The 68,527-nt window shown below is 36.4% G+C and overlaps 3 protein-coding genes and 3 pseudogenes across 3 annotated transcripts; all 6 read right to left on the minus strand.

Moving 5' to 3' along the window:
- Positions 1-13,037: 13,037 nt before the first annotated feature.
- LOC116132195 lies at positions 13,038-15,247 on the minus strand (annotated as a pseudogene).
- Positions 15,248-16,688: 1,441 nt separating this feature from the next.
- On the minus strand, positions 16,689-18,530 carry LOC116132230 (annotated as a pseudogene).
- An 11,874-nt stretch (positions 18,531-30,404) lies between these two features.
- Positions 30,405-42,624, minus strand: LOC116132192 (annotated as a pseudogene).
- Positions 42,625-55,123: 12,499 nt separating this feature from the next.
- On the minus strand, positions 55,124-58,007 carry LOC116132189 (putative wall-associated receptor kinase-like 16). Its single transcript, XM_031417849.1, has 3 exons — positions 57,119-58,007; positions 56,854-57,018; positions 55,124-56,583 (listed from the first exon to the last, which is right to left on the minus strand). Exons 1-3 carry the CDS (start codon positions 57,987-57,989, stop codon positions 55,385-55,387), a joined length of 2,235 nt encoding a protein of 744 aa, XP_031273709.1. The 5' UTR covers positions 57,990-58,007; the 3' UTR covers positions 55,124-55,384.
- A 5,316-nt stretch (positions 58,008-63,323) lies between these two features.
- Positions 63,324-66,116, minus strand: LOC116132231 (putative wall-associated receptor kinase-like 16). Its single transcript, XM_031417881.1, has 3 exons — positions 65,261-66,116; positions 64,940-65,116; positions 63,324-64,533 (listed from the first exon to the last, which is right to left on the minus strand). The coding sequence occupies exons 1-3, from the start codon at positions 66,114-66,116 to the stop codon at positions 63,332-63,334; spliced, it is 2,235 nt and encodes a 744-aa protein (XP_031273741.1). The 3' UTR covers positions 63,324-63,331.
- Positions 66,117-67,602: 1,486 nt separating this feature from the next.
- LOC116132232 (wall-associated receptor kinase 5-like) lies at positions 67,603-68,523 on the minus strand. Its single transcript, XM_031417882.1, is given in 1 exon segment — positions 67,603-68,523. A coding segment is annotated over 1 exon segment (921 nt).
- Positions 68,524-68,527: the final 4 nt, after the last annotated feature.

Here is a 68,527-nt window from a genome sequence, read left to right on the forward strand (position 1 = left end):
CAAATAACCAAATGGGTTTATCAATAATCCCTGATGGAACTACAGCCAACTCTTGGCACGTTTGTATCAGTTTCACGTAGCATTTAGAGATCGATGAAGCGTTCTCCTTCAAAGTTTGTAATGTGTGCCATAAGACTCACTTCCCATGGCATAAGTTGATTCCCAAACTCTTTGCTCTCCTTAGAAAAAGCTGTGTCGTCTCATTCCTTATCCTCCCTGACATAAAAAAACGTTTCAGTTATCAATGAAATAGCAAAATTACACAGTTATGTACTATATAATCTAAAACATATCTCTATCGAGAGGGGCACAAGGGGAAGGTAATTGTGCAACATTTTTCAGGATCTCATCACGGTGATGTACGCTTCCAAAACTTCCAGGTAAGCCGTGGGAACTCAACGAGCTTGAAAAGTGCATATGCAACATCTCTAACATCAACAAGTTTATAAGGACTAGGGAGTGCTTCACTCCTGCATTGAAATAACCAACCTTAGATTTTGTACTGACGAGGAGCACGCAGAACATTTAGGGAAAATAGCATACATAATGAGTTGCTGATTCTTTTGCATGAATCGAATTGGGGCCTTAGGTCAGACTCCCTCTGGATCTAATACGTGTTTTGAAATTTAACGCTCTCCTAAGCTGAATCACAGCTTGAAATAGAATTAGTGGTCTTATGAAAAACAATTCCGATTAGAATAATTGGACACATAGATTCAAGAACATGTACATATATCGATATACTGACGATGTGCTGTGACAGAATAAGCTAGCAAAGGAGATATATCTCTGCTGATCTTTAGAACTTCAGGTGGCCAAGATTCTTCTACCAATAGAGTTCATAAAAAGGTGTATACTAACACAAGGAGAATTAATGTGTAAAATAAGTATCAGGAAATTAATTTACACACCTTTGAATCTTGCACAGACTGGATTCGAAAACCAAGTCTCCACCACTACCAATCAGGGTTCAGAGGAGTTCCATTGGTATAATTGAAGCTAGAAAGATACGACAATAACCTCTCCTCTTGACAGATGAACTTTTGCACATGACTTTAGAACATGTAGGTTTCCCTTCACTAGCGGTCAATCATTCTGCCTGAAATATGAGAGGAAAGATTTGAGAAAGCTATAAGCATACATTGTATCGAATCAGAGAACTAAGAATAGGTATGGATAAACCTGTGGTCATTGGGCGAATGAACTACAGGGGATGCTGTATGGAAAACAACTTCACACCTCGTTGCAGAATCAAATATCCTTCTTCTAACGTCTGCTTGAACAAAGAAGTTTTTCTTTAGCTCCTTCAAATCATGCAAGGGTTTCACCAATTGTCATCTGTGGCATATGAAAAGATCAGAATCTAGTTAACTATCAACCAATTGACATTTTACGTAGTCAAAAACTGATTCCATGACTCAGATTAATTAAAAGGAAGAAACCCTCTTCGAACACACCTTATTTCTTTAACAGATAGTTTGTTTCTGTTAAATGGTGATACCATGCTTGAACTGATGAAGTCAGCACATTGTGGTAGTTGTCAAGATTTTTGGCGCCACGGTTTGAAAATGCTGCTGTGCATGCAGAAGTTGTTTTTTGGTCACTGTTTAGAAATATTTCAGTGCTGTGTTTAGGTGAATAGGTTTAGAAAATGATGTTTTTGATATGTTTGTACGTGCATTAGTTGGTGTGTTTAGTTTAAATTTTAATTTGCGCTTTTAGGTGGAACAGTGGCTGTGCTTTGTATAAATCTATCCCCTTTTTTTGACTGAAAACAGAGCAAATTTCAGTCACGATTTTTCCTCTCTCTACAGCTTCTCCACGTCTTTTTTGGTCTCTTTTCTTAGTATAACTCCATCTCTAAAAACCACATTGGCATCAGAGCTGTTGTGATCTTCAGGACCTGGAAAAACAAAAAACCTCTTCACAAACTCAACACCATACTATCATCTGCATGGCAGCAAACTCCAGCTTCACTTTCTCCACCAGCTTCAATGGAGATCAGTTCACATTATGGGCTATCAAGATGAAGACTTATTTAACGATGCCCGGGTTGTGGCAATCCGTGGAGGAGGAGAAGCAAGTTCCTCAGTTGGGAGCAAACTCCCGACACTGAACCAAATCAGGATCATAAGAGGATATGCTAAAGCACTAGGGCCCTATCTCCATACAACTCACAGGCCAGACCAAGTCTTCACCAGGCTTATGGCGTGTGAAACTCCTAAGAGCTTGGGATAAGCTTTAATGAGAGTTTGGGGGCCATCAATACCCACACGCAACATGCAGAGTCTAACTGAGAAAGAATTTGAGATGCTTAGCTGCAGGGCTGAGTCTGTGAGGAGTTGTGGATAGCTGTTCATGTGTGAACAGATGTACGCTACTTGGTGCAGAGTTGACTGACAAGAGGATAGTAGAGAAGGTTTTGGTCATTTTACCACGCTCCCGAGCTATTTGAGGCAAATCTCTTCACTGAAGACTCCAAAGACCTTCCCCCAGATCAGTTTAGCAGAACTTGTGCATGCTCTTCAAGCACAATACAAGACAGAGTAGGTTGCTGATTCAGGAAGACTCCAAGGGAAGGAGCCCATGATAGCAAGCCAAAAACAGAAGGTTATGCTGGATAGAATGGAAAGAGGAAGTTAACAATCGAAGGAGAAAAATGCGGGACTGAGAACCTTTCTACTTGGCCTCACTGCAAGCAAAAGACCACTCTGAAATGATGTTGGTTCAGCCTGGCATACAATGTATGTCTTGTAGCCGTTTGGACAGTAGAAAAGGGTGGTGCAAGAACAAGGAGGGAGCATGATCATCAATCCCAGGCATACAAATCAACAACAGACTCAAGAATTTGAGCAGTTTGTTTATTGGCTTCAGGATGTGTGGTCTGATTTTGATCCAAGAGGTAGGTTAATGACATGTTTGCACCAACCAATGTCCCCAAACATGTCCCATTTCGTGAGCTTAGATCAAAGCTACAAGTCTAGTTAAAGTGGGAAAATGGAGAGCTAACTAGAGGCAAAGGCAAGGAAATGTTTCTGTCCAAAATCAAGTCAGGTACCAAGATTAGTCTGATGTTTTATTTGTTCCTCATCAGTCAAAGCCTACTTAGTGTAGGACAAAATGCTGAGAGGAATTACGCGCTTCATTTAAAAACTCAGTCTTTTCCATTATGGAATGTGATGGGAATGAGTTAAATGAGAGTTAAGATGCAAAAGAAAAAACTTCCCGGTAAGGGGGACATGTTGTTTTTCAAAACCATTTCAGCTAACTTAGTATAAGATGTTAAGGGTGGACGAATGTGCTGTTGGAACTGAAAAAAAAATCAGTTTCAAGTCAATGCCAAGCTTTCCAGCAAGATCGACTGCCCAAAGTCAGATTGAACAAGTGATTCAGATGAATGATGACGTTCCAGTCAGTGTACATAAGCCCAATATCTGTAAAATTTATGGAGGTGCAATGTGGTTGAGTTAGAACCAACAGCTACAATGAGACAGTCAATCCTGTGCGTGGAGAAGCTGCAATGAAGGAGGATTGCTCTTTAATAGAGAAGAACAAATTGCTGATCTAATAACCCAGCTTTGTCCCCAAGCCAAGTTTGAAGATTTAAAGCTCAAACTTGGGTGTTTCCATCATGATATCAAGGAGGAAGTGTTAAATGGTGATACCAGCTGTAAATGATGAAGTCAGCACCTGGTGGGATTGCAGATTTTGGCGCCACGGTTATGAATGCTGCTGTGCAATGCAGAAGTTGTTTTTTGGTCACTTGTTTAAGAAATATTTCAGTGATGTGTTTAGGGTGACTAGGTTGATCAAATGCTGTATTTTTTGGATATGTTTGTACGGGCATTAGTTGGTGTGTTTAGTTTAAATTTAAATTTTTGCAGCTTTTAGGTGGAACAAATGGCTGTGCTTTGTCTAAATCTATCCCTGTTTTTTGACTGTAAAACAGAGCAAAGTTTCTGTTCAGATTTTTCCTCTCTCTATAGCTCTCTCTCGACGTCAGTTTTGGTCTCTTTTTCTTAGTATACTCCCAGCCTAAACCAACAATTTTCCAAGTAAAAGGAAGCAATCACATAACTGGCATCGACCATTAAATTTGAAAAAGTAGTCCCTGAATGTATAATCTTGGCCTATAGAAAGGGCTGGGTAATGTTACCTGTAATAAACAGATATAACCTGATTCCCAAATACAACAATTTGAAGTAAAAAAAAAAAAAAAAAAACAAAAAAAAATCCAATATTATGGAAAAGTTTGCAGGGAATGTGGGGGAGAGGAAAAGACTGACCTGGTCACGAACGTAGCTTTGACAGCGTAACCACGTTCAAGTAACAGCTTAACTCACCATGAGCTATGTAACCTGACTCCTGTACCCCCCTACTGGTGTCTTCACTCTCCTCTCGTGAAGTAGTATTTTTCAGTTCCATGACTTGGTTCTGAGAGATTTGCAGCTAAAATTTATAAGAAGATTCCATTTTATTTATTGTATTCATGTTTATCCACTACAATCCTCTAAAATAACATCAGAGTTTGAGTTTTTGTGCTATTACGATTTGCAGCTAAATGATCAAGTGGCTTGGTATAACTCATCCTTCATGATTATTTATTCTTTAGTCATGTTATCCATGACAATCCTGATCACAATTTTGCGACTAAATGATAAAGTGTCTCAGGATAAAACCACTTGGCTTAGGGCTTAGGGGGGAGGGAGGCCCACCACTTTGATACCATGATAAGTGTTTAGGTAGAACTTGAAGAATACAAAGAGAAAATACACCCCGATTTACCATGGTTCCCCACTACAGGTTACGTCTATCTGAGGCTAATATTATTGCAATACTTCATCACTTGTCTTTTTACAATGAATGAATTGTTTTACAATAATAAATTGTAAGAAATTTGTATCTGCATTAAAGAAAAGATCAAGTAGAGATCAAGCAAGCCAATTAACAAGGAAGGAAAGCCAACCAAAAGGGAGAGTCGGCATATACTCGGTGCTTGGGATAATCCCTTAAAACTCCATTATCTTTTTTATTTTAATTCCTGTGCGTGAGAACACAACTCTCGGTTCTGCTCTGTATCACTTTAAGTAGCTTCGGAGACATCCGAAGCCTTCTCTTAAGGTTCTTGATAGTGTCTCTAGGCACTACAATCTGCATGGCATAAAGTTGATGCCAACTCTTGCTCTTTCCTTCGAAACCTGGTATGTGTCTCTAATCAAATGAACTGACATAGTCCTCAATGGTGTTAAAATAAGCAGTATAGGTTTAGTTTATAAGGTTTTTCGGTAACACCCGTGTCGGTTTTAAACGCGGTTTTTTTTTTTTTTTTTTTTTTTTTTTTTTTTTTTCTGGTGAAATAATCTTTTATGAAGTCTAAAAAAATATGTATGAAATCGAACCAAAGCGTTGTTTATATTCAACATCACTATCTATGTTTGAGTCTGAACGGACGCTATTCTTGTATTATACATTCCCCCATTATTTTAAACATTGCGAAGTGCTGAAAATTTATCCCATCCAACATCGCATTCATATATCACGTCCTCAACATGACATCTCATTCATCTATCACTTCCTCGAGAGGGGTTTTCTTTGAAGCTGCTGCTTAGACTTTGCGTTAAACTTTAGGTAATCCTCAGTATCAGGCGTTTTTACTTTCCTCTCCCGCGTGAGCTCAGAGTACAGCCGACATCTGGAACGTTTGATAGAGACTGTGGTCATTACGGGCCTTCCGATTGAAAAGTAGCCCAAACGCACAGTATATTCATTTTTGCTACCTGCCACTTCTTCTCCAACGTCATTAATGATCAAAGTTTTTGAAAATAATTCATTTGTTTGAAAGACTTCTATCAATTTGCCGGAACAATCATATTCTTTTTAAACACATTTTCTGCTGTAATAGAAGTCATTCTGTAACATTGTCAAGTTACACATGAGGATAGTAGTATCCAAGGTTTCTTTTTACTCGGTTTATGTAAAGAAACTTAGCAGAACAAGAATTTCATATGTAATCCGGGGATTATAAATCAATAATCACAATATAACATGACTGCGATGACAGTTGCTTAAACCATTGACAAACGATTGGAGTTTTAACAGAAGGAAAATTCAGTTCCTGGCTAATGTATGTTGAAGTCCGCAGCAAGACACCGAATCACTACAACATGCAGTAAAAACAAAGAAAAAAAAACAATAATCTCTCCCATCGTCGAACACCACCATAAAGGTCCCTTTGATACTTTCAACCCGGCACTTGTGCGGCTACCCTCGGCACCTTTTAACCATCTGAGGTATTCACGGAGCAAGTGCTCTGCGCCTCTGGATTCAATTCGGTATACCCACGAATGTTTTAGGCAATCATTCTTAATCCAGCTAATTCCCTTGCTACTTCCCTCATTGTGGCCTCCTCCTCTCCCTTCACTTTAAGCATATTTTTGCTACGCAGCCACTCTCCTTGCGCTGCTCTTCATTTCCATCGTTCAAGATATATTCTCCATAATTTCAAATAAACAACCCTTTGCAATGAAGTTAGCAAATCATAACCCGTCCTCTCTGCTCCTCTGGCCTGTCAAACAAAGTTCCTTCTTTCCTGTCATAAGCTCTGCAAGGACAACACCAAACGGTACACATCACTTTTCTCAGTCATTGGCTAGTATGCAAATATTCATGTTCTAAGTACCCAAGAGTTTTCCCTGACCATTGTGATAATTGGTTCCTCAATTTGAACTCAACTGAATCTCCTAACAGACACTTTGGCTGTGAGTTATGGTCTAAAAGTATATTGGTGGACTTGACTCTCTCTGTCTAATTTGGAGTAGCAGCAGCTGAGTGGAATAGGATAGCACTCCTGCTGTTTCTGCTGCATTCTTGACGTATTTCATGACATTGGTGGTGCATTGTCTTTATCGTGAATGGCTCAAGAGGGTGCCATTGCTCACGAATTCTTAACTAGTAAAGGGACTTCAGTCCCCAAACAACAACCCAAAAGCCTGACCACAATTTTCCTATGGTTATTTGTGAGAGCACCACCCCCTCATTACCAAATTGCTCCCTTTGCTTTCGCTATTGTTTGGGACATTGTTATGGCAACATGGGGTATTAATCTGTTAAAAACCTTTATATACTGTGCCAAAACCTCCCCGGGCCCATGATTCAACTCTCATCATAGTTGTTGGTACTTTTGAGTTCTTACCTTCTGTAAAAAGATTTTGCTGTTTCAGCCACCACTTCGTTTGGAGAGTTGCTGCTGAAAAGAAAGCCACCATTTTGCTGAAAAACTTTTCTTTAGTTTGATGAGCTTCTCTCCTTCAAACCAAGTTTATGTCCAAGTGCTACTCACAAGCAGAACCACAAAAAAACTGCAACACCTACATTTGAAGCATTTGAAACTGTCATGCCATACTATTGAGATGTATAAACGAGAAATAAAATTGAAATATTGAAGACCTTAGCACCTTCTGATACGCTAATTATTTCATTCTGATTGTCCACATACCAGTGGCCATTTGGAAATTCGAGCCAACGCGTTCCTCTGTTCAGTACTAATCAAGTATAACATTTTAAACGATTGAAGCTATACCCTCATTTCCGAAAGAGTGGCTTTGAATCTTTTGTTTTTAGATGCTCTAAGATTTTGAAGAATAAAAACTTCCCTACCTGATTATGTATCGTCCACAAATTTAATCAAATAGAGTTCGCACAGAGTTTCTCTGTTCATTTCAAAGTTACGAAGGAGCAGCCAAGCCAGTTCAATAATACAGTGAATAGAGATTAATGACCTTGGCCACCTACTAATGCTTAATAACACTTCTCTTCACTAGACTTTTAAAACCTATTTTATTATCCAATTTATATTCTGACTGCGAACCGAGACCGAAACTCGATTCAGACTATTAAAGTTTTTGAAAAGGAGACCGATGAGTTTTTTGTGGTAGAATGTTGATTTTGATGATTGAGATGATCGGATTTGACTTGGCCGGATAGCTTACGCGAACCCAAACTACTCATTGTCGGTTATGGCGGAGTAGGGTTTGAGGAATGGTGGTAGTGTGAGGGTCACAACGAATCGAAAGCAGAAAACAAATATTAATTTGGGTAATAAGATTGGTATTTTAGAAGCTCTGGAAAAATTCATTACGCCATTAGTTGGGTACGAACAAGTCGTTTAACTTCAATAAACTTACCCATAAGCGACCTTGCGCCTGGAATTGATTGGGCGGGATGGGATTACAACCTTCCCAACCGTTTATTTCATCTCGCTCGTACCCCTCCCGGCAACTGCATGTATAACTCCCATTGTTATTTATACATGATTGACTTTCTGTACACTTATGGAGGTCTGGATAGTCGCATTCATTAATGTCTGCAAATCAATGGAAGAAAAGTATGGTGTAAAAGTAAACTAAACAGAGGAATTTTATGTTTTATTTAAAAAAGAAAAAAAATACGAACATCAAAGAAGTGAATAATGTTAATTAATGTACCTTGGCAACTATTGGAAAGGTATGGATTCCCTTCGTAACCCGTTTTGCACTTGCAGCGATACCCGGAACCGTCCTCTGTAGTTTCACACTCTGTGTTTTCTTTGCATTCTTCACATTTGGCATTCCCAGTTATAGCCCAATCAAGCACCATAGGAAAGTTTTCTGTTAAATTATCAAAAATATAACTGGGTTTGAATTTGAACTTGCTTTGTTCAGCAACAAACGCATAGGTGCATCGTCTGATTTCCGGAATATTTGTCTGACTCACATTGTTAAAGCTATATGCAGTATAATTGATTCTTTTTAGCCCTTTAGGAATATCTATCTGGCAACACCCTGTGCCTGTGCAAGATCCCTCGTCCACATAGCTAATATTCTCACATAACGAAATGCACCCGGTTTTATAATTGCGATCATCGATTTGACCGCGAATGTAAGCATAACTGTTACAGCCGATAACTGTGAACTTGTTTTCTGTGTTAGAGACGGTGAGGAACTCAGGCAAGTTGTACCAGGGCGAATTGGCCTTCGTACTAGGATGGCACCTTCGTGATATGAAGCTGCTGATGTGTAGTTGACCGGTGGTTATGTCAACTTTGGTAACAGGAATATCTGATTCATTCCTATAAAGTGCTTTGGGAGGAGTGGAAGAATGGTTGCAAGCGATCAGAAAATCTTTATTTAGGGAACAATTAAGGCTTGTGCCGAATGGATATGGGATTTCAAGGTCTCCACAGAGAGCATCACAGCCAGGCTTGGATAGAGAGGATACTAGTGTTGCTGTCAGTAGCATTTCCGCCAACATGAGTTGGAAAGCCACTCCACGAAAACCCATATTTTGCAGCTGCAATTGTAAATATATTTCTCTTGATACTCATCCTTTTATTATTACACAATGAGGACCAATTCAGCTCCTCCAAGTCCACGCGATATGGTCTCATTCCTCTTCTATGTGGCCGGGACACAACGAATGCCATCGAGTCAACGCTTCCTATGTATGTATAAGGGAGAACGACCTTTTCCCACCCAAGGTTAGGCGAAACAGACACTTTCACTCCCTCCAAGTTTCAAAAAGATAGTTTTCCACCCGCCGTCCGTTAACTTGAACCGAAGAAAGATAAAACGGTTTCTCACAGACCCTCGCATGCATTATACATTTAATCACAGTTTGGTCATCATGCATGCCAGTAAATAAATAATAATAATAATAATACCCGAATTGTTACACAAAATGGAAATTAAACAAAATCCCCCTCTTCCTTTTGCAAAAATCCCACATGAAATAACCTAACCCGAAAATCTGAAATCTTCTTCTTCTGCTCCTTGTCGCTCCAGCTATCAACCGACCATTGCCCTTTCATCATTCGTCCGTTGCTGTTGCACTGCAGCCAACGGTAGCAGCTTGTTCATCAGTCGTCTACCTCAGCCCTCTTTCATCAAATCGTTGCTCTTCGTCTTCGATAAGATATCTCCCTTTCTGTCCTACAAAATTTTTGTTCCTTTGATTCCCAGATGTCTCTTCTCAACTTCGTCATTAATTTACAGTTTATGTTTCTGCTGAAAATGAAAAAGAGGGTAATAATAATACCCAGTTAATCTAATAGCAAGTTGATTGACCTTCATTTTCAAGAATATGACCTTTCGTTGGTGAAAATGAAGGCTAATGTGGTGTGGGTAGGAATACACAATTATTCCTTATAATTCGGGTACCTACAAAATCGGATATTCCAAAAATCGGTTCGGCTTTTATAAGATTATCCGAATATTCGGGGTCGGAGTCAAAAAAGGTCCAAACTGATTCGGCTATTCGGTTTTTAACACTCCTACTTAAAACCCAAAACTAAATGCGTTTATATCATAATTATAAGTACAAGATTGAATAATTAAAAAATAATTAATTGTATGGGTCAAAATTTATCATTTTGATTTTAATTATGAGAATATAACATGTTGTAATTATTATAGAATATAAAGGTTGAACAAGACAAATTTGAGGATAAATTAAAATATAGGAGCATGTCCTTATGGACCAACCNAGAATAATTTTCAAAGTAATTATTATTTAATAAAAATATTATTCTCAATATTTAATTAATATATAAAAAATAATGAGTAAAATAAATTAATTGTTAGTTATTACAATAAAAGAAAAAAAAAAGAATATTCTAAAGAATGTTCCTTTTGGTGTAATATTTGGTGTAATGAGTTTGAGATGTAATAGTGTTTTACACCAAAAATCACACCAATTTGACGCAATGGGTTGGAAATAGTCTTAGTACCATTTGTATCCTCACATTCTCTCTTTCTTTGCTTCCCTCTCTCATAACTTTGAATTGATTCTAACTCTCCTATTTATAGTTAAAATATGACATTCTTATTCTACTATGATTTATATTCCTATTCCTAATATAACTCCTCTCATTTAACTTCATTCTCTTAAACAATTCTACTTCCCTTATTTATCTTACAATAAATAGAAAAACAATTATTCTTAATTACAAATTCCTAAACTAGAAATTTGCCCAAAACTTGAATGCTATTTTCTTCTTGTTTGCCTTTTTTTCATCAATTACCAAAAAGTGTTCACATTCCAACAAATTTGCTTCGAAGTTTGAATCCTTGTTTTTAATTCTGTAAGTTTCATGTAGAATAAAATCCTTCAAATTTGACTAGAAACAAGTCATAATTTAGTATCCTCTAAGATTTCAAAATGTCTTATTGTCTTGCTGCTGGGAGAGTGGGGATTATCGGTTATGTGAATGTTGCAGCTGTTACTGGTTGTTCACTGTTGCTGTTAGTCATTTACTATGAAACAAGTCGCAAGCAAATTAAAATTTCGATTTGTCCAATTTGTAACCTTTGGGCAGTTTGCTTTGAATCTCGATAAAAAATTATGCCAGTTGCTCCCAGGATATATAGTTCGGATATAACTTACTTTCAAAAATTAGCTCAAAGAAGAATAGAACTCAATCACATATATATACCATAATAGCCTAACGATTTGCGACACTAGTAAGTTTATTGATTGAACTCATATGAAAGAAAGAAATTAATGGATGGAGTTAAATATGCAGTATTTACAGGCAAAAGCATTTGGTTATTGGAGAAATATTGATATACTTCTAGCATCGAATCAAAATAAATTAAGATGGGCTTCTTGGGTGTAAAAGTAGAACTATGAACAGTCATAAAACTCCTCAATAAGGGTTGAAGAATGGGGCATATTAGATAAAAATGGATACATAAAAACTTTAATTTGAGAGGTTCTCCACGTAATCAAATGGGTTTGTAATAGTTTATCCCTTATGAATATTCAACTGGCCCTCATTTCTATAATTGAATAAAAATGGATACAATTCCTTTGAAATGCTTTTCATTAGTTCCTTTTGGAGCATTTCAAAAATTAAGGAAGCCTTTTTCCTTTAAGCTTTCNTTTAGCTCCATCAAGTTCATGTAAGTGCTTTATCTTAGGATCATCTGTTGCAAATGTAAATTAGAACAAGTTGATGGGTAGTTTTAGTAATTAATCAAACTAGAAGCTTTCTTCTTGATGGTGTTCAATATCATAGCGTGTGTCATGTCAAAGCCACTAGAGTGAAACAAAAGCAAAAAAAGGATAACACATATGTATGGTTGACTACTTTATGATCTAACAGCAACCTTACCAGTAAAACTACTAAACCCAGAAGTAAAACTTGGAGACATAGAACTTAAAAAGTCAAAATCATCCAAATATAGAAAAGCTGAAGTGAGAAACAGAGAGACTGACCCGGGTCACGAACAGTGGCTTTGACGGTGCAACCACGTTCACGCAACAGCTTCACTAACCATGAGGCTATGTAACCTGAAGCTCCTGTAACACACACCAATTTCCCTTCTCCACTCATTATCTCTAAGTCTTATGTGAATTTTTTGTCAAGGTAGAGATCGAGTTCTCTGGTGTGAATTGAGTCAAGCACAATGAATCCATTTATATATTTATTAAAGTGAAATTAGAACAATGAGTGGTCACTTAATTACATCAGGTTGCCCCGTTAGTGCCTCAAATGGAAGACTTTAAGCACAGAAATATTAAATATATGCCCTGAAGTTTCACAAAGTGAAAAGTGACACGTATACTCCTTACCAAATACCTGATTATGTCTCGCATTTTCTCAGTTAGGTAGACAGATCTTTGGTACTTCTTAATTACTTGTTTACATGTGAATTTCGCAACATTTTTTATTTATCAGGGGTGTCTGGCCAGGTAGTACGCATCTCAACTAATCTTTTGGGGCTTTGAAGTTAACGATAGGATAAATCTGTTCAATGGTCATCCCTATTAGGGCCTGAGAGGACTTGAATTCAGGAACTTATGTTGAACCATTTTACTCTTTTATCATCAAACCACCCAATAGTGGCTTTCAACTGTTACTAGCTAGTTGTTATATAAATTATATTGCAGAGTACAGTGAACGGCAAAATAGATACATAATAATATTTATTTGAGAGATTGTGCCGATAAATAAATGATACATAATAATAGCTCAGTTTTAGAATTTAACTAGCCTTTGTTTCTTTAATCGATTAGGAATGGACACAATTTATTTGCAGTTCTTTTCATCACTTTTTTCAGTAGCTTCTTAGACATTGAGGAAGCCTTTCTTCTTGAAGCATTCCACAGTGTCTCTAAGACTAGTTTCCCAAGGCATAAAATTGATGCCCAAACTCTTTGCTTTCTCTTGAGAAATCTGATATGTTGGCTCATGCTTTGCAGCTTCAAATCTGCATAAGTATATTAAAACTTGTGACTCAGTTCAGGGAATCAAGCATGAAGAGCTTGCTGTATTGTACTCTGTTCTTTTATTGCCCAACTCAGACCAAAGGACGAACATAATTTTTATCCAAGTAACTGAATAAAAAGGAATACTACACCAACAACCATTTCTTACAAACTTTCTCTCAAAACTTTAACATGACAGTTCGCAATTAGTCAGCTCGTAATTAATTAGTGGGATCCATGAGAGACCCATGTAGGACCCGTTGTGAACTGATCAATTGCGAGCTGCCACGTCAGGATTGTGAGAGAAAGTTTATGAGAAAGGGTTGTTGATGTAGTATTATTCCTGAATAAAAAGACAATAACAGTCAACATACTTTTCTGGAAGGTGCAAAGTAGGGTAATGCTCATGCAGAATCTTTAGAATCTCGCAAAGTTGTGTAACTCTTCCAATTAACAAATATCTACCGCTAGCTGCGGGTACATCAAGCGCTTGAATATGTGCAAATGCAACATCTCTAACGTCAACAAGTCTGTAAGGGCCAGGATATGTTTGAGCTCCTGCATTCAATAAACAAGCTCAACCACTTAGATACAGTGAAAACAACTTTGGAAGGCCTCAGAAATAGACATATAGGGTCCTTTAGTTAATGAAAAGCTTCAACTAGATGGAACAATAGTTGATGTAGCATAAAGGTCACCTGGTCTTGTCATATTTTTGGCAGGTTGGTGTTGATTTGAGAAGAAATACTTACCATTCAGGATGTCCAGAATCACCTCCACAGAGAAATTAAGCACTGACTGTAAGAAGGGACCAATCACCAATCCTGGATGTAATGTAACCAAGTCTATCCCATTCTCTTTTGCGAATTTCGATGCAGCCTCTTCTGCTAAGGTCTTTGAAACAGAATACCATTCCTGGAAGAAAATCAAAATTAGAGGGTATAGAGATCTTTTCTACAGGTTAGGACTTTTTCAGAGATTAATTCATAATATGTTTATCACTAGGAAATGTTGATGTCTACTACATGTAGGAGTTATGGAGAGACTATTCATATCACTAGAGATGAGAATTTTAAGATATTGTTTGGAATACGTAATATTAATTCTCATATCAATAAATTATTGTTTGAAATACATAAGTATCAAGAAATTTGGAATATTTATGTACCTTTGATTCCTGCACAATGCTGGATTTGAAAACCAAGTTTCATCCACTACCACATCAGGGGTCAAAGGGTTTCCATGAATAAAACTGACGCTATAGAAGATGTTATAACTACCCTCTTGACAGACTGAACTTTTGCACATGTCCTTAGAACATTAAGTGTTCCCTTCACGCAGGATCAATCAATTTTCCTGAAAAAAAAGTTGAAAGTAGATACCATACTCTATGCAGAAATGAAAATTACTATCAGAATCTAATCATATCTGTATATAAAAAGATACATGTTGAATTTTTTGTTGGATTTATATCAAGGGAAAAAAAAAGGGGATCAAGTAGTATACGTTATAAACCTGAGGGTCACTGGTGAGAAAATTACAGGGGATGTGTATGGAAAACACCTACACAGCCATCAACTGCAGAATCAAAAGATCCTTCTTCTGACAATTTGCCTTGAACAAATGAAGCTCTCTATAGCTCCATCAAGTCATGTAAGTGCTTTATCTAGGGTCATCTGTGGCACAGCACATGTGAATAGAATCAGTACTTAACTGCTGACCTTATAATACATTGATAAAAGCTAATCACACCTCAAAGTTAGTCTAAAGAGAGAAACAGTACACTGACCAAGCACATAAAGAAGAAACAAACCAAAATGGAAACTTTTATTTTTTTCTTCATTAAGTAAGTGTAACTAACAAAGAGACAAGAGAGCAACTGACTTGGGTTGCGAACGGTGGCTTTGACAGTGTAGCCATGTTCAAAGTAACAGCTTCACTAACCATGATGCTATGAAACCTGAAGCCCCGTTACACAAACCACCTTCCCTTCTCCACTCATTCTCTCTCTGTGAATTTGTGTCAAGGTGGAGATTGATTTCTCTGGTGTAAAAAATGGAAAGCAATTTACTTTATTATTTATTAAAATAAATAATCACCATTATACACGAGTTTCAACAAGGGACAGTTTTAGAGTTCATTTTTAACCGCATTGGATCATGGAACACGTAGTGGCCAACTTGCGTATATATCAGTTAAAGAAGATGGAATAGATTTTACATTCAAACTGGTATTCAATGCTTCATCTATTTTTTACTAAAAAAACCATAAAATTTTATTGGAAACAAGTCTTTCTATAAAATCATTATGTAACCCTCTTTGACCAAGCCAAATCAGATTTTATTATGACATCTTGTCACATTCATCTTATTTCAGTATTTCATGTCTAAACAGTCCTCAGTCTTGATCATAATTCCTGCAAGTACTTGCGACAATTAGTGATTTGATCTTTAGGAATTGATAAATGGCCTTGAGGAAAGAAAACCATAGAATGGATACATCAGAATCTTTATTTAAGAGGTTGTGCTCGAACTAAATGATCTTTATATAATTCCGGTTTCATTTATTGGCTTCCGTTGTCTGGTTGATCAGAAATGTGACAATTTCTTTGCAATGCGTTTCGCTGCTTCTTTCAGTAACTTTTTAGACATTGAAAAAGCCTTTCTCCCTGAAGCATTCACAAGTGTCCCTAAGACTCACCTCCCAAGGCATAAAATTGATGCCAAACTCTTTGCTCTCTCCTGGGAAATTCTGGTGTTGGCTCATACTTCGCAGTTCCAATCTGCCAAGAGATAACTTAAAACTTGTGAGGTGTAAGTTTAATGGAACCAACATGATTGAAATGCGTGGTATCAAAGTAACTGAATAGAAGGGAACAAAAATACTAAACCATACTTTTTGCTGGAAGTTGCAGAGTAGGGTAATGCTCATGCAAAATCTTCAGAACAATCTCACAAAAATTGTGTAAACCTTCCAACTAACAAATATCTACGCTAGCCTCGGGAACCTCAAGAGCTTGAATATGTGCAAATGCAACATCCTTACATCAAACAATTCTATAAGGGCCAGGATATGTTGAGTCCTGCATTCAAATTGTTAGAAGTTGTATTGCTTACATCATCAAGGTGGTCGGGTGTTATATGTGTTTAGGACTCCCTCCCTTGAGTTAGCTTTTGGGAGTGAGTTCTACCCTAACTCCTTTATTATGGTATTATAGCCCCATTGTTTGGGGGTGATGATGGGTTTGGACCTTGGGCGTGAGTAGAATGTAAGAGAGGGTGTTAGAAGTTGAATTTGTCTAGCATCGCCAAGTTGGTAGGTTCTTATTGGTGTTATATATGGTTGGACTCGCTCCTCCCTTGAGTAGTTTTTGGGGATGAGTTCTAATTAAGCCCATTTGTTACAAACAAAATATTGATTTTACTATTTTTGCAGTATACGGCCTAATTACTTAATCGAATATCAGTTGAAAGTAGCATAAACTGAGAAGGAGTATGCAGTATACAGCCTAATCACTTAGTCGAATAGCAGTTTAAGTAGCATAAAATGGAAAGGAGTATGGTACTACTTTTGTATGAGCTAGCACTTGATGAAATTATAAATTGCTTAAAAAAATGATTACCATTTGTGATGTCCAGAATCACCTCCAGAGACAGATTAACAGTTGGGTAAGAGGGACCGATCACCAATCCTGGATGTAATGTAACCAAGTCTATCCCATTCTCTTTTGCAAATTTCCAAGAAGCCTCTTCAGCTAGGGTCTTTGAAACCCGATACCAGTTCGGAAGAAATTCAAAATTAGACTAACCATAATGAAAGAGAAAAAAGAAGTTCAGTGAATCAAGAAATTAGAACATTAATGTACTTTTAACTCCCTGCACAAAGCTGTACTTGAAAAACCAAGTCTCATCCCACCACCACATCAGGGGTCAGAGGATTTCCATTGAACAAAATTGAAGCTATAGAAGACGTTACTACTACTCTCTTGACAGACTGAACTTTGCACATGACCTAAGAACATGAGTGTTCCCTCACTGCAGGATCAATCAATTCTGCCTGAAATATGAGAGAAAAGAAGTTGGAAGTAGCTAGTAGTAGACATTTATATTGAACTATACTAGTAGCATACTTGAGTTCTTTGTGTGATTTAAATTGACAAGATAAAAAAAAAAAAACAAAAAAAAATGAAGTGTCTGTGATAAAACCTTGGGGTCATTGGATGAGAAGTTACAGGGGATGCTGTATGGAAAACACCTTCACATCCATCAACTGCAGAATCAAAAGACCCTCTTCCAATAAGTTTGCCTTGAAGATATGAAGTTTCTTTGTCCATCAAGTTCATGCAAATGCTTTACCTAGGATCATCTGTGGCACATGTAAGTACAAGCAGTTAACTGCTGATTCTATGTTACATTTCTAGAACTCATGATGACCCAGATTAGGTCATGGTCTCATGATTTTATGGATTTGTTTTCAGTTCATGTAACTATCATTCGTTCAAATATACTTAGTTGAATAAATCCAAGATGTTTAAGTTTAGTCTAGGCTGGTACATCACTAACCTTATAGTGGCACAAACGATCTGTGTGCAAGTTTGTTTAGATACCTAATTTTAATGTTGGGTTCAAGTTAATAGATATGTTGTTTTGCATTTATTTGAAAGTCTTCAACTAGAATATGTCTACTAGTTGAGAAATATATAACAATTTTGTAATGCGAAAATTGACACTTTGACAATCTTTCTAATCGCAGTATAAGCAGCAACATTAACCACCAAATAATGAACCCGGAGCTAGAACTTGGGACGTACAAATTAAAGTAAGAAGCATCCATATAAAGCTAAAGTGAGAAGAAAGAGAAAGACTGATTGGGTCACGAACAGTAGCTTTGACAGTGTAATTACGTTCAAGTAAAAGCTTAACCAACCATGAAGCTATGAAACCTGAAGCTCCAGTCACACACACCACCTTCCCTTTCCACTCATTCCTCCATCTCTCTGTGAAATGTGTCAAGCGCAAGAAACTCGGCTTTCCTAGTGTAGGCTTACAGCTAAATACGATGAATCAATTTGATATTTAATCAAATACCAAGTATGGACTGAGTGACAGAGAATTGTAACACGTGGTGCATGTCTACATTATACACTTTCAGACTACAAATCGTAATGGCATAGATCATTATGGCATGAAGTAAATGACCAACTTCAGGTTTCAGTTACTATACATGGGAAGACAATATTTGTGTTGAGAATCTAACAGCAATACAAAACGGTGCTCTGATACCATGTTGAAATCAGAATCTGCTTTGATATCATGTTGAAAATCGGACAAGGTAAAAGATAAAATTAAGAATAGCAATAACACAACATATTTTAGAGGTTCGACATAATTGTCTACATCTATAGATAATGGGATTTTCACTATAATAACATGAATACGATACAAGATTCACACACTATCAACCTTCATATAAGCAACCATTGGACCCTCTAATTCTTCAACCCAATATCTTGTTTCTATGGTATTTAATACCAACTTGATACCCTTATATAAAAATCGTTGGACCCTAATATCTTCAACCAAATATGTTGTTCGTATGGTGTTTAATACCCCTTAGGGCATCTCAACACACTATTTTGGTGTGAAAAACACCAAAATAGCATGAAACTGCTGTTCCAATGCAGCGCCATTTGCTACACCAATATGGTTGCGACTGAACAGTGCCACACCAAATTTGTGCAGCACTGTTCACCCACACCAAATTGGGGTGATACCATTCATACAGCAAAAAAAAAAAAAAAAAAAAAAAAAAAAAAACAATTGTTATTTTAATTTAAGTAATTTGATTATTATTTACATTAATATTTGTAATAATAAATTCATTAATAATATAACTCAAAAAATGATGAAAAATTAAAAACAAAACTTTATCAATGCAAATAGTAAACTACAATAATTCAAAAATAAAAATTAACAATAACTAAAAAAACATAAAATTAAAAGAAAATACAAATTCGGAAACTTAAATTACTATTAATATGGAATTTAGCAGACAACTATGCTTTTCAAAATGAATTAATTGATCATAGTGGGAAGAATATACTAATTCGGATAATTAAATTATACAATATGTAATTTTACTTTTGTGTTGTCATTGTCTTTTTTTTTTTTTTAATCATTTTATATAAATATAATGTTTTTCTATATTAAAATGTAATGTTTATTTGATTAAATAATTGCTTAATTTATTAAATTAGAATAATTTTCAAAGTAATTTATTTAATAAAAATATTATTCTCAATTTAATTAATATATAAAAAATAATGAGTAAAATAAATTAATTGTTAGTTATTACAATAAAAGAAAAAAAAAAGAATATCTAAAGAATGTTCCTTTTGGTGTAATTTGGTGTAATGAGTTTGAGATGTAATAGTGTTTTACACCAAAAATCACACCATTTGACGCAAGGGTTGGAAATAGTCTTAGTACCATTTGTATCCTCACATTCTCTTTCTTGCTTCCTCTCTCATAACTTTGAATTGATTCTAACTCTCCTATTTTAGTTAAAATATGACATTCTATTCTACTATGATTAATTCTATTCCTAATTATAACTCCTCTCATTTAACTTATTGCTTTAAACAATTCTACTTCCCTTATTATCTTACAAATAAATAGAAAAACAAATATTCTTAATTACAAATTCCTAAACTAGAAATTGCCCAAAACTGAATGCTATTTTTTCTTGTTGCCTTTTTTCATCAATTACCAAAAAGTGTTCACATTCCAACAAATTTGCTTCGAATTGAATCCTTGTTTTAATTCTGTAAGTTTCATGTAGATAAAATCCTTCAAATTTGACTAGAAACAAGTCATAATTTAGTATCCTCTAAGATTTCAAAATGTCTTATTGTCTTGTGCTGCTGGGAGATGGGATTGTCAGTTATGTGGAATGTTGCGAGCTGTCTGGGTTGTCACTGTTGCTGTGTAGTCATTTACTATGAAACAAGTCGCAAGCAAATTAAAATTTCGATTTGTCCAATTTGTAACCTTTGGGCAGTTTGCTTTGAATCTCGATAAAAAATTATGCCAGTTGCTCCCAGGATATATAGTTCGGATATAATACTTTCAAAAAATTAGCTCAAAGAAGAATAGAACTCAATCACATATATATACTAATAGCCTAACGATTTGCGACACTAGTAAGTTTTGATGAACTCATATGAAAGAAAGAAATTAATGGATGGAGTAAATATGCAGTATTACAGGCAAAAGCATTGGTTATTGGAGAAAATATTGATATACATTAGCATCGAATCAAATAAATTAAGATGGGCTTCTTGGGTGTAAAAGTAGAAACTAGAACAGTCATATAAAACTCCTCAATAAGGGTTGAAGAATGGGGGCATATTAGATAAAATGGATACATAAAAACTTTAATTTGAGAGGTTTCCACGTAATCAAATGGGTTTGTAATAGTTTATCCCTTATGAATATTCAACTGGCCCTCAGTTCTATAATTGAATAAAAATGGATACAATTCCTTTGAAATGCTTTTCATTAGTTCTTTGGAGGCATTTCAAAAATTAAGGAAGCCTTTTTCCTTTAAGCTTTCAACAGTGTCCCTAAAAGTCACCTCCAGAGGCATAAAGTTGATTCCTAAACTCTTGTCCTGTCCTTAGAAATCTGGTAAGTGGGTCACAGTCTGCAGCTTTGAATCTGCCATAGTAAAAAATATAGAAGTCTTAAAATTATAGTCCTTGCAAATTACCATATTATAAGTAATTAAGATTACTAATTCCAACGATAATGGTTTGCACATCCTAAACTTGAACTTACTTTTCGGGGAGGTGCAGAGTTGGATATGATGTCTTGTAGAACTTCAGAACCTCGCAACGTTGTGTAAATTTCCAACTAACAAATATCTACCACTGGCGGTGGGAACCTCGAGAGCTTGAAACATGTGCATACGCAACATCTCTAACATCAACAAATCTGTAAGGTCTAGGGAATGTGTCAACCCTGCATTGAGATAATCACTTTAGCAATAATGTATACTTGAAAACAGGACAGCAAGATCTTCCTGCGAGAAAACAACTCAGCCAGTTTATAACTTTAAATGTGGCAACATGATATCTGTGTCATGATTCACAGGAAGGTTACCTTTACTTGAAAATATGAAAAGACAAAGTGTAATTTTAGATATAATAAGGAAAATGTAGGCTCTAAACACAAATAGGGAAGATTTCATGAAAATTAGAAATTATGTACGAAGATAAGCATGTTCATAATCCTCAAGGGTTGCTGATTATACCTTATGATGTTCAGAATCACCTCCAAAGACAAATTAGCTTTGAATGTAAGGAGGGACCAATTACAAATCCTGGATGTAATGTAACCAAGTCAATTTCATTCTCTTTGCAAATTTCCGAGCAGCTGTTCTGCCAAGGTCTTTGAAAGTGCATACAGTTCTGGAATAAAATCAAATTAGATTAGCCTACAATTGAACAAAAAGATGATACATTAATTTACGCACCTTGATTTCTTGCAAAAATCTGGATCTGAAAACCAAGTATCGTCAGCCACCACATCAGGGGTAAGACGTCTTTCATTGAAAAAAACTGAAGCCGTTGAAGAAGTTATAACGATCTCTTGACAGACTGAACTTTTGCGCATGATCTAAGCACATTAAGTGTTCCCTTAACTGCAGGATCAATTAATTCTGCCTGAAATATGGCAGAGAAAATGTTAAAAGTAGCTCTTTGCAGCAGCCAGACAGTAACTGAACAAACAATCAAAATTTAATCATTTGCACAAAACAGAAACAGAATAATATCATAATCAAATGGTTGAACAAGATTACATGGATTAAGCAAGAATAGCTTAAAATTCTTTGTGTTGATGTAAATTGATGAGAGAACATTGCAAATTTACAAAGAAAGAAGGAACAAAGAAGTATGTGGGAGAAACCTGTGGGTCATTTGTTGAAAGAAATACAGGGGAGGCTGTATGAAAAACACCTCACATCCATCAATTGCAGAATCAAAAAGATCCTTCTTCCATCAGGTTTGCCTTGAAGATATGAAGTCTTTCTGTGGCTCCATCAAGTGTAGCAAGTGTTATATTAGGATCATCTGCGGCATACATATGAAAGTAGAACAAGTTAACGAAAGGGGAATTCCCAGGAATCCTTGATCCCATTTCTTTAAACCTTTTTGTTTTGGTTTTAATGAAACTCTGTAATCAATCGAATCTCTAAAATCTAGTGATGAGTTAAGAATTCAGTATAATCTCAACGATCTAACCAACTAACTAAGATCCCATAATTTTTGACCCCGAAATGACCCGATTAACAATTTTAATTTTCTTCTCTAGGTATATAAGATAAAACTCCAGAGATTTTTTCTGACGTTGCTTAGTGTCATGTGAAGGCCAGCAGTTAGCATCCACATAATAAAATCACAATCTAATTAGTAAAACTACAACCCAGTACCAGAACTTGGAGAGATTCAATTTAAGAGTCAAAAGAGAGAAAGAGAGAGAGAGAGAGAGACTGACTTGGGTCACGAACAGTAGCTTGACAGGTAACATGCTCAAGTAAACAGCTTAACTAACCATGAAGCTATGAAACCTGAAGCTCCTGTGACACAAAACACTTCCTTTCTCCACTCATTCTCTCTCTCTGAACTTCGTGTTTGAACTTTAGTGCTGAACATTTGAGCATCGAGCCATATACACAAGAAAATCCATTTTTATTATTTAATTACTGACACGTGAAGTGATCGGCTTAGTATATTGGTCTATGCCGACCTTCTGGTTTTTTATTAAATAATACCTTGAGTCTTATATGGGCCACTTTAAACAACACATAGTGCTGGCATGTAGTGGCCAAGTTTCAAGTTTCAGCAACAAAGATGGAGAACATATTGCTTTAATGAACTTGGCTTGTACATGTGCAAAGTTTTATTATATGCTACAGTCTACAGTTTACAGTCTCAAGATAGATACAATATTCAACAATTCTTCAAGAGGAAGTTCCAATAACCAAATGGGCTATCAATAATCCCCTGATGGAAATCAGACAATTCTTGGCATTGATTTGTATCAGTTTCAGTAGCATTTGAGATCGATGAAAGCCCTCTCGTTCAAAGTTTCCACAGTGTCGCTAAGACTCACTTCCATGGCATAAAGTTGATTCCCAAAACTCTTTACCCTTTCCTTAGAAAACTGCTGTGTACGTCTCCTTCTTATCCTCCCTGACATAAATAAACGGTTTTCAGTTATCAGTGAAAAAAGCAAAAACTACAAAGTTACGTACTATATACTAAACATACTCTTCTGAGAGGGGCAAAGTGGGGTAATGTTCGTGCACATTTTCAGGATCTTAGTACGGTGTGTAACGCTCCAACTAACAGATATCTTCCAGTAGCTGTGGGAACAGTAGAAAAATCAAGAACGTGTAGCATTATATCGTACTACTGACGTGTGCTTGTGACAGAATATAGCTAGCAAAGGGAGATATATCTCTGGTTGATCTTTTAGAACTTGTGGCCAAGATCTTCCATACAAGAGAGTTCATAAAAAGTGTATATACTCAAACAAGGAGGAATTAATGGTAAAATAAGTATCAGGAAATTAATTTACAACCTTTGACCCTTGCACAGAGCTGGATTTGAAAACAAGTCTCATCCACTACACACATCAGGGTTCACAGGAGTTCCATTGTGTATAAGTGAGCGAGAGAAGATAATACAAAACTCTCTTAACAGACTGAACTTTTGCACATGACTTTAGAACATTAAGTGTTCCCTTCACTGCAGGATCAAACCAAATTCTGCCTGAAATATGAGAGAAAAGAATTTGAGAAAAGCTATTAAGCATACACTTGTATCGAATCATAGAACTAAGGAAAAAATAAGGATATGGGATAACAAAAGGGAGAGAACCATCTTTGAAACACCCTTTTATTTTCTTTAACAGATAGCTATTACCAAAGTGAAAGGTGTTAAGAAATATGGGTTTTTTGTTTTATTGTTTATAAGGGTAGATTTGTCTTTTCATTATTCTCTTGTTTAGCCTATTATATCTTTGTGATTTAGGTTAAATCATACTTTTTGTATTCAATTGAATTGGCAATATCAATGAAACCCTAGCCTCCTCTTTTATTATTTTCTTTGGATTGTTTAACATGGTATCAGAGCAAAGTTTCATGGGACGAGGCTTAATCTTAAACACAGCTTGCGCGGATCCAAATTTTGGTGAGAGGTATTCGTTCAGTTTCTGCAATCTGATATTTCGTTGGTATTCATTCAATTTGGCAATCTGGTATTCGTTTTCCTTTCTTTTGCATTCTGGTTTCTTTGTTTCTTTTTATATGGTACTGAAAGAGACGATTCGCTCAGTCTGTAAGGTGAGGTTAGATGACAAGAATATTTCGTATTGGAGTTATGTGATGAGAAATTTCTTAAGGGTAAAAAGATGTGGGGATATGTTAGTGGAACTTCTGTGAAAACTAAGAATATGAAGAGGTTATGAGTGCTTGATAACGATGCCATGGGAACAAACAATGCAAAAATTATTACTTGGATTAATAATCTGTGGGCATTCAATAGGTACACAGTTAGCGAAGTATGAGACAGCAAAAAGAGGTTTGGGATCATCTACAAAGGTTATTTACTCAGTCAAATTTTGCAAAGCAGTATCAATTGGGAGAATGACATACGAGCTCTTCAGCAGAAGAATGAGTGTTCATAGTTATTTTCTGCGTATGACAGATCTTTGGATCAATTGGCTCTTACAGAGATCTGCAGAATTAAAAGCATGTGGTGCCTATATTGCTCATAGGGAGCACGAGCAACGGTTGGTACAGTTTTAACGGCACTTCGTAGTGATTTTGAAGGACTTAGAGGTTCAATTTTGCATCGTTCTCCAATGCCTTCTGTTGACTCAGTTGTCAGTGAGTTATGGTGAAGGAAATACGGCTAAGTCTCATTCTGAAAAGGGAATTCTTTCTGCTTCGACTTCTAATCCTTCTGTGTACGCAGTACCTTCGAAGAGCAGTTCTTTAATAATCAGAATAAAAAACCTTACACAAGGGTTGCCTTCGACGAGTGCAGTTCTGTAAGCAAAAAGGTCATTGGAAGGCTCAGTGTCTAAGTTAAGACAAGCAGAATCAATCGCAGCAACAATCTCAAGCTTGGAAGGCTGGCAATCAGTCACAATCGAAGCTCATAGACCAACCTCAGGGTTACAAACCACACAGTCTAATACTGCAGCAGTAGTTTCATCAGGTCCTTTCACCGATCCTAGTACTCTGGCTGAGCAATTTCAGAAGTTCTCTCCCTTACGCCACAAGCTATGTCTGCTCTTCTTGGTAGGTCAGTTTACCTCATAGTTCTTCAGGTATGTCACATTGTATGGGTTTTGGATTCTGGTGGCTTCACATCATATGTCTCCAGATTCTTCATCTTTTGCTTCTGTGTCCCCTTGTCTTCTATTCTGTCATGACTGCTGATGGCACTCTATGCCTTTAGCAGGTGTTGGTTCATTTGTCACACACTCACTTGTCTCTCTCTAATGTTTATTCATATTCCAAAACTTACATTAAATCTTGCTTCTGTTGGTCAGTTATGTGATTCTTGGTAATTTAGTCACCTTTTCTCTTCTTTTGTTATGTGCAGGATCTACCGTCTCAGAAGCTGATTGGGACAGGCCGTAGGAAGGGGGACTATATTTTGGATGAGTTAAAAGTGCCAGGTGCTGCTGCGCTACTAGTGCGATGCTGCTGCTACTAGTGTGATTTGTCTTCTTTTCGTTTGAGCCTTCTTCTTCTAGTTTTTATTTATGGCATTCTCGTTAGGTCATGTTTGTCTTCTCGTTTGAGATTTTTGGCATCCACAGGGGCTTTAGGAAATTTGCAAACTGTGATATTATGATTGTAGTGGTGTAAACTGGCAAAATTTCGCTTTACCTTTTAATCGACAAGTATTTTGTTTCTCTTCTCCATTGATTTGATCATTCTGATGTAGGGGGACCTTCTCCTGTTGCACAAAAGGAGGGTCTCGAATTATGTTTTTTATTGATGATCATACTCGGTATTGTTGGGTTTATTTAATGAAACATCGTTCTGAATTTTTGAGATATATACAGCCTTTCGAGCTCTTGTCAAAACACATTCTGCTATTATCAAATGTTTAGGTGTGATTTGGGGTGGGGAATAAACTTCTAAATTTTGTGAGTTGCTTGCATTAGATGGAACTGTTCACCAAACCTCGTGTACAGATACTCCTGAACAAAATGGTGTGCTGAAAGAAAACATAGGCATATTGTTGAAACTGCTCGTTCTCTTCTTATTGTCTTCCTTGTTCCTAGTGTGTTTTGGGGTGAAGTGTTTCTTACTGCTGTAGGTTGATTAATACAATTCCATCTTCTATATTTCAGGTTTTTCTCCTTTCGAAAAGTTGTATGGGTATGCCCTGATTATTCTCCTTAAAGTTTTGGGTTGTACTGTTTGTTCTCGTCCTCATGTAGAACGCAGCAAGTTGTCCTCTCGATTCTGTTATTTGTGTCTTTCTTGGTTATGGTGAAGGTAAAAAAGGGGTTGTGTTTGATCCAATAACTCAGAAACTTTATGTTGTCTGTATGTTGTTTTTCTGAGCATATACCTTTCTTTTCTATTCCATCCACTACTCATACCTTGACTAGATCTGATCTAATTCGTATAGATCACTTTTTCTGAGGATTCTTGATAGTTTGTCATCTCAGGTTATAGTACGCATCATTCGCAGGTACTGATACTTTAATCTCCAGCACACCTGAAGCTCCCTCTTCTCCTATGGTCACTCAGCCTTCGTCTGAGATTGTGGATCCACCTTACGTCAATCCATACGCATTCGTAAGTCCACAAAGTTACCAGATTTGCTTATTCTGTTATTCTTCATCTTTTGCTTCTTTTTTAGCTTCTATCATTGTGTCTCTTGAGCCTCTTCCTATAAAGAGGCAATTCTTGATCCTCTTTGGCAGCAAGCTATGGATGAGGAACTTTCTGCTTTGCAATAAGACAGGTACTGGGGATTTGGTTCCTCTACCTCTGGTAAGGACTGTTGTTGGTTGTGTTGGGTGTATAAGAGTCAGACTAATTCTGATGGATCTATTGAGCGATACAAAGCTAGGTTGGTTGCAAAAGGGTACTCTCAACAGTATGGTATGGATTATGAGGAGAACATTGCCCTGTTGCACAAAAATGACTACATTCGTACTCTTATGCAGTAGCTTCGGTTCGTCAGTGGCATATCTATCAACTTGATGTTAAAAATGCATTCTTGAATGGAGATCTTCAAGAAGAAGTTATATGGCGCCCCTCCTGGTGTTCACATGATTCTGGGTATGTTTGGCAAGCTGAAAAGAAGAAAGGTTATATGGTCTTAAACAAGCACCTCGTGCTGGTTTTAGAAATTTTCTATTGTGATCTCTTCCCTTGGATTTGCTTCTAGTAGTCAGATTCTGCTCTTTTTGTTAAGTGCACTGATGCAGGTGCGTATCATTCTCTTTATATGTTTGACATGATTATTACTGGTGATGATATTGATGGTATTTCAGTTTGAAGACAAAGTTAGCTCAACAGTTTGAAATGAAGGATTTGGGTTCTCTACGATATTTCTGGGTATTGAGGTAGCCTACTCACCTAGAGGTATCTCTCTCTCAGTCGAAATATGTGCAGATATTCTTGAACGGGCTAGACTTACTGATAATAAGACTGCGATACATCGATTGAGGTTAATGCAAAATATTCTCTTCTGATGTTTACCTTGTCAGATCCTACTTTAACCGTACTGTTGTTGGGAGTTGTTGTATATCTCACTATTACTCGTCCAGATATTGATATGCTGTTTTTGTGTAGCCAGTTTGTTGCTTCTCTACTACAGTTCATTGGGCAGTTGTCTTCGTATTTTGCGGGATCTCGGGGTACAGTCTTCAGGAGTCTTTTACTCCATCCACCTCTTCCTTGGAGCTGCGTGCATACTCGATGCTGATCATGGCAGTGATCCCACAGATCGCAAGTTGTTACTGGTTTCTGTATCTTTTTTGGGTGATTCTCTTATTTCTTGGAAGAGAAAGAAACAATCCATTGTTTCTCAATCTTCAAACGAAGCAGAATATCGTGCTATGGCATCTACTACCAAAGAGATTGGTTGGTTACGTTGGTTACTTACAGATATGGGCGTTTCTTTTTTCATCCCACCCTATGTATTGTGACAACAGAGTTCTATTCAGATTGCTCACAACTCGGTTTTTCATGAACGAAACTAAGCACATTGAGACGATTGTCACCTTACTCGTCATCATCTCAAGCATGGCACCATTACCTTGCCCTTGTTTCTTCTTCTTTGCAGATTGCAGATTTCTTTACCAAGTCGCATTCTATTTCCCGTTTTGTTTCTAGTTGGCAAACTCTCGATGCTTGTAGCCGCCGCATCGTGAGTTTGAGGGGAGATGTTAAGAATATGGGTTATTGTTTTATTGTTTATAAGGGTAGATTTGTCTTTCATTTATTCCTTTGTTAGCCTATATATATCTCTTTGTATTAGTGTAAACATACTTTTTTGTATTCAATTGAATTGTGCAATATCAATGAAACCCTAGCATCCTCTTTTTATATTTTCTTTGGATTGTTTAACAAAAGGAAATTAAAGCAATCAATTAAATGGCCTTGACCATTTTATTGAAAAAGTAGATACCTGAATGATAATCTTGGCATAAGATAAGGGCGCTGGGTAATGTTACCTCTAATAACATATTTAACATGATCCTAAATACAATTTGGAAGTAAAAAAAAAAAAAAAAAAGTCCAAAAATATATGGAAAAGTTGCAGGGAAATGTGTGGAGAGAAAAAGACTGACCTGGGCACGAACAGTAGCTTTGACAGAGTAACCACGTTCAAGTAACAGCTTAACTAACCATGAAGCTATGTAACCTGAAGTTCCTGGTACACACACATACTTCTCTTCAATCTCTGTGAGTAGTATTTCAGTTCCATTGGCTTTGGTTCTGAAGAGATTCAGCATAAATTTTAAGAAGCTATCCATTTATTATTATCATGTTATCACGTCAATCCAGAAATAAAATCGGAGTTTGAGGTTTTGTGCTAATTACGATTTGCAGCTAAATTTATAAGATGATATCCATTTTATTTATTTATTCATGTTATCCACGACAATCCTATAAAATCAGAGTTCGAGGTTTTGCGCTAATTACGATCTGCAACTAAATGATCAAGTGGCTTGGGTAGACTCATCCTAATCAGGATTTATTTATTTATTCATGTTATCCACGACAATCCTGATCACAATTTGCGACTAAATGATAAAGTGGCTCGGATAAAACTTACTGGCTTAGGGGCTTAAGGGAGGAGAGATCCCAACCACTTTGATACCATGATAAAGTGGTTTGGGTAGAACTTGAACAAAATAGAGATAACAACGAAAACAAAATAACAGTAAGACAAACAACAGACAGTAAACAAAGAAAAAATAACACGCGTAATTTATCATGGTTCACCGAATATAGGCTACGTCCAACTGAGTCAATATTATTGCAATACTTTCTTATCTCTCTTGTTTATAATGAATGAATTGTCTTTACAATAAATGAATTATCCTATGATTGCTATCACACTCATAACAAGAGAAAAATATGTTTATATACTAGGTTTAAAGTGACAAAACATAGTTTTATAATGATTCATATTCCTAAGCCTAAACCCAATAAGGAATTAATGACTTAAAGAAATCCTACAGTGATTATTCATAGAAAAGACCCAAACCGCCTACGGGTCCGGGTGCGTTGCCCCTACGACCCTGGCCCGTTCACCGAGGAACGAGGCCTATTAATGTTGAAGTAGTCGACAACTCCAACATAACTCACTTCTAAAAGTTAATTCAAGGAAGGAGGAAACTCAACCACACATATACACCATTACAGCCCATCAACTTGACGATTTGGGACAAATTCAACTTCAATATTATATCCAGATTAAATTTTTTATTCCTACAATGTTATTTATCACGTACGTTATGCACCAGCAGCACATTAAATTAATTTGAGTTTTGACTCTTGAGCTTTTGTTGAAAATTTGTATCTGCATATTAAAGAAAAGAATCAAGTAGAGATCAAGCAACTCAAAGCAACAAAAGGAAGGAAAGCCAACCAGAAGAGATAGTCGGCATATAACATGCAGTGATTGGGAGAATTTCATATGTAATACAAGGGAGTTATAAAATCAATAATCACAATATAACATGACTTGCAGATGACATGTTGCTAAACCTATTGACAAACTATTGGAGTTTTAACAGAAGGAAATTCAGTTCCTGCTACTGTTCTGATGAAGTCCGCAGCAAAAGATGCAGAATCACTAAAAACATGCAGCAATAATCATCTCCCCTCGTCGAACACCACCAGTACATGGTCTTTGATACTGTCATACCCGGCACTTGTGCTGCTACCATCGGCACATTTATAAACATCTGAGGTATCACGGAGCAAGTGCTTTGTCTCCTCTGGATTCAATTCGGTATTAACCCACGAATGTTTATGCATCATTCTTAATCCATCTAATTCCATTGCTACTTCCCTCATTGTAGGCCTCTCCTCTCCCTTCACTTTTAAGCATATTTTTGCTAACTCAGCCACTTCCTTGAGCTGCTCTTCATTTCCATCGTTCACGATATAATTCTCCAGAATTTCAAATAAACAACCCTCTTGCAATGAAGTAAGAAAATACATAACTAGGCTTCTCTGCTCCTCTGGCCTGTCAAACAAAAGTGCCTTCTTTCTGAACGAAATAGAGAAGCAACAGGAACAAAATAATAATAGTTAAACAAAACAAACAGTAAACAAAGAATGTAATACGCGCGATTTACCCTGGTTCACCCAATGTNTAAGATAAAACTCCAGAGATTTTTTCTTGACGTTGCTTAGTGTCATGTGAAGGCCAGCAGTTAGCATCCACATAATCAAATCACAATCTAATTAGTAAAACTACTAAACCCAGTACCAGAACTTGGAGAGATTCAATTTAAGAGTCAAAAGAGAGAGAGAGAGAGAGAGAGAGAGAGAGAGACTGACTTGGGTTACGAACAGTAGCTTTGACAGTGTAACCATGCTCAAGTAACAGCTTAACTAACCATGAAGCTATGAAACCTGAAGCTCCTGTGACACAAAACACCTTCCTTTCTCCACTCATTCTCTCTCTCTGAACTTCGTGTTTGAACTTTAGTGCTGAACATTTGAGCATCGAGCCATATACACAAGAAAATCCATTTTTTATTATTTAATTACTTGACACGTGAAGTGATCGGCTTATTATATTGGTCTATGCCGACCTTCTGGTTTTTTATTAAATAAAATACCTTGAGTCTTATATGGGCCACTTTAACAACACAGATAGTGCTGGCATGTAGTGGCCAAGTTTCAAGTTTCAGGCTTTCAGCAACAAAGATGGAGAACATATTGCTTTTAATGAACTTGGCTTGTTACATGTGCAAAGTTTTATTAATATGCTACAGTCTACAGTTTACAGTCTCAAGATAGATACAATATTCAACAATTCATTTCAAGAGGAAGTTCAAATAACCAAATGGGTTTATCAATAATCCCCTGATGGAAATACAGACAACTTCTTGGCATTGATTTGTATCAGTTTCAGTAGCATTTAGAGATCGATGAAGCCCTTCTCGTTCAAAGTTTCCACAGTGTCGCTAAGACTCACTTCCCATGGCATAAAGTTGATTCCCAAACTCTTTACCCTTTCCTTAGAAAACTGCTGTGTCGTCTCCTTCTTATCCTCCCTGACATAAATAAACGGTTTCAGTTATCAGTGAAAAAAGCAAACACTTACAAAGTTACGTACTATATACTAAAACATACTCTTCTGAGAGGGGCAAAGTGGGGTAATGTTCGTGCAACATTTTCAGGATCTTAGTACGGTGTGTAACGCTTCCAACTAACAGATATCTTCCAGTAGCTGTGGGAACATGTAGAAAAATCAAGAACGTGTAGCATTATATCGATACTACTGACGATGTGCTTGTGACAGAATATAGCTAGCAAAGGGAGATATATCTCTTGTTGATCTTTTAGAACTTAGTGGCCAAGATCTTCCATACCAAGAGAGTTCATAAAAAGAGTGTATACTCAAACAAGGAGAATTAATGTGTAAAATAAGTATCAGGAAATTAATTTACACACCTTTGACTCCTTGCACAGAGCTGGATTTGAAAACCAAGTCTCATCCACTACCACATCAGGGTTCACAGGAGTTCCATTGTGTATAAGTGAAGCTAGAGAAGATAATACAATAACTCTCTTAACAGACTGAACTTTTGCACATGACTTTAGAACATTAAGTGTTCCCTTCACTGCAGGATCAATCAATTCTGCCTGAAATATGAGAGAAAAGAATTTGAGAAAAGCTATTAAGCATACACTGGTATCGAATCATAGAAAATAAGGAAAAATAAGGAAGGATATGGGATAACAAAAGGGAGAGAAACCATCTTTGAAACACCCTTTTATTTTCTTTAACAGTAGCTATTACCAAAGTGAAAGGTGTTAAGAAATATGGGGTATTTTGTTTTATTGTTTATAAGGGTAGATTTGTCTTTTCATTATTCCTTTGTTTAGCCTATATATATCTCTTTGTATTTAGGTTAAATCATACTTTTTGTATTCAATTGAATTGGCAATATCAATGAAACCCTAGCCTCCTCTTTTATATATTTTCTTTGGATTGTTTAACATGGTATCAGAGCAAAGTTTCATGGGACGAGGCTTAATCTTAAAACACAGCTTGCGCGGATCCAATTTTTGGAAGAGGGTATTCGTTCAGTTTCTGCAATCTGATATTCGTTGGTATTCATTCAATTTTGGCAATCTGGTATTTCGTTTTCCTTTCTTTTGCATTCTGGTTTCTTTGTTTCTTTTTTAATGGCTACTGAAAGAGCGATTCGCTTCAGTCTGTAAGTGTGAGGTTAGATGACAAGAATTATTCGTATTGGAGTATGTGATGAGAAATTTCTTAAGGGTAAAAAGATGTGGGGATATGTTAGTGGAACTTCTGTGAAACTAAGAATACTGAAGAGGGTTATGATGCTTGATAGATGCCTGGGAAGACAAACAATGCAAAAATTATACTTGGATTATAATTCTGTGGGGATTCCATAGGTACACAGTTAGCGAAGTATGAGACAGCAAAAAGAGGTTTGGGATCATCTACAAAGGTTATTTACTCAGTCAAATTTTGCAAAGCAGTATCAATTGGAGAATGACATACGAGCTCTTCAGCAGAAGAAGAATGAGTGTTCATGAGTTTTATTCTGCTATGACAGATCTTGGATCAATTGGCTCTTACAGAATTGCAGAATTAAAAGCATGTGGTGCCTATATTGCTCATAGGGAGCACAGCAAAACGGTTGGTACAGTTTTAACGGCACTTCGTAGTGATTTTGAAGGACTTAGAGGTTCAATTTTGCATCGTTCTCCAATGCCTTCTGTTGACTCAGTTGTCAGTGAGTTATTGCTGAAGAAATACGGCTAAGTCTCATTCTGAAAAGGGAATTCTTTTGCTTCGACTTCTAATCCTTCTGTGGTTAGCAGTACCTTCGAAGACAGTCTTTAATAATCAGAATAAACCTTACACAAGGGTTGCCTTCGACGAGTGCAGTTTCTGTAAGCAAAAAGGTCATTGGAAGGCTCAGTGTCCTAAGTTAAGACAGCAAAGAATCAATCGCAGCAAACAATCTCAAGCTGGAAGCCTGGCAATCAGTCACAATCGAATGCTCATAGACCACCTCAGGGTTACAAACCACCACAGTCTAATACTGCAGCAGTAGTTTCATCAGGTCCTTTCACCGATCCTAGTACTCTGGCTGAGCAATTTCAGAAGTTTCTCTCCTTACAGCCACAAGCTATGTCTGCTTTCTCTTCGTAGGTCAGTTACCTCATAGTTCTTCAGGTATGTCACATTCTGTATGGGTTTTGGATTCTGGTCTTCACATCATATGTCTCCAGATTCTTCATCTTTTGCTCTGTGTCCCCTCGTCTTCTATTCTGTCATGACTGCTGATGGCACTCCTATGCCTTTAGCAGGTGTTGGTTCTGTTGTCACACCTCACTTGTCTCTCTCTAATGTTTATCATATTCCAAAACTTACATTAAATCTTGCTTCTGTTGGTCAGTTATGTGATTCTGGTAATTTAGTCACCTTTTCCTCTTCTTCTTGTTATGTGCAGGATCTACAGTCTCAGAAGCTGATTGGGACAGGCCGTAGGAAGGGGGGGGACTATATATTTTGGATGAGTTAAAAGTGCCAGTTGCTGCTGTGCTACTAGTGCTGATGCTGCTGCTACTAGTTGATTGTCTTCTTTTCGTTTGAGTCCTTCTTCTTCTAGTTTTATTTATGGCATTCCGTTAGGTCATGTTTGTCTTCTCGTTTGAGATTTTTTGGCATCCACAGGGGCTTTAGGAAATTTGCAAACTGTGATATTTATGATGTAGTGGATGTAAACTGGCAAAATTTTCGCTTTACCTTTTAATCGAAAGTATTTCTGTTTCTTCTTCCCATTGATTTTGATTATTCTGATGTATGGGGACCTTCTCTGTTGCACAAAAGGAGGTCTCGATATTATGTTTCTTATTGATGATCATACTCGTTATTTGGGTTTATTTAATGAAAACATCGTTCTGAATTTTTTGAGATATATACAGCCTTTCGAGCTCTTGTCAAACTCAACATTCGCTATTATCAAATGTTTTAGGTGTGATTTTGGGTGGGGATAACTTCTAATAAATTTTGTGAGTTGCTTGCATTAGATGGAACTGTTCACCAAACCTCGTGTACAGATACTCCTGAACAAAATGGTGTGGTGAAAGAAAACATAGGCATATTGTTGAAACTGCTGTTCTCTCTTATTCTTCCTTGTTCCTAGTGTGTTTTGGGGTGAAGCTGTTCTTTACTGCTGTAGGTTTGATTAATACAATTCCATCTTTCATTTCAGGTTTTTCTCCTTTCGAAAAGTTGTATGGGTATGCCCTGATTATTCTTCCCTTAAAGTTTTTGGTTGTACTTGTTTGTTCTTCGTCCTCATGTAGAACGCAGCAAGTTGTCCTCTCGATCTGTATTTGTGTCTTTCTTGGTTATGGTGAAGGTAAAAAAGGGGTATCGTTGTTTTGATCCAATAACTCAGAAACTTTATGTGCTCGTCATGTTGTTTTTTCTGAGCAATACCTTTCTTTTCTATTCCATCCACTATCATACCTTGACTAGATCTGATCTAATTCGTATAGATCCTTTTTCTGGAGGATTCTGATAGTTTGTCATCTCAGGTTCCTAGTACTGATCATTCTGCAGGTACTGATACTTTAATCTCCAGCACACCTGAAGCTCCCTCTTCTCCTATGGTCACTCAAGCTTGTCTGAGATTGTGGATCCACCTTACGTCAATCCATACGCATTCGTAAGTCCACAAAGTTACAGATTTGCTTATCTTGTTATTCTTCATCTTTTGCTTCTTTTTTTAGCTTCTATTCATTGTCTCTCTGAGCCTCTTCCTATAAAGAGGCAATTCTTGATCCTCTTTGGCAGCAAGCTATGGATGAGGAACTTTCTGCTTGCATAAGACAGGTACTGGGATTTGGTTTCTCTACTCCTGGTAAGACTGTTTGGTTGTCGTTGGGTGTATAAGATCAAGACAATTCTGATGGATCTATGAGCGATACAAAGCTAGGTTGGTTGCAAAAGGGTACTCTCAACAGTATGGTATGGATTATGAGGAGACATTGCTCGTTGCAAAAAATGATACATTCGTACTCTTATTGCAGTAGCTTCGGTTCGTCAGTGGCAATCTATCAAATTGATGTTAAAAATGCATTCTTGAATGGAGATCTTCAAGAAGAAGTTTATATGGCGCCCCCTCCTGGTGTTCACATGATTCTGGGTATTTGGAAGCTAAAGAAGAAAGCGTTATATGGTCTTAAACAAGCACCTCGTGCTGGTTTGAGAAATTTTCTATTGTGATCTCTTCCCTTGGATTTGCTTCTAGTAGTCATGATTCTGCTCTTTTTGTTAAGTGCACTGATGCAGGTCGTATCATTCGTCTTTATATGTTGATGACTGATATTACTGGTGATGATATTGATGGTATTTCAGTTTTGAAGACAAAGTTAGTCTCAACAGTTTGAAATGAAGGATTTGGGTTCTCTACGATATTTCTTGGGTATTGAGGTAGCCTACTACCTAGAGGTTATCTCTCTCTCAGTCGAAATATGTGCAGATATTCTTGAACGGGCTAGACTTACTGATAATAAGACTGTCGATACTGATTGAGGTTAATGCAAAATATTCTTCTTCTGATGTTTACCTTTGTCAGATCCTACTTTAACCGTACTGTTGTTGGGAGGAGTTTGGTATAATCTCACTATTACTCGTCCAGTATTGCATATGCTGTTCATGTTGTTAGCCAGTTTGTTGCTTCTCCTACTACAGTTCATTGGGCAGTTGTTCTTGTATTTTGCGTCTCTCGGGGTACAGTCTTTCAGAGTCTTTATCCTCCACACTCTTCCTTGGAGCTGCGTGCATACTCTGATGCTGATCATGGCAGTGATCCCACAGATCGCAAGTCTGTTACTGGTTTCTGTATCTTTTTGGGTGGATTCTCTATTTCTTGGAAGAGCAAAGAAACAATCCATTGTTTCTCAATCTTCAACGAAGCAGAATATCGTGCTATGGCATCTACTACCAAAGAGATTGTGTTGGTTACGTTGGTTACTTACAGATATGGGCGTTTCTTTTTCTCATCCCACTCTATGTATTGTGGACAACCAGAGTTCTATTCAGATTGCTCACCAACTCGGTTTTTCATGAACGAACTAAGCACATTGAGATCGATTGTCACCTTACTCGTCATCTCTCATCGATGGCACCATTACCTTGCCCTTTGTTTCTTCTTCTTTGCAGATTGCAGATTCTTTACCAAGTCGCATTCTATTTCCCGTTTTGTTTTCTAGTTGGCAAACTCTCGATGCTTGTAGCCGCCGCATCGTGAGTTTGAGGGGAGATGTTAAGAAATATGGGTGATTTGTTTTATTTTATAAGGGTAGATTTGTCTTTCATATTTTCCTTTGTTTAGCCTATATATATCTCTTTGTATTAGGTTAAATCATACTTTTTTGTATTCAATTGAATTGTGCAATATCAATGAAACCCTAGCTCCTCTTTTTATTATTTTCTTTGGATTGTTTAACAAAAGGAAATTAAAGCAATCAATTAACTGGCCTTGACCATTTTATTGAAAAAGTAGATCCTGAATGTATAATCTTGGCATAAGATAAGGGCTGGGTAATGTTACCTCTAATAACATATTTAACATGTTCCTAAATACAATTTGAAGTAAAAAAAAAAAAAAAAAAGTCCAAAAATATATGGAAAAGTTGCAGGGAAATGTGTGGAAGAGAAAAAAGACTGACCTGGGTCACGAACAGTAGCTTTGACAGAGTAACCACGTTCAAGTAACAGCTTAACTAACCATGAAGCTATGTAACCTGAAGTTCCTGTACACACACTACTTTCTCTTCACTCATCTCTGTTGAGTAGTATTTTTCAGTTCCATGAGCTTTGGTCTGAAGAGATTCAGCTAAATTTATAAGAAGATATCCATTTTATTTATTTATCATGTTATCCACGACAATCCTATAAAATAAAATCGGAGTTTGAGGTTTTGTGCTAATTACGATTTGCAGCTAAATTTATAAGATGATATCCATTTTATTATTATTGTTATCCACGACAATCCATAAAATCAGAGTTCGAGGTTTTGCGCTAATTACGATCTGCAACTAAATGATCAAGTGGCTTGGGTAGACTCATCCTAATCAGGATTTATTATTTATTCATGTTATCCACGACAATCCTGATCACAATTGCGACTAAATGATAAAGTGGCTCGGATAAAACTTACTGGCTAGGGGCTTAAGGGAGGAGAGACTCCAACCACTTTGATACCATGATAAAGTGGTTGGGTAGAACTTGAACAAAATAGAGATAACAACGAAAACAAAATAACAGTAAGACAAACAACAGACAGTAAACAAAGAAAAAAAATAACACGCGTAATTTATCATGGTTCACCGAATATAGGCTACGTCCAACTGAGTCAATATTATTGCAATACTTTCTATCTCTCTTGTTTATAATGAATGAATTGTCTTTACAATAAATGAATTATCCTATGATTGCTATCACACTCATAACAAGAGAAAAATATGTTTATATACTAGGTTTAAAGTGACAAAACATAGTTTATAATGATTCATATTCCTAAGCCTAAACCAATAAGGAATTAATGACTTAAAGAAATCTACAGTGATTATTCATAGAAAAGACCCAAACCGCTACGGGTCCGGGTGCTTGCCCCTACGACCCTGGCCCGTTCACCGAGGAACGAGGCCTATTAATGTTGAAGTAGTCGACAACTCCAACATAACTCACTTCTAAAAGTTAATTCAAGGAAGGAGGAAACTAACCACACATATACACCATTACAGCCCATCAACTTGACGATTTGGGACAAATTCAACTTCAATATATATCCAGATTAAATTTTTTATTCTACAATGTTATTTAACACGTACGTTATGCACCAGCAGCACATTAAATAATTTGAGTTTTGACTCTTGAGCTTTTGTTGAAAATTTGTATCTGCATATTAAAGAAAAGAATCAAGTAGAGATCAAGCAACTCAAAGCAACAAAAGGAAGGAAAGCCAACCAGAAGAGATAGTCGGCATATAACATGCAGTGATTGGGAGAATTCATATGTAATACAAGGGAGTTATAAAATCAATAATCACATATAACATGACTTGCAGATGACATGTTGCTAAACCTATTGACAAACTATTGGAGTTTACAGAAGGAAATTCAGTTCCTGCTACTGTTCTGATGAAGTCCGCAGCAAAAGATGCAGAATCACTAAAAACATGCAGCAATAATCATCTCCCCTCGTCGAACACCACCAGTACATGGTCTTTGATACTGTCATACCCGGCACTTGTGGCTGCTACCATCGGCACATTATAAACATCTGAGGTATCACGGAGCAAGTGCTTTGTCTCTTGGATTCAATTCGGTATTAACCCACGAATGTTTATGCATCATTCTTAATCCATCTAATTCATTGCTACTTCCCTCATTGTAGGCCTCTCCTCCCCTTCACTTTTAAGCATATTTTTGCGAGCTCAGCCACCTCTTGAGCTGCTCTTCATTTCCATCGTTCACGATATAATTCTCCAGAATTTCAATAAACAACCCTCTTGCAATGAAGTAAGAAAATACATAACTAGGCTTCTCTGCTCCTCTGGCCTGTCAAAAAAGTGCCTTCTTTCTGAACGAAATAGAGAAGCAACAGGAACAAAATAATAATAGTTAAACAAAACAAACAGAAACAAAGAAGTAATACGCGCGCGTTACCCTGTGTTCAACCAATGTAGGCTACAGTCAGCTGAGTCAATATTATTTGCCATATGCCTCACCTCTCCTGTTTACAATGAATGAATTGTTCTCACACCCATAACAAGAGGAAAGTATGTTTATATACTAGGTTTAAGGGATTAAACCTAGTTTTACAAGAATTCCTATTCTAAGCCAACACCAAAAAGGAATTAATAACTTAAAAGGAATCCTACAGCGGTTATACATGGAAAAGCCCAAACCGCCTACGGGCTCGGGGGCGCTGCCCCGCGACCCGCCCGCTCACCGGGGAGCGGGACACCCGCCCGCTGACCGGTCAGCGGGACCCCGAGTGCGTCTCCGTTATACCATTATGTGAAGTAGTCGACAACTCCAACACTTTCCTGTCAATAGCTCTGCAAGGACAACACCAAAACTGTACACATCACTTTTCTCAGTCAATTGGCTAGTATGCAAATATTCAGGGTCCAAGTACCCAAGCGTTCTGAACCATTGTGGATAGTTGAGTTTCATCAATTGGAACCAACTTTGAAGCTCCGAAATCAGACACTTTGGCAGTGAAGTTATGGTCAAAAGTATATTGGTGGACTTGACATCTCTATGTATAATTGGAGAGAGCAGCAGCTGAGTGTAAATAGGATAGCACTCCTGCTGTTTGCTGCTATTCTTAGACGTATTTCCCATGAAATTGTGGGTGCCTTGTCTTTATCGTGAATGTGCTCAAAGAGGGTGCCATTGCTCACGAATTCGTAAAATAGTAAAGGGACTTCAGCTCCAAACAACAACCCAAAAGCCTGACCACATTTCTATGGTTGATTTGTGGAGAGCACCACTCATTAACAATTGCTCAATTTGGCTTTCATCTATTGTTTTGGACATTTATGGCAACTGGGGTATTATCTGTTAAAAAACTTTATATACTGTGCCAAACCTCCCCGGCCAATGATTCTACTCTCATCATAGTTGTTGGTAGCCTTTTGAGTACTTCTGCAGTAAAGATTTTTGCTGTTTCGGAAGATCCACTTCGTTTGGAGAGTTGCTGCTGTAAAGAAAGCCACCATTTTGCTGAAGAACTTTTCTTTAAGTTTGATGAGCTTTCTCTTCTTCAAAAACCAAGTAGAGCCAAGTGCTACTCACAAGCAGAACCACAAAAAATATGCCAACACCTACATTTGAAGCATTTGAAACTGTCATGCCATAATATTGAGATGATAAACGAGAAATAAAATTGAAATACTGGAAGACAGTAGCACCTTCTGATATACTAATTATTTCCTTCTCACTGTCACATAACAAAGCAGCCATTTGGAAATTCTAGCAAACGCGTTCCTCTGTTCTAGTACTAATCAAGTATACTAGTTTTAACGATTGAAGCTATACCCTATTTCGGAAAGAGTGGCTTTTAAGTCTTTTGATTTTATAGATGCTCTAAGATTTATATATCGTCCACAAATTTAATCAAATAGAATTAGAACAGAGTTTCTCTTCAGTTCAAAGTTAACGAAGGAGCAGCCAAGCTAAAGTTCAGTAATACAGTGAATAGAGTTAAAAGGACTTTTTCTCGCACAAATAATGTTTAATGATACATTTCCATTCACAAATTTATAAAACACTACTTTATTATCCAAATTTATATTCTGGCTACAAATAGAGAGCAAACTCAGTCCAGAATATTAAGGCTTTTGAAGAGGGGAGACCGATGAGTTTTTTGGTATTAGAATGTTGGATTTTTGTCGTTTGGATTGATCGGAATTTGACTTGGGAGGGGTAACTACACGAACCCTAATCACTCAATTGTCGGTGATTGGCGGGAGTAGAGTTTGAGGGGTTTTGGTTAATGATGATAAAAAAAGAGAATGGTGATAGTGTGGGGTCGCAATGATATCGGAATTAGAAACGGAATATTAATTTGGATAATAAAATAGTATTTTAAAAGTCCGTGTGCAGAAAAATTCATTAAGTCATTATTTGGGTGGGAAAAAATCGTTTACTTCAATAAACTTACACATAGCGGCCTTGACGACTGGAAATTGATTGGGCGGGATAGGATTACAACCTTCCCCACCGTTTGTTTCATCTCGCTCGTACCCCTCCCGGCAACTGCATGTATAACTCCCATTGTTATTTATACATGATTGACTTTCTGTACACTTATGGAGGTCTGGATAGTCGCATTCATTAATGTCTGCAAATCAATGGAAGAAAAGTATGGTGTAAAAGTAAACTAAACAGAGGAATTTTATGTTTTATTTAAAAAAGAAAAAAAATACGAACATCAAAGTAGTGAATAATGTTAATTAATGTACCTTGGCAACTGTTGGAAAGGTATGGATTCCCTTGGTAACCCGTTTTGCAATTGCAAAGATACCCGGAACGATCCTCTGTAGTGTTACACAGTGTGTTTTCTTTGCATTCTTCACATTTGGCATTCCCAGTTATAGCCCAATCAAGCACCATAGGAAAGTTATCTGTTAAATTATCGGAAATATAACTGCGTTCGAATTTGAACTTGCTTTGTTCAGCAACAAACGCATAGGTGCACCGATCGAGGTCCGAAATATTAGTCTGACTCTTATTGTTAAAGCTATATGCAGTATAATTGATTTTTTTCAGCCCTTTAGGAATATCTATCTGGCAACACCCCGTGCCTGTGCAAGATCCGTCGTCCACATAGCTAATATTCTCACATAACGACATGCACCCGGTTGTATACTTGCGATCATCGATTTGACCTCGAATGTAAGCATAACTGTTACAGCCGATAACTGTGAACTTGTTTTCTGTGTTAGAGACGGTGAAGAAGTCGGGCAAATTGTACCAGGGCTTATTGGCCTTCGTACTAGGATGGCACCTTCTTCATATCAAGCTGATGATGTGTAACTGACCGTTGGTTATGCTGGTAACATGAATAGCTGATCGATTCCTATAAAGTGCTTTGGGAGGAGTGGAAGAATGGTTGCAAGCGATCAGAAAATCTTTATTCAGGGAACAATCACGGCTTGTACCGAATGGATATGAGATTTTAACGTCTCCACAAAGAGCATCATCACAGCCAGGCTTGGATAGAGGGGATACTTGTGTTGCTGTCAGTAGCATTTCCGCCAACATGAGTTGGAAAGCCACTCCACGAAAACCCATTTTGCAGCTGCAATTGTAAATATATTTCAGATGATACTCATCCTTTTATTATTACTCAAAGAGGACCAATTCAGCTCCCCCAAGTCCACGCGATTTGGTCTCATTCCTCTTCTATGTAGTTTCTAATATATTTTATATTTCGTACTGCCATGTGGCCGGGACACAGCGAATGCCATCGAGTCAAAACTTCCCACCCAAGGTCTGGCAAGACCAGGGGCGGATTCAACCCCTTTAGAGCCTACCCTCAAGTTTTAAAGAAAAATTATTAATATATAAACTCACAAAAATTGATATTAACATATATACTCAGATTATCCCGTAAGTTTTTAAAATAATTATTAATATATAGACCCACAAAAATTGATATTAAAATATATGCTCAAGCTATCCTCGAATTTAAAAAAACGAGAATTATTATACATATATCTAGACTCACAAAAAACTTGTTATTAATATATATTTTCTAAGCCCACATCATATTAAAAGTTTAAAACTATCTCCACTCTTCTTCCGGCTCCACTTGTTTTTTATAATTTTATCCCCAAAATTTTTTACTCTCTCATTCTCTCGTTCTCTTCCTTATGCTATTCAATCTTAAAACTTTTAAGACTGAAATTGTTGAAGCTTTCACTACTCAAGATGTCATAATTAGTTTTGTTTTCTATTTTATCAGTTTTAGGTATGTGTATTGCTTATTTCAATTTAGTTTATTTTAGGGTTGAATCGTGTATTTTTTTTTTTTTTTTTTGAGGTTTTTTATTCTAATTTGAGGGGAAAAGACATGGATCTTATGAGTTTATTTTGTGTTTTGTGTCTAAGAATGAACTTGTTTCCCCAAATTAAAACCTTAACTATATTTTAAAAGTCGTTATTCTTCACCCTTTACCTACCATTTTTCTACATTTCAAACGTCATCATCCTGCTACTCAAAATAAATAAAGAAATTTGAGTTACTATCTATGTTTATATCAAGATTTTTTTTTTTTTATTAATTCATATTAAAAGTCAACGCAATGTTGACTTGATTTAAATTTTGACTGACTTTAGCTTAGGTTAGATCTGGTTAAAGTCATGAAAATTTATATTATAATCTTTGGAGAGAAAACAAAAAAAAAAAAAAATGAAAGAAGGTTTTGCTCAAGGTTTCCTTAACAAATTTACTTAAATTTTTGCTTCTCATGAATTTATTCAAATAGGAAAGTATTGCGTTGTTGCATTCTTTTTTCTCAGGTTCTTGATATTGTATTATTTTCTTTGTTTAAGATTTCCTGATTTTTTTTAAGTTTTTACTAGTTGTTTAGTAAACAATGACGGAGCTGCAGAGGCTCCCCTCAACAAAAATCCTAGATCCGTCACTGGCAAGACGGATACTTTCACTCCCTCCAAGCGTCAAAAAGACAGTTTTCCACCCGCCGTCTGTTAACTTTAAGTGAAGAAAGATAGAGCGGTAAATTCAAAAAACAGTTAAGAGGTTATTATGTAATTTTATCACCTATAAACTTAAAAGAAAAAATAGAAACAATAAATCAAACCCTTTTACCCTTCTTCCCCAAAATCCTTCAACCCCAAAACCCATTGGCGATAGTGGATGATTGAATCCGATCAAACGAGATCTCAAAGTTTTACAATTGGAAAGCTTGAAGTGTTGTTTTGAAACTTAATGGGTGGGAAAGTGTCGTTTCACCAAACTTTGCGTGGGAAAATGTCTTTCTCCCTATTTATAACTATAGACTTGATATAACTTATGAAGAACGAAGCATATTCAATTCAAGGTATTACTAATTTATGGACACCATGGAATATGGTCCCAAGGGGTTGGGTTTTCTTTATTGAAGCTGTTGCACAGACCTTTGCACGCATTATATATTTGATGATATTCTAAGTTGTTAGTTGAGATTATTTAATCACAATTTGGCCATCATGCATGCTAATAAATAATAATTAATCTTGGAAATTTAGAAAATGCATGACCTTGTGGACCAACCCGACCCGGGTAGTAGTCTTCTTAGTGAATAGTGATTATGCCAACTTAACTACTTCTAGTTTGGACGTTTCTGATAAAAAAAAATAAGATTCCGAGGACAGTTGTGGCTCGTGATTCGTGCGCTAACATCTAATTTTTTATTCTAATATTTTGTTGCAGTTGTTTTTCTTAAATTGGTATTCCCAATTCCAGAACGTGTTGCATATATTATTTTGCAATTTGAAGGAAGTTGCCCATCAACTGGAGCAAGACTTTGGTTAAGGAAAGTTACACATCAACTTGAACGATTATGCGAGACTTTTCGTTAGAGGAAGTTGCACGTCAAGTAATTCAGCAAAACTCTGACAAGTTAAATTAACCGGAATCCCCAATAATCATATTTTAATGTGGAAGTGTGAGCAGAAGAAGCCGGTAAAATGGAAGAACTCGCTTGCTAGAATTGGTCGTTACTCATTGAGGTTTGAAGATGAGGGATTACTAATTACCAACAATGTTTTTAAACCTGACCCGAGACTTGACCTGGTCAAGGGGCCTTTCCCCTATTTATGCAGTCTAACTTGTGGTCAGACTGGTGACTTCAGTATATCTAGTAGGTTTGAAATCTAGTAAATACACTCCTGTAATGTGGGCAAGAAACCCTAGCCACTGTAATTGCAATCCATCCCAGATCATCCCCTAACCTTTTTCCAGCTGATCGATACCTCCATTTTCGTTGATTTCCAGCCTACACCGCTCACAACCTTGCATAGTCCGTCGTACGCGATCGGCCTACTCACTGGCTTCTTGCAACCTTCCTCTTCACCTCGTCCCTTCATCGTTCGGCCACCCTAAACCTAGAAGCTAGTGGAGAGGCCTCAAAATAGTAAGAACCAAATTGAATGCAGATAGTTATGTCAACAAACACAAGGTAAGGCTTGTGGCTAAAGGCTATGTTCAGATATTTGGTGTAGATTTTTCTGAAATCTTCGCACCTGTTACAAGGTTAGATACAATGAGAGTGCTGATAGCAATTGGAGCTCAAAAGGGCTAGAAGGTGTACCAGTTGGATGTTAAATCAGTCTTCCTAAATGGATTCTTGCAATAGGAGATATATGTTGAGCAGCCAGAAAGATTTATTGTAAATAAGGGACATGAAGACAAGGTGTACATGCTGAAAAAGGTTTTATATGGTCTTAAACAGGCACCAAAGGCCTGGTACAGTAGGATAGATGATCATATGCTGAATCTATGATTTGTGAAAAGTCATAGTGATTAACAAGAAGCAATGAGGAACTTGTAAAGGAGTTCAAGGCAGAGATGCCTAAGGTTTTTGAGATCACTAACCTTGACATGATGTCTTACTTTCTTGGAATGGAAGTGAAGCAATAGCAGAATGAAATCTTTATTTGCCAACATAAATATATGCAAAGGAGATTCTTAGAAAATTTCATATGGGAGGACTGCAAAGCCATAACCACTCCTAAGAATTAAAAGGAGATATTCCACAAAGATGATAAAGCTGACAAGGTTGATGAAGGGCTTTATAGAAGTCTGATTGGTGCCCAATGTATCTCATAGCAACTAGGCCTGACATAATGCATGCTGTGAGCTTATTGTCCAGGTTTATGCACTGTGCCAGTGAGATACACTTTCAGGCTGCACAAAGGATTGTTAGATATATTAGAGGCACGGTCAGCTATGGTATTAGATTCTCTCACTGCCAAAATTTTAAGTTCTAATGATTTTCTGACAGTGATTACGCAGGTTCGGTTGATGATATGAGGAGTACAACTGGATTCTGTTTCAGCTTTGATTCAGGGATGTTTTCTTGGTGCTCAAAGAAGCACGAATTAGTGGCACAAAGTATTGCAGAAGCCGAGTACGTAGCTGCTACAACAGTTGTGAATCAGGCTCTATGGATTAGGAAGGTGTTGGCAGATTTGCTTATGGAGCATAAAGAAAGCAAACGAGTGTTTGTGGATAACCAAGCTGTTATATCTATATCTAAAGAGTTTCATGCTAGGACCAAGCATTTCAAAATTAAATTTTATTTTCTGAGAGGTGTGCAAAAAGAAGAAGTACAATTGCTTCATTGCAAGACAAAAGATCAGGTTGCTCATGTTTTGACTAAGGCACTACCTAAAGCCAGATTTTAGTTCCTGAGAGAAAAGCTAGGAATCTGCAGCATCTGCTACAAGAAGGAGTGTTGAACCTGTTCCTCAAGATGCTGCAGATGTGTTGCTGACTTGGAAGTACAGAGTAGATTGATGAGGTGGCAGCTGGAGAAGAGGTGTTTTAGTTGCTGTTGGACTGAGTCAAGTTCTGAAGTTATCAAACTAGCAGTTGCTAGAAATTAGGCATTACGATTGTTAACTGCTATTCATGTAAACTTAAATGCATTTTAGCGCAAGATAAATTCTTCGTTATTGCGTAAGTCCTTGACTAAAATCTACAGGGCATTTACCGCTGGCCGGTGCATATGTGCTCAATGTAGATTTTGTTTCTTTGTCCTACTATGACTAATGAAAATAAACGGTTGATTATGAGAAAACACAGAAGGGAAATTTTACTGGTAACGAAAACTAGAGAAAACTTGGAGGGATGATATACATCAAAAAAGTAAAAATAATAAAAAAATGAAAAGCTAGCTGAAGTGAGATGTGAGNTGCCAAAATTTAGAATATCACTTGTTCATGTTAGTTCAATGAGATAAATGGTTTTTAGTGCATAGTTCAAGTTACTTGAACCTTTAATATTTCTTCAATAGCACATTATATTAAGTTATTGAATTAAAAATTGTGAAACTTATGACTTTGGGAAAGTGTTAGAAGGGATTCACATGTTAAAATATTGTTACTTTAATATGGCACTGTTGATAGTAGAGAATGGTAGATTATGTCATGACATATCAATATTCCATAATAAATTCTCAAGTTTGTGTACTTGAATTTAGAAAGATCATCAAAATAATGGCTTGGTCAAATGAGTATATTGTTGTTTCTTATTTTGAGATTAATTACAAACAATATATAATAAGTGATTTTATTGTTTAAAGAATAGAAAAGCTTTCCCAAGTATAAATATAAAAGAAACATCAACGAAATAGAAGTTTGGTTTATGTATTAAATACATGACCAGTTTAGAAATTGATTAATATGAGTATAGTTTTCATACCCTATTATATATTACAAGCTATAGAATTGTGCTAGAAGATCTTGAGAATATTTTGTATTGGCCAAAAATTTAGTTAAGAATGTTAAAAAGAAATTAGAATTTAGCCAAAGTATATATGTTGTGCCATATGTTAGATTGAATTTACAATGATTAATATGGCAATATAGATTAATGTATAGAATGTAGCCAAAAGAAAAGAAGAAAGAAGGGGATGTATAACAATTGAAGTTGATGGTCATGTAAGAGAATACAAATTTATGGCATTAGGATTTATATTTAGAAAGTTGTACAAGGCATGTTTGTTACATTAGAAAAGTATTAGAAAGTTGTTTAATGACATAGTTATATGACATATAAGTTTGAGAAAATCTAGTAGCATAATTGGGCAAGTTAGTAGACTTAATACCTAAGTTATGGCATTGCTTTTTATAGAAGAAATTAGATTGCCCAAAATGTAGAATTCATTCCCTAGTTGAATTGTGCTGTTTTAATATCTCACTAATAGAATTATAGAAGAGTAGAATTTGTGAGAGTTAATATACTTGTGTACGGGTACATTCTACATAGCATGATAGAATTGAAAAATTACATAATTATGTAGAAATTATAGAATCACGTATGTACACATGATGCATAGAATTCAAAAATATAAAATGTTTAAGTTAAGTGTGTTATTAGAATAGAACTTTGGGCTTTCCAGAAAAGTATAGAAATAAAAGCCTTAAAATTAATAGAATACATGCTAGAGTCAGACACGTATTTTGGGATCATGCATAGACAACATATAAATGCGTGACATAGCATAGCATATATTTCAGAAATTTTAAAAGTATTGGAAAATGTCTAGCAAGTTATTTTGCAAATTTACTAAGCATGTTTTTAAAGGACTGTTGCAATGGGAAACCTGTAAGCATTCGCTACGTTAGTTAGTGGCAACAGAGATGCATAAGTTTCCCACATGTACGCCGCCATCAGTGAGTGGCCTCAGAATAGAAAAATAGAATTTGTACAGTCCGTTAGAGGTGCATGTGGATGAGGACTGTACCTAGAAAGAATTTTAGAATACGCTCACACGGCCAGGGTTCCAAATCCATGCCTCAACCTAGTTCTATCGGCAAACCAGAATAAAATACAGAAAGAATTAGAAAAGAATTTTCAGATAGAATACAAAAATGATCATTTGCATATGCATCAGACATTTTATGTGCATTGCATCTCATGCATTTATGCATAGATTAAACAGTTTATTTTATTATTGCATGTCTGACTAGTCAAGATAAGAAAATAGAAGCCCATAAGAATAGAGAAGAAAAGAAAATAGAAGCCCATAAGAATAGAGAAGAAAAGAAGACAGAAGCCCATAAGAATCTAGAAGAAAAAAAATAGAAACCCATGAGAATAGAGAATAAAAGAAAATAGAAGCCTACGAGAATAGAAAAGAAATTAGAGACATACAAGAAAAGAACAAAAATTAGATACATACTAGAAAAGAACAGAAATTAGAAACATGACAGATAGCAAAGAAACTTAACAATCTGTTGAGTAGAGAAAGAAACAAAAAGTTATAATCTAGCAGAGAAGAAAAATAAAATGATAAAGAATAACACAATACTAGAAGGATTTAGAAAGATTTTGAGAAAAATGGAAGGCAGCTAAGTAGTATGCCTGAGAAAGGAAAAAAAAAAAAAAGCAAGCAGAAATTTAGAAGCAATATAGTGAAAACGAGGATAGCGAAGTAAGAGCATAGTTAGACTTGGTTAACTTACTGAGCATTTATAGCTCAACCCATTGCTTTCCTTATTTTTGCAGGTATTAGACTGTAGAGGTTGGGAGACGTCAAGCTGGCGAGAGGATTGCACACACTATTTCAGTGAAGAAATTTAATGTGGATTTATATATGTGAGAAATAGTCATTGTGTAATAGTAATGTTGTAACTGGATTAAGGATAAAAATTTTAAACGAACACGTTTTTTAAGCTAGCAATTCTCTAGATTCTTTCTATAAGATACTCAGTGAATACTTGCCTACTGAGATATTACAGTATCCTAGCCGTAGGCCCAATATCACAATCCAATATGTTTCGTCATAACTCTTTATGATCGAAACTCCCACCGATCATGGTAGATATCTAGCAATGCTCCATAAACATTAAGCCACAATGAAGTTAAACTCCAATAAACCTTTTTTCCAATCGTACATTATATGTAGTAAAATCTCTCTTTAATTTAATCCCGCTTAAGTATAGGTTCATGGTATGTCAAAATCCTTAACTTAATCTTTATCCAAATTGTCAATCAAAACAATGGAACGTGTCATCATGAAACTCCTTTTCTTATGACTATTTTGTACTCTAAACAAAGATTTCTTTTTTCCAATGTTTATTGACATTCATTTTGGGAACTCGAGACCAAACCATTTCGAGTCAATGGATCCCATCTTGACCATCACTTGTCCTCGCATGAATAATATATGACCAAACCAGTTCTTTACAAAAGACAGACTAGAGTCGGTATTACAATCATACGAATCATATGCATCCTATGTCGAGTCCAACCATAAGTCTCAGGTCTAAGGATTAGTGGTACACTAGTACGTTCCTACGATGTATCATTGACCACATTCTAAAGTTCATGTGATTCATTGTAATCAGTCATATTCGAATAAACAATTCACCACCTTTTATCCATGTAATGTCGTAGTGATATACCTCTTATGATCACCCACACTAATACCATCACATGATATTCAATGGAGGCATTCAACATCCTACTTTGCAATGTATTGCCCAATTAACATTACTTACGTGGGAGTGCTTCGATGGACTTGATCTATAAAGATTCGTATCATCCGGACATTTTCACATGCATTATAAATAGTATTCCATTCTCAAAAGAGTATTACAAGATATAATGTCAGAAATCGACAACATGATTGTTCCTAGGGCATACACTAACATCGGGGTCCCAAATCCAGGTAGGAACGGAATCAGCCTCACAGGATAGGTTTCGGTTCTAAAAAGTAGGAACCAGTACCCCCAGTTTCAGTTTTTCATTCTAGGAACCAAGAACTGGGAACTGGAACCCGAATGTAATAGGGGCACCCTGCGAGGAACCTGTAATAAGGTATCCTATAAGGAACGATAACAGGGTATCCTACAAGGAACCGGTAACAGGGTACCTTGCAAGGAACCAGAAAAAGAACCGGGGGGTTATACATAACTAGTATACAACATTGGGGGGGGGGGGGGGGGGGGGGTGGTGTTTATAAATTTTACCCCTAGACTATATACATAACTAGTGAACATTTTGGATTTGGATATGAAGAAGCTATGAATAATTTTAATATAAGTTACACATATATCCAAAGTAAGACTATATATTAAAATTATTGAAATATTGAAATTAATTAATAAGTAAAAAGTTATTGTTATAGAATATTTAAACAAATGAGGGTGATTTGTAAATTTTACAATTTTTTTTTATTTTTTTGTTATTTTGTAAAGTTATGGGACCAATGTAATTATCCAGGGTACCTGGAACCGGAAATCGGAACACAGGTTTCGGTTCCAGCGATTAAGGAATCGGAATCGGTGGGTTCAGGTTCTGGTTCCTAATTTTAGGAACCGACAAGTTTGGTTCCTCCAAAAATCCCGGGGTATCCGGACCCGATCATCCCTAATATAGTATTGCATTTTCTTAATTATTACATCTTGAAATTTATATTTCTCTAGTCGACATTAAAAATTAACTATATATAAGAACACACAAAATGATAATAATCAAAAAGTGTGAAGAGAAAGAAGGGATATATAAAATAGAATTCTATTCGGAATTTAAAGACATCATGATGTGATCTATTGACTTTATTTTGTTTTTTCATAATCCAGATACTACAATGAGACTTGAGGAAGTATTAGAGAAAGATTTGATGTAATAAAGAATATATGAGAAATTATATTAAATGACACTGTTTTGGGTAAGTTGAAAAGTGGCACTTTTTTAAAACTTCTCTCAATATATTATATATATATATATATATATATATATAATTTTACACAATTTGAAGGACAAAAATGCCCTCATATATAAATAAACCCTAGCCATTCATCCATCTTCTTCAAAGTTAGACTAATCCTTCCCTCATTGAAGAATTTGAAAACCAAAGCTTATAAACCGATTTTTAATTTGATTGTGTGTAAGAAACATGTTAATTTTATGTAGATAGGTGGTATTTGAATTAAAGAGGCTATCAGACGTGCCACCAATACCCTCGGATGTCTTCCAATAAGCATCTATAAGTTTCGTAAAAAAAAATCAAAAAAAAATCAAAATTTTCGATTTTCAACATCCCCATCTAAAAAATTAACCCAAACACTAACATTAACCCCCAATATATAAATATCCTTTGATTTGATAGGGATTGTAATTATGGAGAATGGGTGATGGGTTCTAAGGGTTGAAGATGAGTTTGGTTAAAGATTTAAGAATGTGTGAATAAGGGCATTTTCATCCGTAAAAATAGTGTATAATGTCATTTGCTACGTGTGAGAAATTTTTTCAAAAAAAGTACATTTCAATCCACCCCTAAAAATGGTAACATTTAATATAATTTCTCCAAATACAGATGTACAAAAATGTAGTTTGTGTAATGTAATAAAACAAAATCTATGCTAAAGAACTTAAATAATAAAATAATAATGCTAATATATATCGTAATAACCAAAAGGAGGTTTATCACAAGGATAGTTCCATAAATTTCTTCTTTGAATAGTCTTCCAATCAAACAAGTCCACCGTATTTTCATTTTCACCTTTTTTTTTTTTAAATATGCAGTGTTAGGTCATGCCTACTTATAAAACAGATATTAAAAATTATAATATTGCGTTTTGGTCAAGGTCTGCCCTCTTAATTCATTAGATACGAGAAAATCTCAAGTAGGGGAACCTATCCTCATTCCTTTTGGGTTTCTTTACGGTAAAAAATAGAAAATTTGCAGCCGTGTGAATTAAGTCTCTACAGACTAGAGCCACAGATATGTAAGAAGATTTGCAGAATAAAGAAACGAGTGGCTGCTTATGAGTCAACTTCTAAAACAAGACATCTTGGCAGACTAGACACGGTTGATTAAATAGATATTTCCTCTAAATTGTTCAAACTTGAACATATATAAATCGACAAAATTAAGTTCAAAATAATAATCATTGTCTGGATTTTTACGAACAAGTTAAAATCAAGACTGCAGTAAATAGAAGAATTATAAGGGTAGAAAATAAAAAAAATAAAAAAAAAGTTTTAATTAAGTAAATATGATTTTTGATGTATGATGTAGAAGATAAAATATAATTAAAAATTCAAACAGAAGAGAAGATCGCGAATGTGTTATAATCAGCAGATGCAAGTGATTAATGAAAGTTAATTAAGTTCATCTTGTTCTGTTACCTTTATGTACCTATGATTGATTCGGGTATAAATATTAAAGAAAGTGTACATCATATTTAAACAAATAAATGTTGTCCACTTGACTTTAATATTTAAGTCAGTCAAATGTATCTATAGTATGAAAACTTCCAAGTCTACCTTTCACACCGTGAAATAGACTTGTCTTAACAGCCATAATTGAATAGAGAGAATTTGGTGCATAAAACGAAACTAGTCATGCCCCATGACAAGCACATAAATGCTTCGTATATTGTCAGTGCAATCGACTCTTGCCTAAGTTATAATTAAGTGGCTCTCGATGAACAAATAAATGTTGTCCACTTGACTTTAATTTCTTAAGTCAGTCAAATGTATCTTAGTATGAAAACTTCCCAGTCTACCTTTCACATCGTGAATAGACATGTCTCTAACAGCCATAATTGAATAGAGATTTGGTTGCATAAAACGAAATAGTCATGCCCCATGACAAAACACTAAATGCTTCGTACATGTCAGTGCAATCGACTCTTGCCTAAGTTATAATTAAGTGGCTCTCGATGATATTTCATTGATGGCCCCAAAGGCCATTACTACAGGAAAAGCACATGATATTGCCGTCTTTTGTTTTGTAGTTGAAGACTTCGAGGTCTGTCATTTCTGTGACAAAACCATGAAATTGGTAGGGGCCGATCCTCTTCTCACTTCTTTACTGGTCTAAATTTCACAGGGTGAATTAACTTCTTCCGAAATTATCCGGTTATTTTCTACGTCATCACATCTTCAATTTTATATCATACTTTGGACTCAATAATTACTTTCTTTTTAATTTTGTCTCCATTTTTTTGTCAGGACTTTCCTATTACAAGAAAAATATTACATATTTTGTAATAAATGATTAAATTTTGTTTTATAAGAAGTTTGTAACAATGTGCATAAAACTTTTTTTATATATTATTAAATGAATAATACTAAATATACAAAGTCTTTATATAAACTCTTCCTTAAAACTTGATGTAATCAAAATGAATTGATGAATTTGTATTCAAAATCAATTCAATAAATACTAATTAATATAGACGGATAATATAACAATAAAAAATAGTATCACATCAATGTTTATAGAAAAAGTTTGGGTAGGTAGTTGGTACATTTAATACCATTCTTATTCAGTTATTGCAATATGTAACCGTAACCGGAAAAATTAGCTAAAATGACATATGTTTTGTACTTTGATATAACAAAATTTCAATTTAAAGTATATTTTGCTAGGCAACAAGATGTTTAATCTACATTTAGTTCATGTATCTTACAAGATAAAAAGGTTGTCTAGCCATTGTGGAGTCTGTCTTGTGTGTTTTATGCTTGCAAAAGGGCATGTTATTTGCGAGGAAAGTGTTTGTCTGTATAGTAGTTGACACATTGTCGATAATATGTACTTTTCCTTGTGATAATATTATAATCAAGAGAAGGCATGAATGATTTCTCATGGCAGGTAGAATTGTTTTACATTCCTTTTAAGCAACTGCTGAGAAACACAGGGCCAATCCCTGATCTAGCATAAACTAATTAAAAATAATCTCTATCTGGGCATACTATTATATAATATACGGTATATATAGTTTCACTTACCGAAGATAATCATTTATTCCTTCTTTTCTGGACAAAGGTGGTGCAGGGTTTCCATAGAACTCAGATATATCATATATGACAGTAAATAACTTTCACAAAACCAAGTTCATTTGTAATACATTACGATCTGAAAATGAAAGTGCAAATAAAAAACAATAACAAAATTAAAATGACTTATACATGAAACTACAGCTAAATCATTTTTAAAAATGTTCAAACTCTGACAGTGACAGTGTCTTATTGGATAACGAAGTCCATAGGAATAGATATAATCGTAAGATCATGCAGCAATAATCATCTCCCGTCGTCGAGCACTTCCAGTACGTGGTCTTTGAGGCTGTCGTACCCCGCAGTTGTGTTGCTACCATCACCATATTTATAAACATCTGAGTTATCATAGATCAAGCGCTCTGTCTCTTCAGGATTCAATTCGGCATTAACCCACGAATGTTTATGCATCATTCTTAATCCATCTAATTCCATTGCTACTTCCCTCATTGTAGGCCTCTCCTCCCCTTTCACGTTTAAGCATATTTTTGCTAGCTCTGCCACTTCCTTGAGCTGCTCTTCATTCCCATCGTTTACGATATGATTCTCAAGAATTTCAAACAAACAACTCTCTTTCAATGAAGTAACGAAATACTTAACCAAACTTCTCTGCTCCTCAGGCCTTTCAAACAAAAGTGCCTTCTTTCCTGTCAATAGCTCCGCAAGGACAACTCCGAAACTGTAGACATCACTTTTCTCGGTCAATTGGCTAGTATGCAAGTATTCCGGGTCTAAGTACCCAAGAGTGCCCTGCACCATTGTGGATAATTGAGTTTCATCTATTGGGACCAACTTTGAAGCTCCAAAATCAGACACTTTTGCTGTGAAGTTGTGATCTAAGAGTATATTGGTGGACTTGACATCTCTATGTATAATTGGAGTAGCAGCAGCCGAGTGCAAATAGGATAGCACTCCTGCAGTTTCTGCAGCTATTCTTAGACGATTTTCCCAAGAAATGGTGGGTGCCTTGTCTTTATTGTGGATGTGCTCAAAGAGTGTACCATTGTTGACAAATTCGTAAACTAGTAAAGGGACTTCAGTCTCTAAACAACAACCCAAAAGCCTGACCACATTTCTGTGGTTGATTTGTGAGAGCACAACCACCTCATTAACAAATTGCTCAGTTTGGCTTTTATCTATTATTTTGGACTTCTTTATGGCAACTGGTCTATTGTCTGCTAAAAATCCTTTATATACAGTGCCAAAGCCTCCCCGGCCAATGATTCTACTCTCATCATAGTTGTTGGTAGCGGTTTTGAGTTCTTCTGCAGCAAAGATTTTTGCTGTTTCAGAAGATGTACTTCGTTTGGAGAGTTGCTGCTGTAAAAGTAAACCACCATTTTGCTGAAAGAACTTTTGTTTAAGCTTCATGAGCTTTCTCCTCTTCAAAACCAAGTAGAGCCAAGAGCTACTCACAAGCAGAACCACAAAGAATATGCCAACACCTACACGTAATGCAATTTGAAACTAATTACTTGTTCACGCACAATTAAAAATTTAATATAGAGAAACGAATTGAAAAAAAAAAAAAAAAACAATTTTATATATGTTTATTTTTAAGTTTTGACAAGTTCTTATCCGTAATTATTATAATTCTCTGGTCTCTGTACTCTCCTCAAACCGAACAGAAGTAGCACAGAGTCCCAAGTTAAATCGCATATTCGCAAAACGATTACGACGCAGATAAACTGTAAAAAATGAATGAATATACTCACCAAGAGCGACCTTAATGACTGATAATTGATTAAGTGTACAACCGGTTCCATCTTTTCTTCCGTCACCATGGTACCCCTTTCTGCAACTGCAAGTGTAATTTCCCACTTGGTTTTCACATTTGTGTGTACAGTTATGGAGCCTTGAATCGTTGCATTCATCGATGTCTGGAAAAATCAATTGAAATACATTTAACAGAGTTATATACAGACGAACAGAGTGAAGTAATAGCTTAGAGAAAAGGTACTAAAACATTAATAAAAGTACCTTCGCAACCATTAGGGAGGTATGGGTTCCCTCCGTAACCAGGTTGGCACTGGCAACGATACCCGGGACTGCCATCTTCAGGAACAATACACTTGGCGTTTTCTTTACATGCGTAATTCATCGATGAGCTGCTTCCATTTTCACATTCGCCGTGGTCAGTCACTGTCCAATCAAGCACAGTATGAACTTCCTCTGTTATATTCCAAATATAACTGGAGGAGAAATTGAACTTGGTTTTTTCAACGACAAATGCAAAGGTGCATGGATTAAACTCCAATACACTTTCGTGTTTGTCAAAGCTATGGGCTGAGTAATTGATTTGTTTTAGCCCTTTTGGAATCTCTATTTGGCAACACCCAGTGCCGGCGCAAGTTCCGTTTTCGACATCGTCAAGTTTATCACAAAAGGACATACAGCCACTTGTGTACAGTCGATTACGGATGTACCCTTCAATGTAAGCGTAACTGTCACAGCCAATAACTGTGAACATGTTTTCGGTGCTGGAGATGGTGAATTCGGATAAAGAAAACATGCGGCGGGTGCTAATCGGATCAGACTCTCCCCCCTCACGGTAGCAGTCCCGTCCTGCAGTGCTCATGACATGCAACCTGCCGTCATTAATGCTTATGTTTGTCACAAGAATATTTGATTTCCGTAAAAATGGTTGTGGAGGATTAGATGATTTCTTGCAAGTGATAAAGAAATTATCATCAAGGAAACAACCAGTGGTTGTGCCAAACGGATATGGGATTACGACGTCTCCACAGCGATCCTCGCAGACAGTCTCGGCAATACGATGTGATACTAATGCTGCAGTAGCAGCTGCCGTTAGTAGCATATGCGGTAGCATGAGTTGGTAAGAAACTCCCATTTTGCACCGTACACGTGTATAAATATGTACTTCTCTTGTACAGATGGATGCCTAGCTACTCCTTTTATAGTCACTCCAGTCTCCAGAGGACTAATTCAACTGCCCAAAGTCCACCCTATGCTCCTTCTCCCTAGTTTCCGGTTAGTAACACAATTTTTTTTCTTTTGGGTACAGTCATCTCTTAATCTCCAAATAATCTTCAAACACATAGGCTTCGATCGGCTCCTATTTTGAATACTACTGTTAGCATTTCCAATAAAATTAAACAGTAAAATTGTAAAAACTCACAATATTATTCAACTTTTTTTAAACCCTTAAATTTGTTAATTTAATTAAATACCTCTAAATATTTTTTTAGAAATTACAAAAAAACCCCAACAACCATATTTACCAGATTCCGACCATCACCGTCGAAAAGTGGCCGGAATCTGGTATAATGATGCACTACCGATTGTTGACCGGTAGTGCGCCGATCTAGCCTTTTCCGGCTTGGATCTAGCCGGAAAAGGCCAGATCTTTGGCCGTAGTCAGTCGTCAACGACGGCCAACACATGGTTGTCGTTGACCATCAACAACGACCGTATCGTTGGCCGTTGTTGACGAGCAAATATGGCCAAATCTGGTCGTCAATGGCCAGATCTAGCTGTAGATCTGGCCTTTGTCGATTAGATCCATTATAGATCTGGCCAGAAAAGGCCATATCGACGCAAGACCGGCAAGATCCAGTCGGTCATGTGTCGATACGACGACTCTGACCACCCTCCGGCGGTGGTGGTCGGTTGTCCATGTGTTAGCGGGTGGGTTGGGGGTGTTTTTGTTAACTTTTAATATTTATTATAGGGGTTTTTAGTAAATAAACAAACATAGGGGGTGTTTAGTAAATAAATAAATATAGAGGATATTTTTATTTATTTTCAAATCCTACATCGTAATACTCGCCCAATTTAATTTTTTTAACTTTTTTTCAAAAACTTTTCTAAAAAGTGTAAAAAGGTAAACCAAACGGAGTTAATTTCTTAAAGCTCATTTACTATTCGCTAATGACAGATAATTTTTTGTGATTTCAAAATTTTAAAGAAATTTTTGTTAATATATCAATGGATAATATAAAGTATATGGTTTCAAGAACTAGAAGATAATCATTAATTCCCTATTTTTCGGACTAATAATGCTACATACATCGAAAATTGATATCAAAATTACATCAATATACGTGATACTTAACTCAAACGTCACCACGTAAGACACGAGGCTTTTGTGAATTGACGGCCTCCAACATTTTTCTATTCATCGTTTCGACATTATTCTTTTCATAAGTTGTTAATTAAAATACGTAGACAATTTAGTCGCGATTGGCCCACACGTCAATACGTTACTAATTGCTGAAATTAATTTAACTATTATATGCTTCGTGTGTGTATATATGTATATAATGCCTTTCTACTGATTATTTTACCGCACAAGAAAAGAGTCAAATGCTATAATTAATAGCTGAATCTCCAGGTATTAGTTAATATGGGACTTGGGAAGTGTTGTTATTGGATAGAGGTCATGAGATATTATGATAAAAAACAAAATAATTTTAAATTGAGCAAACGGCATGTTCCCACCCAAGGTTTAGCCAAATCCTAAGTTCATACCATTGGTTCTATTTATTCCATATTCCCACCCTTAAACTAACACTATAAGTTAATTTTAAATTTTGATTTGTGCAATTACCATCCTACCCTTCGTTCTTATTTCACCCCACCCAACCACCCTCACCCTCACCATCCAGCCACCACCACCACCCACGAAACCCGACCGCCGTTTAGGCCCAATTTGGCCTGATTCCGACGCCGATTGACCAACCCAACACCACCATTAGGATCCTTTCATCTCCTTCTTGAAAACCCCTCTCATCTCTGACTGTTTGCTGCCACCGTTCGTCGACCACCGCGCCCAATTTGTTCCCGTTCTGCAAGCAAAATTCCGACGGTTTTTCGACTCCAGAATCCCACCACTCACCACCATTAGCCTCTTCACTTCCTCCCTGAACAAAACCCCTACCAACATTGACCACCGTTGCTTCCCAATCACCGGCCACCACCCGTTGCAATTCACGACTAAACCACCAATCCAACCCGAAATCAATCCAACCCAAAAAACAACAAAAAAACTTCGAAAACAAGCATAACCAACCTCCAAATCAATCACACACCCACAAACTCCTTGTAAAATCCTGAATCAACCTCTAATTAAATCTAATTTTCACCAAAATCGCAAAACCCTAAGGGGAGTGACGAATGGCGAATGACGGGCAACCACGTTGGATTTGTTTGGGGCTTTTTGAGGTGGGATGTTGGTGAAGCTATTGGTTGTAACGGGATTGATTTCTAGCGCTGGGAGAGACCGAAATTTTGCTTACAGCACTCGAACAAATTGGGCGCAGTGGTCGACGAACGGTGGCAGCAAACAATTAGAGATGAGAGGGGTTTTCGAGAGGGAGATGAAAGGATCCTGATGGTGGTGTTGGGTTGGTCAATCGGCGTCGGAATCAGGCCAAATTGGGCCTGAACGGCGGTCAGGTTTCATGGGTGGTGGTGGTTGGATGGTGAGGGTGATGGTGGTTGGGTGGGTGGGGTGAAATAAGAACGAAGGGTAAGATAGTAATTGTACAAATCAAAATTTAAAATTAACTTACAGTGTTAGTTTAAGGGTGAGAAAGTGTTAGTTTAAGGGTGAGAATATGGAATAAATAGAACTAGTGGTATGAACTTGAGATTTGGCTAAACCTTGGGTGGGAACATGTCGTTTGCTCTTTTAAATTAATGTTAACATGCCAAGGAGAGAGGGAAAATGAATTCTAGCTACAACGTGCTAAAAACAAGGGTCCCACAATTACGTGAAGCTCACGCGGAGAAATAATTACCAGGCTTGACGACCAAAAACTAAGGTCCCACAATTACGTGAAGCTCATGCGAAGAAATAATTACTAGTCTTGACGACCAAAAAATAGGGTCCCAGTCCCACAAACGGAATCTCAAGCAGATTTATTATTATCAGACGTAAATAAAATTGAAAAAATCAAAAACCAGTAACATTAATTTGATTTACACTATTTTCCTCTTACATACTGAAAAATATTTTTTTGTTTCATGTTTGTTAAAGGTCATCCAATCAATTTAGTTTGTCGTTTTAATTATAAGAAAATAATCCTCATCTCATGTTTATCAAAAATTACAAATTGAACCATAGAAAAAATAAATAAATATCAATTTACTGATCAAGAAAATTATAATATCAATATTTAATCCTATATATACTAGAATTTCCAATAACATGCATGACAAATACCAAGAGAATTGTGTATGATGTTAGTGATTATCTCATGAAGTAGGATAAGATGGAGGTCTAAAAATCAATCCCTTCACATTAACTTGGATTGGACGAAATCAACTTTAACTTATGTGTGATATTTATAAGCTTAGTATTAATGGGTTTTAGTCGCAATTACTGTCTACAACATGTCAATTTTATTTTTATTAAATTTTATAAGATATGATGAAATTTTGTTGATGTAATTAATCTATACTTCGAATATTAAACGCTTAAATACTTGATAGTCTACTGACGCTTTCATTTCTTTTACTTTTCCGCGTGAGCTGAGTACAACAAATGCCACTGGACCTTTCCTTGAAGACTGGGTCATTACTAGGCTTCCAAATTTGTGGTCAATTTTTACCTCTCAAATGGCGTAGTCTCTGTGCTAAGATGACTGAACAAAATGACGAGTTAAGGCAGTCCAACTTGTGATTTGAGTTTCCGTAGCTCATAATTACTATTTGGCCTATTTTTATCTTTCCCGCGTGAGCGCAGAGAACGATCTGTGTGGTGGAATGGGGCCTCTCCTCTCTTCTAGAGACTGACTACGAGGATTTGGAGAAATTCTTTACATTTTGCCTCATGAAACGCAGCGCAAAACATCAAGAAATTGGAAAAAGAAAAAATTCTAAGTCAAGAAGAAGGTGACCCTCGTTCATCTTGTGGTTATGGGTTGGCTTTATCCAGTTTCCTTGAGTTTGGTAGGCAGCTTCTTCTCCAAGAGAAACAGTCTTTGTAACAAGCGTGGGGTAGGAGCCGACCACTTGTTTAATCCTCATTCAACCACTGACCTTGCATGAGCAAAGGACTACTAAATATAAGAGGTCGATTGTTGCTGTTGCATATAGAGAAATTACAGAGGAAAGTATCGTGGCATTCTGTGAACCCTCACGTATATAACACTGCACATTTGTTGGCATTGTCAAGACTCAACAACGGTATCTTATTTAACAAAAATGGCGATAAAAAATTTGAAGTATTATGATCATCCAATTAGAAGGTTTTAATTTTGTTTTCAAGGGTCTTTTTTATTTTCGTAGCTAGCTTTTATATTAGAATAATCGTTTTCACTACTATTTCTACTTTCATCACAAATGTAATTAAAAATATAATTATCACTATAAATTTATCTAAATGAAATAATTTTTTTTGTCATTTTATCACATCAAAAGCCTCAAATGTAAATTTAATTAAGTCCTACTACTATCTATTATATTTAAATTTTTGTAGTATACCAAATTTATTTGCTATTAATTAAGGGTACAGTTCTATAAATCAAAAATTGATTTTATGAACAAAGAGCAGGTGTATAAAATATACCATTCTCCTGTATATTTTAGAATTTTGAATTATTAATGAGATGTTTCTTCTAAAGTATTAAAGAAATTATTAATAAGATGTTATTAGTAAGAAATTGAGAATTTTAACTCAAAGGTGGTCTAAATCTAAAGCAGTTGCTTTACTTAGTCGTCACGAGTTTGCTAATAAGAAAATAAATTATTATATGTTTTATAATATATAAAACTAAAACAGAGTTTCCACTATCCAATCATGTTCGAAGTCAACCATTACTATAATTCTATTATCCGGTAAGCGGACACAAGATAGACAGGTCGCAATTCCTCTCGTTCACTATGTATACTTTTGTCCAAACCTGTTTTTGCTTAAATTATAACATGAACTGTACATCAAGCAGTAATGGTAACGCAAACCAAAATATAACCCTTACTAAATTATTCAAGTTATAATAGTAGGGCATATCCTTGATAGCTGCTTATTTATTGGGATAAATATATATACGACAGTTAACATTACAACAATGGGTCAAGGTTGTGCCCTCACAAACCACCAATTTTGATCCAAGAGGTCTTGATCGATCCTTAGACTAAGATGAATTAATGGTGCCCTATGCTACAGAGCAAGAGACACATACTAATAAACAACAAAATATCAAGGCACAACGTAGCATCATCCAACATTCATCTGGCATCAACATCAAATGCCACTGCCCGGGCTTTGATGCTGTCATACCCAGCAATTATAATTCTATCATCACCAGATCTACAAGCCCCAGACGTTCCAAAGAGAAAGGATTCTGTTTCTTCTGGAATCATTGCACTGTCCCACGGGTGTTTATGCATCATTCTCAATTCATGTAATTCCATGGCTACTTCCCTCATTCCAGGCCTCTCCTCCCCTTTCACGCTTAAGCACCTCTTCGCTAACTCCGCCATTTGCCTCAGCTGCTCCTTGTTCTCGTCGTTTACTATATGATTCTCAAGAATTTGAAATAAACGATTTTCTTCCATTGAAGAAAGGAAATACGTGACCAGACTTATCTGATCACCCTCAGACTTGTCAAATAAAACTGCCTTCTTTCCTGTCAGTAGCTCCACAAGCACAACCCCAAAGCTGTAGACATCACTTTTCTCTGTCAACTGCCCAGTCTGAAAGTATTCTGGGTCTAAGTACCCAAAAGTCCCTTGCACCATTGTGGATAGTTGAGTTACATTCATCGGGACCAACTTTGAAGCTCCAAAATCAGACATTTTTGCATTGTATTCATCGTCTAATAGTATGTTGGCAGACTTCACATCTCTATGGATAATTGTAGTAGAAGCTGAGTGCAAATGAGAGAGCACTCCTGCCGTTTCTGATGCAATTTTCAAACGTCTTTCCCCAGAAAGGCTGGTAGCCTTGTCTTTATTGTGGATGTGTTCAGAGAGGGTACCATTGCTGATAAACTCATAAACAAGTAAAGGGACTTCAGTTTCTAAACAACAACCCAACAGTCTCACCACATTTATATGGTTGATTTGTGAAAGCACGGCTATTTCGTTGATAAATTGCTCGATTTTGTTCTGATCCACAATTTTGGACTTCTTTATGGCAACTGGATTGTCTTTCGTTAAAAATCCTTTATATACCGTGCCATAGCCTCCTCGGCCAACTATTCTATCTTCAGAAAAGTTGCTGGTGGCCTTCTTGAGTTCTTCTTCCGTAAAGATTTTAAATTTAGCTTTATCAAACGATCCAGTTCGTTTAGAGAGTTCTTTTTGTAAAAGAAAACCCCCATTTTGCTGGAAGAACTTTTCTTTAAGTTTGATGTGCTTTCTTTTCTTCAAGACCAAGTACAGCCAAGGAATACTCACAAACAGGACCAAAAAGCTTACGCCAACACCTATTTGTAAAAGTACTTGAATCTTTTAATTTCTTTATGCGCATTGGATATAACAAAATGAAATAATAAAGTATAAACCACAACTAAAATTTAAGTTTCAATAATGTTAAACTTAAATATTTTTAATGTTAAGTGCCTAGGTGAACGCAGCACTAACCTGAGGCATGTAATTGGAACTTCGGTCAAATTTTATACCTTGTAAGTTGAAACATGCACTTATCTCAACAAATTTGAGGAACTTGACTAAATGAAAAACTGAAGTGAGACTAAACGAAAATTTTTAATTAAAAGAAATCAAAATCTTCTCTTTGTTCTGAAGAATAGAAGCACAGATTCCCCTCAACTGCAAAGTTCACAAACAAAAATTATAGGGCATCAAAACTACAAAAGAGCATACTATACTTACTAAGAGCAACCTTAATCACTGGAAATTGATTGGGTACATTGGGCACACAACGTGGTCCATGTTTTCCTCCGTCCGTTAAGTGATACCCTTTGTAGCAACTGCATGTATAGCTCCCTTCTGTGTTATCACACTTTTGCTCACAGTTATTGAGATTGGGTTCGTTGCATTCATTTATGTCTGCAATTGAATTTAGGAAAAGTGTGAAGCACATTGTGAAAAACTGCAGCTTACAATTAGAAAGTATAAACATAGTAAATGTGTTTATTGAATTGCCTTGGCAAATAGGGTTTTTCTTAAAATTAAGTAGAAATATTGGACTACCTTCGCAACCATTAGAGAGGTATGGATTCCCTTGGTAACCCTTCTTGCACTTGCAAAGATACCCAGAACCGTTGTCAGGTTCGTAACACTCGCTGTTTTCTTTACATGCGTAATACGGTTTGCTGCTTGCTTCCGTACAGTTGCCTTCCCCAGTTACTGTCCATTCAAGCACAACAGGAAGCTCTTTCGGTAACGTATCAAGATAGCTCCGCTTGAATGTGAAGCTACTTTTGTCAACAACGAACGCATAGGTGCATGGATTGAAGTCGGATACATTTACATGGTTGTTAAAGCTATAAGCTGTGATGTTGATTTCCGATAACCCTCTAGGAATTTCTATCTGGCAACACCCAGAGCCGATGCAAGAGCCGTCTTTGACATACTTAGAACTGTCACATAAGGACATGCATCCGGAGCTGTATCTTTGGTCGTCTATGTAACCTTGAATGTAAGCATAACTGTCACAGCCAATGACTGTGAATACATTTTTGGTGCTAGAGATGGTTAAATCAGACAAAGTCAATGTGGGCTGATTTTGGTCCTCAGATTCGTTCTTTCTGAAGCAATCTCGTGCTACGAAGTTGGGGATCTGCAACTCACCGTCGATGCTTATATTGGTAAAATCGATATTTGAATCCCTCAAATATGGTTTGGGAGGATTGAAAGAGTTGTTACAAGTGATGCGGAAATTCTCATTTCGGAAACAGTCAGGGCTTGTACCGAATGGATATGGGATTGCAACGTTTCCACAGTAACCCGGGCAGCCAGACTTGGCAAGAGTTATTGCTAATGTTTTAGTAGCTACAGCTACTAGCACCGACGCCATTGCCGCCACCACAAAGTCTTTCAAGCCCATTGCTACTCATATGATGAGTGAAGCTAGTGCTTTACAATTAAATACTCTGATGATCTATTCGAGGCGTCAAACTCTTCCCTGTGGTGTTTCTTCTAGAGTCTAACTGTTTTTTCACATTAGAAAGTGACGGGCAACAATAATATACCTACACGTGTATCTCACATCAATACCAGCTAAAGATGTAGGCAAGCGAGGCGATTGCATCAAGATTTGGCTACGCTGTATTACACGCAGCGCCGGCCGAAGGGATTGGCTACTGTCTAGTGATCAATTGAAGTATGTCACAGACTCACAGTGTCACAAGCAGTGCCGGCTGAAATTGCCTTACGCCTCTCTTGAATCAATGTCCTGTTTAATAACATTAACATGTATTGTTTTGTTTGACGTTATTTAATTGGATATTTATTCTTTCCAATAAGGTTTCTCATTACATGAAGATTTTTATTTAATGAAACTTTAATATTTTCAATCTAATCTATTAAAAGTAAAATTTTATATTTACAAATTACACATCTAATGTTCGAACTTATAAATAAATTTAGTTAACCATTATTTTGTAAATTTTATTTCTTTTTCTCAAGACTCAAATTAAAAGTTAATTCATTATTTCAGTATTTTTCTTATTTACTCCCTTAACATTGATTCTTTTATTTTAATTTTTTGAATGTATGAAAAAACTATGAATTAGAAAAGGAAATTAGTTCAACCTCACTATCATGTTATGATTGAAAGTCCTTTAAAATTCAATATATTTTTTTTCTAATTACATGACAAGGAAGTTACAAGCCGAAACAAAAGAGTCAAAGACAAACTTAAAATAACCTACATTATGTAACCCTTACTACATTATTATACAAACCATTCAAATTAAAATAGTAAGGCAATTCCTAGGTGGCTGCTTATTGTTTTGGTATAATATACTACAGCACATTAGCACAAGGATAAGGTTGACCCTTCACTAACCACCCTTCAAGTATGATCCAAGAGCTCTTGATCCACCCTTAGACCAAGATGCAATGGTGGTGAGTGAAGGCCCTATACCACATGGCAAGAGTCACATAATAATTAAACAACACCATAAACACCATGCTACGATCATATGCCGTCAACATCAAAGGCCAGTGCCTGGCCTGTGATGCTGTCATACCCAGCGGTCATACTGCTATCATCACCTGATTTGTAAGCCTCAGAGGTTCCACAGAGCAAGGATTCTGTTTCTTCTGGATTCACAGCATTGTCCCAGGGGCCTTTAAGCATCATTCTCAATTCCTCTAATTCCATAGCTCTACTTCAGCTCAGCTTACCGCCTTTCATTAATATTGTTTTAGTTAAATGTAACTACAGTTAACTGAACTAGTGGAGTTAGTTAGTGGAGTTGGTTAGTTGAATTAGTAGACTTACTTTACTAAAAGTAATTGTACAGAACCGTGCGAAGTAATTGTTCTTCTTTTCTCCTTTCTACGTTTTTCTTCTCTGTCAAAACCTTTTAAAGAATTTGAAATAAACGATTTTCTTCCATTGAAGAAAGGAAATACGTGACCAGACTTCTCTCGTCCTCCGGCCTGTCAAGTAAAAGCGCCTTCTTTCCTGTCAGCAACTCCACAAGCACAACCCTAAAGCTGTAGACATCACTTTTCTCTGTCAACTCCCCAGTCTGAAAGTATTCTGGGTCTAAGTACCCAAAAGTCCCTTGCGCCATTGTGTATAATTGAGTTACATTCATCGGAACCAACTTTGAAGCTCCAAAATCAGACATTTTTGCATTTTATTCATCGTCTAATAGTATGTTGGCAGACTTCACGTCTCTATGGATAATTGGAGTAGAAGCTGAATGCAAATGAGAGATCACTTCTGCAGTTTCTGCTGCAACTTTCAGACGTCTTTCCCTAGAAAGGCGGGTAGCCTTGTCTTTATTGTGGATGTGTTCAGAAAGGGTACCATTGCTGATAAATTCATAAACAAGTAAAGGGACTTCAGTTTCTAAACAACAACCCAACAGTCTCACCACATTTATATGGTCGATTTGTGAAAGCACGGCTATTTCGTTGATAAATTGCTCGATTTTGTTCTGACCCACAATTTTGGACTTCTTTATGGCAACTGGATTGTCTTTCGTTAAAAACCCTTTATATACTGTGCCATAGCCTCCTCGGCCAACTATTCTATCTTCAGAAAAATTGTTGGTGGCCTTCTTGAGTTCTTCTTCCATAAAGATTTTAAATTTAGCTTTATCAAACGATCCAGTGATTCGTTTAGAGAGTTCTCGTTGCAAAAGAAAACCTCCATTTTGCTGGAAGAACTTTTCTTTACGTATGATGAGCTTTCTTTTCTTCAACACCAAGTACAGCCAAGAGATACTCACAAGCAGAGCCACAAAGCTTATGCCAACACCTATTTGTAAAAGCATTTCA

This window comes from Pistacia vera, unplaced genomic scaffold (assembly GCF_008641045.1).
Source record: "Pistacia vera cultivar Batoury unplaced genomic scaffold, PisVer_v2 Contig25, whole genome shotgun sequence".
NCBI classification, from domain to species: Eukaryota; Viridiplantae; Streptophyta; class Magnoliopsida; order Sapindales; family Anacardiaceae; genus Pistacia; species Pistacia vera.

Coding starts and splice junctions, on each gene's coding strand:
- LOC116132231 (XM_031417881.1), bottom strand. CDS start 66,116: ATGGGCTTGAAAGACTTTGTGGTGGCGGCAATGGCGTCGGTGCTAGTA. Junction 65,117..65,260: donor CCTCTCTAATGGTTGCGAAG/GTAGTCCAATAT, acceptor ATTCAATTGCAG/ACATAAATGAATGCAACGAA. Junction 64,534..64,939: donor AGTGATTAAGGTTGCTCTTA/GTAAGTATAGTA, acceptor TTTTACAAATAG/GTGTTGGCGTAAGCTTTTTG.
- LOC116132189 (XM_031417849.1), bottom strand. CDS start 57,989: ATGGGAGTTTCTTACCAACTCATGCTACCGCATATGCTACTAACGGCA. Junction 57,019..57,118: donor CCTCCCTAATGGTTGCGAAG/GTACTTTTATTA, acceptor TGATTTTTCCAG/ACATCGATGAATGCAACGAT. Junction 56,584..56,853: donor AGTCATTAAGGTCGCTCTTG/GTGAGTATATTC, acceptor CATTACGTGTAG/GTGTTGGCATATTCTTTGTG.